Here is a 60,948-nt window from a genome sequence, read left to right as displayed (position 1 = left end):
TTTTGTCCACCATCAACTCTGCTCTCAAACACATCTCTCCCATTTCCCGCACATCTGCCCTCACCCCATCCACCCGCCACCCCACTCGGGATAGGGTTCCCCTTGTCCTTACCTACCACCCCACCAGCCTCCAGGTCCAACGTATAATTCTCCGTAACTTCCGCCACCTCCAACGGGATCCCACTACCAAGCACATTTTTCCCTCGCCCCCTCTTTCTGCTTTTCGCAGGGATCGTTCCCTACGCGACTCCCTTGTCCACTTGTCCCCCCCATCCCTTCCCACCAATCTCCCTCCTGGCACTTATCCTTGTAAACGGAACAAGTGCTACACCTGCCCTTACACTTCCTCCCTCACCACCATTCAGGGCCCCAGACAGTCCTTCCAGGTGAGGCGACACTTCACCTGTGAATCGGCTGGTGTGGTATACTGCATCCGGTCCTCCCAGTGTGGCCTTTTATATATTGGTGAGACTCGATGCAGACTGGGAGACCGTTTCGCTGAACACCTATGCTCGGTCCGCCAGAAAAAGCAGGATCTCCCAGTGGCCACACATTTTAATTCCACGTCCCATTCCCATTCTGATATGTCTATCCATGTCCTCCTCTATTGTCAAAATGAATCCAAACTCAGGTTGGAGAAACAACACCTTATATACTGGCTGGGTAGTCTCCAACCTGATGGCATGAACATTGACTTCTCTAACTTCCGTTAATGCCCCTCCTCCCCTTCTTACCCCATCCCTGATATATTTAGTTGTTTGTTTTTTTCTCTCTGCCCATCACTCTGCCTGTTCTTCATCTCCCTCTGGTGTCCCCCCCCCCCCCCACTTTCTCCCGAGGCCTCACGTCCCATGATCCTTTCCCTTCTCCAGCTCTTTCACCAATCACCTTTTCAGATCTTAGCTTCATCCCACCCCCTCCGGTCTTCTCCTATCATTTCGCATTTCCCCCTCCCCCCACTACTTTCAAATCTCTTAACTATCTTCCCTTTCGGTTAGTCCTGACGAAGGTTCTCGGCCCGAAACGTCGACAGCGCTTCTCCCTATAGATGCTGCTTGGCCTGCTGTGTTCCACCAGCATTTTGTGTGTGTTGTTTGAATTTCCAGCATCTGCAGATTTCCTCGTGTTTGTTCAGAATTTTGTCCAACTTTGCATTCCGCATTTCCACGAAGGATTCCCACATCACTCTCTGGGAGTGGGAGCCTTTCCCCATCACCAGACTGAGGCAGAATGGGGAACCCTCTGTCGGGTCCTTTCTCTGATTCTGTGATTTCCTGTAAGCAATGAACTTGCCAAGTGACAGACAGAGAATGAGAAGACAAAATCTGCTCAGTGATAGGATGTCCCAGTGGCTTTGAGCACAGGAACTGTCATTGGGCCGCCTCTTCACCCACTCTGTAAATCTCTGGGTTCAGTCATTAGCAGCAAAACACAAACTGTGGAAATTAGAGTCCTGGAGCACTACAGCAGGGATTGGATACGTCCAATGGAGTGAGTAGTTGTGGTGGTGGGGATGAATGGGGAGTGGGGAAAGGCAGAGCTGATGTTTATACTTACACCTTTTCAAACAAAAGTAATTGTTTCAACTTACTTGCTGCAAACTTACCAACAAACCTTGTACAATCTCATCTAAATTATTGATGTAGATGACAATCAGCAATGGGCCTACCACTGACCCACTGGGGAGCACCACCAGTCATGGGTCTTGAGTCTGAAAAACAGCCTACCAACATCACTTTCTGATTCATACGGTCAAGCCAACTGTACATCCAATTAGCCAGCTCTCCCTGGATCCCATGTGATCTGACTTTCTACAGCAGCCCATCATGCTGACTGAGCTTTATCAAAGGCCTTACTGAAGCCCATGTAGACCACGTACCTGGTACAGAGGTTTCTATAACTGGGAGCATAGATTTAAGCAGAGGGGCCTGTAGTTTAGAGGGATCTGAGGAAGATATTTTTCCCTCACAGTGCCTGAGGTGATGGCAGAGGCAGGTCCTTTCACAACATTTGAGAAATGGATTAGCATTGAAATGGCAGGAAACAATCAGCTATCAGAGTCAGTTCTAGGAAACTAGGTTGTGATCGTTGGTGATTATAACTTCACTCAAATTAATTGGGCTGAATGAGATAAAGATTGTCAAATGTGTTCAGAAAAGTTTCCTTAGTCAACTGGCCCTGAGGAAAGAAATGCCTTCAGATTTGAGAGAGATTCTGTGTGCGGCTGCACCAACATCAGTGTACGCATATGTCTGTGTGTGTTTCTGTGTATATGTTGCCAAATACATTTGTGGCAATTTATGATTGATTAAGAATGAGTGTCAACATTTGGGGAATGCATTCATGTATGCATATAGCAGTGTGGAGGCAGTAAGAGATGGGGAAGGGGGTGACTGAAGGGACATTGGGGATGGGCAGTGGTGGAAAGGGTGTCACGCAGAGATTAGCAGATGGGGTTGGGGGGAAGTCAGAAAAGGGACAACCCAGAGATGGGAGTAGGGAGAGACAGAGAAACAGGAGGGTGGAAGTGAAATCCCTGGAGAGTGAGGAGAGGGTATACCAGAGACTTGGAGGACGTCCTGGAGACAGGCAGGACGCAGAGTTGGCATCCCAGGTAGCAGGAGGGGGGTAAAGGGGTTGAAGGAGTGTAAAAGGGAGTTTTACAGAGATGGGGGGGGGGGGTTGCTGATGGTGTTGGAAGTGTCTCAGTTGATGGGTTAGGAGATAGGATACCGTACCAAATGAGGGGGTTGCAATGAAGAGGAAAGGATTTGTCCCTGACACCAGATGGATAGAGGGGGGAGAATCCCGGAGACTGAATGAGAGGGCGGGGGCAGAGACATTTCAGAGAAATGCAAGTAGGGTAAGGTTGTGTCCAGGAGATGGGGTTTGGGGAATGGTGCATTTGGAGAAGGGGTTGTTGGCTAGCTGGAATGGGGGAAGGTGCCCATAGAGCCGGATGAAATGGGTGACACACTGACTGGGTTGGAAAGAAAGTAATGACTGGGTCGTCACAGACACAGGTTCAGGAGAGGGAATTGAGTGTCCCTGATAGGTGTTGGAGGTGAGAAAGTGATCTTCCAAAGACTGATGTGGAGTGTTGAGGAAAGGGGACGTCTCAGAGTCAGGGATGTAGAGCAGTGGAAGGATAACCCAGAGAGACAGGGAGGGTCATTCCAAGGATGGGTGTGGGAGAGGACGAAGAGGGTAGTTGGTGTGGAGGTTACAGGGATGTGGACAGTAGAGGGTCATCCCAGAGACACAGAGAGGGAATCACAGAGATATGCCAGAGACATATCTCTGAGGGGTGCCTCAGAGATGGGGGGAGTCCAAGATCCTTTCTTGAGACATGAGCAGGGTTCATCCCAAAGACTGGTCAGGGTTTTCCTTGGTGCAATATCTATCTAGATTTCTGGGTAAGAACAGAGCCACTGAAAGCATTTAAAGCATTGCCTTTCCTCTGCCAAATGGCAGCAATCAGGTCAATGTTTTTATGAGAACTCAGTAGTCAGTTTAACAGAACAAGCCTCTCAATGTCAACAGGTATTGTGTGTCAACAGTCAATCAATCGTTTTTTTTCTCTCTGTCAATTAGCTTTCAAATGCTGCCACTCTATCATCCATTGCCATCCCTCCTCCCCCACTGTTCCCCTGCTCCTCATCACTTCCTCTTACACCTTCCACTATCCAGAGACTGAAACTCTGCCCTGTGCTGACCTGTCTCTGGTTTCTCATCCTGTTTCACTGAATATCCAAATTACTGTTCTACGTTCTGTTTTCAGACTTTAGAGAATAGTCGTGTATTCTAACAACCCTGCTGTGTGGGACACTGCCATTTGGAAGCAGTTGCCTTTATGGCTTTAGTAATTCGTTTGTTATCGTTTTCTAGTTAAAGTTAAGATTGTTTAATGTAAATTCGTTGTCTGTGATATATCGCGGCATGCGATGACGTCACACCCGGTTTCGCCGCGTCTTGTGGGAAAATACCGGTTTGGAGAAACGGGAAGGAGGGGGTTCACATGTGCAGGATCAGCGCAAGAAAAGTTTTCTTTCTACGCACTAGAAACATCAGTGAAGCAACGCCTTTTCACCATACGTTAATGTGGAAGAGTGAACAGTAAACGGTTAATCTTACTGTGATCCTGTCTTCATTGACTATGGTTTACCTCGGTGTTTAGTTCAGAGTTCTTTTACACCTGTGTGAGAACACTACAGTGAAAAGGCGGCATTACCAGGTGTTTCAAGTGCTGCAATGACAACTCGATCCAGCATCAAGTTGTTGCCATCCAGCGACAGGGGCAGTAGGGCATCAACAAGTAAGGCTGCCCATGCAAGAGCTAAGGTGCCAAGGTGCGAGCGTTCTACTCCGAACAAGAAGCAAAATTGAAAATGGAAGCGGCTGCCAGAGAAGCTGAAAACCAAATGGAAGCGGCTGCCAGAGAAGCCAAAAACCAGTTGGAAAAGGTAAGGATAGAGTCAGAGTTAGAAGTGCTGACGCTACACCGAGAAGCAGAAGCTGCCAGGGTGGAAGCAGAGTTAATAGAAAATGCTGAAGAAATGCATGATCTGGTTGACGTAAAATCTACTTCAGAAAAGATCAGATTGGAACGCACAAGCGACTATGTCCGATCTCAAATAGACTTGAAGATTCGTTCTTCCTCTCCATACTTATATGCTAACGTCCCATTTCATGAGGAGTCTCAGAGAGGCCCAATTGCATCACATCCATCCGAGGAAGACAATTTACCCTTGCAACTCCGCGATGAATTCAAGAATGAAAGGGCTGATGACAAATACTTCTCAACACCAAACTTACCAGATTTAGCGAGAAGAGAGGCAAAGGCTGAATTCAGAACAGCAAATTCCATAACAGATGTACACCCTCAGTCATATACCCGCCGACATAGCCCCCCAGCCAGCATGCCACTTGCAGTTGAACCCATGGCACAGTATTTAGCACGACGAGATCTCGTCACTTCAGGACTATACCAGTTCGACGATAAACCTGAAAATTACCGTGCATGGTACTCCACATTCGCCAACGCTATCCACGGAGTCCAGCTCGGAGCAACCCAAGAGTTGGATCTTATGGCGAAATGGCTGGGAAAAGAATCATGCGAACAGGTGAGAGGCATACGTTCAGTGTACATTAACAACCCCAAGCTAGCCTTACGCAAAGCATGGGAGAGACTTCGGGAGTGCTATGCGGCCCCTGAAATTATTGAATCGGCACTATTCCAACGTCTGGAAAATTTTCCTAAGGTGTCAGCCAAGGACCACACTAAGTTAAGAGAGCTCGGAGATTTACTCATGGAGATTCAAGGCGCCAAAGAAAATGGCTATTTAACTGGTCTATTATACTTCATACGGGATTAGACAAATCGTGGACAAACTTCCATTTGGGCTGCAGGAAAAGTGGGTGTCTGTTGGCTCAGAGTACAAGGAAGAGAACGGTCGATTTCCTCCCTTTGAGTATTTCATTAGGTTTGTGTGCAAGGAGGCGAAGAAGCGAAATGACCCTAGCTTCATGAGTCTAGGTAGCAGTACAATTTACACCAAGCCAGTTAAATCCACTTCAAATAATTTCAACATTAATAAACCTGTCTCAGTGCTTAAGACTGAAGCCTTTACAACTAACAATGACCCTAGCGAGAATTGTCCATTGCATAACAAACCCCACCCCCTCAAAAAATGCAGAACGTTTAGGAAAAAACCCCTTGAAGAGAGGATGGCCCTGCTCAAGGAGAAAAAAATGTTTTAAATGCTGTTCCTCTACCTCTCACCTTGCTAGAGAGTGTACGATCTCCGTGAAGTGCCCGGAATGTAATAGCACTAATCATGATGGGGCCATGCATCCCGGCCCGTTACCGCAAACCGACGAAGCTCCTTCACCCTCACAACAGGACGGCGGGGAGGGAGAGGCTCACTCCAGGACAACTGTTGTCAGCTCGAGCTGCACAGAAGTTTGCGGTCAAGCTCAGTTAAGCCGTTCTTGTTCAAAGATCTGCCTCACTAAGGTGTACCCTAAGGGAACCAAAGACAAGGCCATCAAAGCCTATGTAATTCTGGACGATCAGAGCAATCGCTCACTAGTCAGACCAGAGTTCTGTGACTTGTTCAACATTGAGAGTAATCAGTTCCCATACTTACTCAGGCAGCGTGGAAACTTATGAAAGGAAGGCAGAAGGCTTCCAGCTCGAGTCCATGGATGGTAAAGTTGTCATCTGTCTCCCTCCACTCTTTAGAGTGCAATGAAATTTTGAATAACCGCACTGAGATCCTGACGCCAAGTGCAGTGCTACACCAGCCACATCTCCACCACATTGCCAAGCACATCCCAGAACTGGATCCAAAAGCAGAAATACTCCTGCTATTAGGAAGAGACGTTCTCCAGGTGCACAAGGTTAGGCAGCAGGTCAATGGACCACACGACGCCCCCTTTGCGCAACGCCTGGATCTGGGCTGGGTGGTGATAGGAGAGGTGTGCCTTGGCAATGTACACAAACCGACAGTTAACACACTCAAGACCAATGTGCTAGAGAGTGGCCGCCATTCAATTTTTCAACCCTGCACAAGTTTCATGTGTATAAAGGAAGCACGACAAGGCTTTAACAAATGTAAAGTAACCGACAAGACGCTGGGTCAGTCAGTCTTCGCTCAAACTGAGCATGATAATAAACTTGCTCCATCAGCTCAAGACGCCATTTTCTTAAAACTAATGGACACCAAGGTCTTCAGAGATGAAGCAAATAATTGGGTTGCCCCACTACCTTTCAGAGAACTACGCCAGTGCTTGCCAAACAACAAAGCGCAGGCAGTCAAGCGGTTCACGTCCTTGCAAAAAACCCTGAAAAGGAAACCTGAGATGCAGCAACAATACGTAGCATTTATGGAGAAGATCTTCGCTAATGGACATGCTGAAGTAGCACCACCACTGAGGGAAGGCGAGGAGTGCTGGTACCTCCCAACGTTTGGGGTTTACCACCCACAAAAGCCCAATTAGATCAGGGTGGTCTTTGACTCTAGTGCTCAGTGCGCTAGTATCTCCCTTAATGACGTGCTCCTTACAGGCCCCGACCTTAACAATACCCTTCTCGGGGTCCTGCTGCGTTTCCGGAAGGAGGTGGTCACAATCTTAGCGGACATCCAGCAGATATCCCATTGCTTCTTAGTACAGGAGGACCATCGCAATTTCCTCCGTTTCTTATGGCACAAATGTAACTTCCTTCGCACTGCGGACGAATTGGCCCAGGCAAAGGACGTTATCTTTAAAGCAACTCAAAGAGCAGATTTTGCAGGGGAGTTTTCAGCTCTCCAAGCTAATAAACCAATACCAAAGGACAGCCCTTTGAGGAAATTCAACCCGATCCTGAAGAACGATATCATCTGCATTGGAGGCCGGTTAATACACTCCCAACTTCCAGCTGCAGAAAAGAGCCCAGTAATCCTGCCCAAAGACAGCCATGTGTCCTTACTGCTCACTCGCCATCACCATGAACAGGTAAAGCATCAGGGCCGTCACCTGACGGAAGGAGCAATAAGGGCAGTGGGACTGTGGATCTTGGGAGGTAAAACACTGATCAATTCAGTACTTCATAAATGTGTAACCTGCAGGAAACTGCGAGGCAAGTTGGAAGCTCAATGTATGGCAGACCTCCCACCAGAATGCCTCGAAGCCTGCCCTCCTTTTACATATGTGGGGCTCGACGTATTTGGTCCCTGGACTATCACTACAAGACGCACCAGAGGAGGACAAGCAGAGAGCAAGCGGTGGGCCATCATGTTTAGCTGCATGAGTTCAAAAGCGGTACACCTTGAGGTAATCTAATCTTTGGATACATCCAGCTGCATTAATGCTCTCAGGCGCTTCTTTGCGCTACGAGGCCCTGCAAAACAGTTAAGGTCTGATTGCGGCATGAACTTTGTTGGAGCATCAAAGGAGCTGGGGATGGACAAAACGGTGCAAAAGTACTGAGGTAGGGATGCAACTGGGAGTTCAACATACCACACGCCTCTCACATGGGAGCGGATGATTGGTATCGCCAGAAGAATTCTTGTTTCAATGTTTCGCAGCAACGCACCCCATTGACCCACGAGGTACTGTGCACACTAATGGCAGAGGTCACAGCCATTATAAATGCACGACCACTCCTACCTGTGTCTTCTGACCCGGAAAACCCCTTCATACTCTCGCCATCAATGCTCCTTATGCAGAAGGCAGGAGCTCCCCCTCCACCAGGGGACTTCTCTGATAAGGATTTGTACACAAAGCAATGGAGACAGGTCCAGGCTCTGGCAAATCAGTTCTGGTCTTGTTGGAGATATGAATATCTACCTTTGTTGCAACACAGACAAAAGTGGACAGAACCCTGCAGGAATCTTCAAGTTGGAGATTTAGTCCTGCTCAGGGACAAGCAAATCGCCCGCAACAGCTGGCCAATGGCCAGAATCACTGCCACATTCCCTAGTAGGGATGGACATGTCAGGAAGGTTGAGTTGAAAACTTCTGACCAAGGTGATGTGAAAATTTACCAAAGGCCAGTTACAGAAGTCATTCTACTTCTACCTAAGGACTGATTTAGAGACTGAAGTTTTGTATTATGTTCATTGTGACCCTACGAAGGTCAGGTGGGGAGTGTGTTGCCTTTATGGCATTTGTTTAGTTTATTATATTTTCGCTTTAGTAATTCGTTTGTTATCGTTTTCTAGTTAAAGTTAAGATTGTTTAAAGTAAATTCGTTGTCTGTGATATATCGCGGCATGTGATGACGTCACACCCGGTTTCGCCGCGTCTTGTGGGAAAATACCGGTTTGGAGAAACGGGAAGGAGGGGGTTCACATGTGCAGGATCAGCGTGAGAAAAGTTTTCTTTCTACGCACTAGAAACATCAGTGAAGCAACGCCTTTTCACCATACGTTAATGTGGAAGAGTGAACAATAAACGGTTAATCTTACTGCGATCCTGTCTTCATTGACTACGGTTTACCTCGGTGTTTAGTTCAGAGTTCTTTTACACCTGTCCGAGAACACTACAGACCCATTACATGGAAATAAGGTGCTTAACTGACAATGTCATTCATCCTCGGCCCAGAGGTTTGAGGGACAAAACGTTTCAGACATAACTGCAGTCAGCTCATCTTCTTTAGTCTGCAGAAAGTCATGCAGGAAATTCAAGGGAAACCTCTTCACTCACAGAGTGCTGACTGTTTGGAACCCATCACCACAGGGAAAGTAAGAGATGAATCGCAGAGAAGGACTTAAAAGGAGTGACATGGAACAGAAATACTGGCAAGAACCAGCTAGGCAGTTGACTCTCTAATGTTGGATATGTTGTAGGTTCACTGAGTACCTGAGACAGAGTTTAAAATAAAACTGATTTATTTATCACAGATCCAGAATATTAAACTCCAGTAGTCCCATTAAATGTGAACATCAGCAATAGAAACTCCTCCCAGTCCCAGTACCAAGGTGCAGAACTGGGTGTGGTTAGCAGTAACAATAACTGCAGAGTTCGACACCAGTCACGTGTACTTGCCTTTGGATTTGGTAACTGTGATGGTAAAATATCCAGCATACAACTTACTTAAGCTTTCTCCCCAGTGTGAACTCGGCAATGCTTCCGAAGGTGGGATGAGTGACTGAATCCCTTCCCACATTCAGAGCAGATGAATGGCCTCTCCCCAGTGTGAACTCGGTAGTGTGTCAAAAGGTTACATGACTGAGAAAATCCCTTCCCACATTCAGAGCAGATGAATGGCCTCTCTCCAGTGTGAACTCGCTGATGTTGTTTCAGGTAAGATTGGTAAATGAATCCCTTCCCACAGTCTGAGCAGGTGAACGGCTTCTCCCCAATGTGAACTCGCTGATGTACCTTCAGTTGGGATGACTGAATGAATCCCTTCCCACAGTCTGAGCAGGTGAATGGCCTCTCTCCGGTGTGAACTGACTGGTGTGTCAGTAGGTAGGATGATCGAGTGAATCCTTTCCCACAGTCTGAGCAGATGAATGGTCTCTCTCCAGTGTGAACATGCTGATGCAGCTTCAGTAGAGATGATCGAGTGAATCCCTTTCCACAGTCCGAGCAGGTGAATGGTTTCTCCCCAGTGTGAACGCGCTGGTGTGCCAGTAGGCTGGATAAGTGTGTGAATCCTTTCCCACAATCTGAGCAGGTGAACGGCCTCTCCCCCGTGTGAACTCGCTGATGTACCTTCAGTTGTGATGACTGAGTGAATCCCTTCCCACAGTCTGAGCAGGTGAACATCATTGCCCCACTGTGAACCAACTGTTGCGTCTGTAGGAATTGGTGATTGGCCTCTCTCTTGTGTGTATTCGCTGATATCTGTCTGTGGATGAGTATCAGTGTGAATCACTTCCCACAGTCTGAACAGATGAGCAACATCTCCACAGTGGAATCTCAGTCAATGGTCAGCTGATCCAGATTATCGAGTGAATCTCTTCCCACACATTGAACAGTCTCTCTCCCTTGTCAACTCACTGGTGTATCTGTGGATCGATCGAGTGAGTGAATCTCTTCCTACACACAGAGCAAGTGAATGGCCTATCACTACTGTGAAATTTCTGTCATCTCGTCACTTTGGATGACAGAATGAATCGCTTCCTGCAGACAGATCAACAAATGCTAGTGTGTTCTCAGCAACCCGGTTCCAGTGGATTTCACTGTGATACATCTTCATCTCCTAGGATCAAGAACAGATATATCTATGTTACAAAGGAAATATCTGGTCACTCCATAAATACCTGACAGAGACATTAGAACTGATGTGCTGTTGTGTTTGAGATTCCTGTACAGATTCTTTGTCATTTCCAACTTGTAAAATGATTTACAAAAGACATCACTGGGTGAAGGACAGCATTTCAGATGAGATCATTTTAGTCTTGATGGTGATGTCTGACATCACACTGTTATAGTGAGGTTCAACCCAAGTTGGAGGAACAACTCCTGATCTTCTAACTGAGGACAGATCAGGGACCAGACAGACTATCCAGTTCTCTGTTTTTCTGTCTGTATTAGAATGGTCCATTCCTGCCCGTCTTCAATCTGTGATGTGGCTCACTTTGTCTCTCTCCGCTAGTATTATTTCAAGTTCTGGTCAAAGAGCACATGATATTACATGGCTGATCCTGGAGACTTTCTAATTACTCTGATGGTGAAATCATTGATCGAACATGAAAGGGAGAAGGGCAGTATTACTTCTATTTGGAGTGTGGCCCTTCTGTGATGTGAAAGACATAGGAGCTGATTAGACCACTTGGCCCATCAAGTCTACTCCGCCATTCCATCATGACTGTTTTTGTACCCCACTCAACCCCAAACACCTGCCTTCACACCCATATCCTTTGATGCCCTGACCAATCAGGAAACAATCAACTTCCACCTCAAATACACTGAAGGGCTTGGCCTCCACCGCAGTCTGTGGCAGAACAGTCCACAGATTCACTACCCTTTGGCTAAAAAAATTCCTCCTTACCTTTGTTCTAAAAGGTCACACCTCCATTTTGACACTGTGCCCTCTAGTTCTGGATACCCCACCATGGAAACATCCTCTCCACATCCACCATATCTAGTCCTTTCAACATTCAGTACATTTCAATGAGATCTCCTTGTATTCTTAAATTCCAGTGAGTCCAGGCCCAAAGCTGCCAAACACTCCTCATATGTTAACCCCTTAATTCCCAGAATTATCCTGTGAACCTTCTTCAGGCTCTCTGTAATGACAACACATCTTTTCTGATACAGGACCCAAAACTGTTGACAGCGCTCTCAGTGTGGCCTACTAGTGTCTTATAAAGGCTCAGCATTATCTCCTTGCTTTTATATTCTATCCCCCTTGAAATAAATGCCAACATTGCATTTGCCGTCTTTACCACAGACTCAACCTATAGATAGATAGATAGATACTTTATTCATCCCCATGGGGAAATTCAACTTTTTTTTCCAATGTCCCATACACTTGTTGTAGCAAAACTAATAACATACAATACTTAACTCAGTAAAAAAAATATGATATGCATCTAAATCCCTATCTCAAAAAGCATTAATAATAGCTTTTAAAAAGTTCTTAAGTCCTGGCGGTTGAATTGTAAAGCCTAATGGCATTGGGGAGTATTGACCTCTTCATCCTGTCTGAGGAGCATTGCATCGATAGTAACCTGTCGCTGAAACTGCTTCTCTGTCTCTGGATGGTGCTATGTAGAGGATGTTCAGAGTTTTCCATAATTGACCGTAGCCTACTCAGCGCCCTTCGCTCAGCTACCGATGTTAAACTCTCCAGTACTTTGCCCACGACAGAGCCCGCCTTCCTTACCAGCTTATTAAGATGTGAGGCGTCCCTCTTCTTAATGCTTCCTCCCCAACACGCCACCACAAAGAAGAGGGCGCTCTCCACAACTGACCTATAGAACATCTTCAGCATCTCACTACAGACATTGAATGACGCCAACCTTCTTAGGAAGTACAGTCGACTCTGTGCCTTCCTGCACAAGGCATCTGTGTTGGCAGTCCAGTCTAGCTTCTCGTCTAACTGTACTCCCAGATACTTGTAGGTCTTAACCTGCTCCACACATTCTCCATTAATGATCACTGGCTCCATATGAGGCCTAGATCTCCTAAAGTCCACCACCATCTCCTTGGTCTTGGTGATATTGAGACGCAGGTAGTTTGAGTTGCACCATATCACAAATACATTACACATATACATTAACTTTCTGGGAGTCTTAACCATATAACAATTTCAGCACGGAAACAGACCATCTCGGCCCTTCTAGTCCGTGCCAAACACTTACTCTCACTTAGTCCCACCGATCTGCACTCAGCCAATAACCCCCAATTCCTTTCCTGTCCATATACCTATCCAATTTTACTTTAAATGACAATACCGAACCTGCCTCTACCACTTCTACTGGAAGCTCGTTCCATACAGCTACCACTCTCTGAGTAAAGAAGTTCCCCCTCGTGTTACCCCTAAACTTTTGCCCCCTAACTCTCAACTCATGTCCACTTGTTTGAATCTGCCCTACTCTCAATGGAAAAAGCCTATCCACATCAACTCTATCTATCCCCCTCATAATTTTAAATACCTCTATCAAGTCCCCCCTCAACCTTCTACGCTCCAAAGCATAAAGACCTAACTTGTTCAATCTTTCTCTGTAACTTAGGTGCTGAAACCCAGGTAACATTATAGTAAATCTTCTCTGTACTCTCTCTACTTTGCTGACATCTTTCCTATAATTCGGTGACCAGAACTGTACACAATACTCCAAATTTGGCCTCACCAATGCCTTGTACAATTTTAACATTACATCCCAACTCCTATACTCAATGCTCTGATTTATAAAGGCCAGCATACCAAATGTTTTCTTCACCACCCTATCCACATGAGATTCCACTTTCAGGGAACTATGTACCACTATTCCTAGATTGCTCTGTTCTACTGGAATATCCTGTAAGGACCCGGAGATTTATCCACTTTTATATTCCTTAAAAGCTCCAGTACTTCCTCTTCTTTAATCATCATAGCTTCCATAACTATCCTACTTGTTGCCCTTACCTCACACAATTCAATATCCTTCTCCTTAGTGAATATCGAAGAAAAGAAATTGTTTAAAATCTCCCCCATCTCTTTTGGTTTCACACATAGCTGTCCACTCTGATTCTCTAAGGGACCAATTTTATCCCTCACTATCCTTTTGCTATTAATATAACTGTAGAAACCCTTTGAATTTTTCACCTTACTTGCCAAAGCAACCTTGTATCTTCTTTTAGCTTTTCTAATTTCTTTAAGATTCTTTTTACATTCTTTATATTCCTCGAGCACCTCATTTACTCCATGCTGCCTATATTTATTGTAGATAGCTCTCTTCTGAACCAAGTTTCCAATATCCCTTGAAAACCATGGCTCTCTCAAACTTTTAATCTTTCCTTTCAACCTAACAGGAACATAAAGCTTCTGTACCCTCAAAATTTCACCTTTAAATGACCTCCATTTGTCTATTACATCCTTCCCATAAAACAAATTGTCCCAATCCACTCCTTCTAAATTCTTTCGCATCTCCTCAAAGTTAGCCTTTCTCCAATCAAAAATCTCAACCCTGGGTCTAGACCTATCCTTCTCCAGAATTATATTGAAACTAATGGCATTGTGATCACCGGACCCGGTGCTCCCCAACACATACCTCCGTCACCTGACCTATCTCATTCCCTAATAGGAGATCCAACACTGCCCATTCTCTAGTTGGTATCTTTATGTATTACTGCAAAAAACTATCCTGCACACATTTTACAAACTTCAAACCATCCATCCCTTTTACAGTATGGGCTTCCCAGTCTATGTTTTGAAAATTAAAATCTCCCAAAATCACAACCCTGTGCTTACTACAAATATCTGCTATCTCTTTGCACAAGGACTCTTAAGTCCGTCTGCGCCTCTAATGTTTGAACCTTCTTAACACTTAGAAAATAGTCTGTATTATTGTTCCTTTCACCAAAATGCATTGTCATACATTTCCCAACACTGTATTCCACCTGCCCATTCTTCCAATTTGTCTGTCCTGCTGTAATTGCATTGCTTCTTCAGAACTACCTACCACCTATCTTCGTATCATCTGCAAACTTTGCCACAAAGCCATCAATTCCATTGTTTAAGTCATTGACAAACTATGTGATAAGTGGTGGTCCCAATACTGACCCTGAGGAACACTAATAGTCACTGGCAGCCAAATAGAAAAGGCCCCTTTTATTTCCACTGCCTCCTGCTCGTCAGCCATTCCTCTGTCCGTGCCTCTACCTTTCCTGTAACACCATAGGATTTTATGTGAGGCACCTTACCAAATGCTGTCTGAATAAGTAAATGACATCCACTGCCTCTCCTCTGTCCATCCTGCTTGTTAGTTCTTTGAAGAATTCCAACAGATTTGTCAGGCAAGTTTTCTCTTTACAGAAACCACGCTGACTTTGACTTATTTTATCATTAGTCTCAGGCACTCCAAAACCTCATCCTTAATAATGGACTCCAACACTTTACCAACCAGTAGGCTAACTGGCATATAATTTCCTCTCTTTTGTCTTCCTCTCTCCTTAAAGAGTGGAGTGACATTTGCAATTTTCCAGTCCTCTGGGACCATGCCAGAATCAAGTGATTCTTGAAAGATCATAACCAATGCATCCATTATCTCTTCAGCAACCTCTCTCAGGACTCTGGGATATAGTTCATCTGTTCCAGATAACTTATCCCTCTTAAGGCCTTTCAGTTTGTCTGGCACTTTTCCTTTGTAATAGCAATGGCACTCACTTCTGCTCCCTGACACAGACCTATGGCATATAGCAAGTGGTTTCTACAGTAAAGACTGAAGTTCATCTGCCATTTCTTTGTCCTCCATTACTACCTCCCCCAGCATAATTTCCGGTGGTCCAATATCAGCTCTCACCTCCCTTTTACTCTTAATATAACTAAAAGATATTTATAAAAGTAATCCATTTTTCAGAGGCACCACCTTTCTCTTTGTTTTTTATTCTTTTGTCTTCACTTTTAATGTACCTCTCAGCATTGTTTATTAACTCTTTATTAAGTTTGCTTAGTATTTGTAAGTTTGTTTTTACTTTAAAATAAACTGAAATCTTAGAATTCAGTCTGCTTGCCATTTTTGACTTCACATTAAGGATTAGAAAATAAACAAGAGATCCAACAATTTGGTGCCCAATCACGGGACGATTATTTGAAGAAAAAAATCACACACTAAACTGACGATACTACACTGATCAGCCTAATCTCAAATAATAATGAGGTAGCCTACAGAGAAGTCATCACCCTGACCCAGTGGTGTCAAGAAAACAATCCCAATTTCGCAAAAACAAAGGAGCTGGTTGTAGATTACAGGAGGAGTGGAGACAGGCTAACCCCTATTGTCATCAATGGATCTGGGTGAACAGCTTTAAGTTCCTCAGCATAAACATCACTGACGATCTCACGTAGTCTGTACATAACAGCTGTGTGGTGAAAAAAACCCACAACAGCACCTCTTTCACCTCGGACGGTTGAAGACATTTGGTGTGGGCCCCGAAATTCTAAGAACTTTCTATAGGGGCACAATTGGGAGCATCCTGACTGGCTGTATCATTGACTGGTGTGGGAACTGTACTTCCCTCAATCACAGGACAGCCCAGCGCATCTGTAGATGTGAACTTCCCACTATTCAGGACATTTACAAACACAAGTGTGTAAAAAGGGCCCAAAGGATCTTTGGGAACCCTAGTCACCGCAACTTCAAACTGTTCCAGCTGCTACCATCAGGGAAATGGTACCGCAGCATAAAAGCCAGGACCAACGATCTCTGGGACAGCCACCAGGCCATCAAACTGATTAATTCACACTGATACAAATGTATTTCTATGTTATATTGACTGTCCTGTTGTACATACTATTCATTACAAATTACTATGAATTGCACATTTAGATGGAGACGTAACATAAAGAGTTTTACTCCAAGTATGTGAAGGATTTAAGTGATAAAGTCAATTCAATTCAAAAAAGGAAGTTTTAATTGTGCAGCTAGGCGGCAAAACATCCCTCTGTTCTCAATAGTCCGTGAGTAAATATCTTCAGTAAAGGGAGTCTAAGCGTGAGTAGAGCCAGTAATTTAGTTGTGGCAAATTTTTCATGGTTGGATAACCTGTGTGGGGACGGTATAGATGATCGTAAATCCAGAGACTGCTATTATATTCACAAGGGGATTGTGAGTTGTCAGACAAGAGACTGAGGAAAGTTTTAAAATATCGGAGAGTATTTGGTTTATGATATGATGTTATAGTCACAACGGGGTTGTGACATTTCTGACATCTGAAAGTGAAGAGTACTCCTTAAGATCAAAACTAATACAATGGTCAAAGCTTTGAAACAGACATTGAATCCCAGCTGCAAAGGAAAATTTCTCTGAAATTTTAGGCGCTTACTTAGTGATGCATATAAACTTGATACTGTTGGCAAAGAAATGTGCAAACCTTCTATGACCAATCCAGTTTTTAAAGAATGGGATAGATTGGGTATTAAATGCTTCCAGGATCTGTTTGTTGGAGGAAGTCTCTTTTCGTTTGAGCAATTGTCAGCTTACCAAAAGCCCACTTTTTTCGATATCTACAAATTAGAAACCTTCTGAGATCTCAGTTATATATATTTCCTAAAAGTCCCAATAAGAACTAATTAGATGTAATTTCTAATTTGAAACCTTTTCATAATGGTTCAATATCCAATATTTATGCCACGTTGCTGGGAATGAGAAATGCACCTTTGGACAAAATTAAAAATCTTTGGGAACAAGATTTACAGATTTCAATTTCTGAAGAAACTTGGAATGGAATTTTTAAATTGGTTAACACTTCATCGTTATGTGCCCGTCACTCCGTCCTACAATTTAAAGAGGTCCACAGGGCTCACATGATCAAGGATAAGCTATCTCATTTTTATTCAAATATATCTCCCTATTGTGATAGATGTAACAATGGAGAAGCTTCACTAATTCATATGTTTTGGACATGCCCAAGTCTTGAAAAACATTCCAAAATTTCTCTGTACTTTTCAAAGTAAATTTTAAGCTTAACCCTTTGACTGCCTTATTCGGTATTGTTGGAGGAAAAGATATTATTTTGGAGACATCTGATTTGCACATTTTGGCTTTTATTTCTTTTGTAACTAGGAGGGCGCTCTTGCTTAAATGGAAGGATATTATTCCGCCTACTCATGCTCAATGGTTACATGATGTTATGTCATGCTTAAATTTAGAGAAGGTCCGTTGTTCAATTTCTGAATCTAGTCAAGACTTTCAAACATTGTGGGGACCATTTTTGAACTATTTTCAAAACCTTTGCTTTGCTCTTAAAAGTACAGATGTTGGCTAATAACATATTTCACTATATGATAAGGATTTTTTTCCTTATTTCTTTCTTTACCAAACAGCTTCGACCTTAGTAATGGGCTTGGATTCCTTTTCGCATATAATAAAATTATCACATTTCAATATTGTGATTTAATTTTATTTACATGAATATAGGGTAATGAGATTGCAAGTGTGATTCAAATATAATATATTTGGTAATACTTTATCCTTTTTTGACTTATATATCTTGTACTCTGTATTCTTCTATGTAGAAATTAATAAAAGTATTGAAAGAGGCAAAGAAATGTACTATTGAAGCTCTAAGTCTAGCGAGGACTGGCTTAGAAGTGACGTTGAAGCAATATGTTGTAAGATCAAAAAGATCTGGTCGGGAACTAAACACAGTTTAGATACAGTGACCTTAAGAGGAGCTGCGGACATGCAAGTTCTTAAAAAGTGAAAATCAAATGGATGAACAAGGGGGAAATGCATTACATACAGAGCAGAATGAAATATATAATAAATCAGCAAAAAAAATGATTTCTACATTCACGGAGCAGGTGAAACGACAACATGCAATCTACGTCTGCAGTTAAGAGCTTTGTTCAGAATTTCAAACTGAGATACGGCACATCTGCACGGTATCGGTAAGACCTCCGGTGCGCGTTTCGGCCAACACCCCCCCAACCCCCAGTGGGCGGTGTTACATTGATGCCAATAATGTTGGAAGGCAGCCAACACTCCCTCAACCACCACAAACAGCGACACCTTGGGAACTCCAAGGAACTGCAAAGTGATACTCACTTAACAGACGTAGTGGCTTAAGAGATGATGACAGTACTGTAATCAGATAATTGGCCTTGCAGTCAATGCAAGACTTGCCCCAGTAAAAATTAAGAGGGTGAAAACACACAAAACTGATGATGGAGATTATGAAAAGAAACTGGAGGTTTGTCATCAACCACCAGATCCAGAAAAAAAAAAGACAAATGGTCCAGGAAAGTTACACACCTAAAAATGGAAGCTTAAAGACTTGGGCTGAATTTCAATGAACCAAGACTATATACAAATTGCATCCATATGACGGCATTTAAATATTAGCTACCATGCTAACAAGTCAGCAAATCAACCAGTTGACATGATAGTAAGGAAATGATACACAGAATTTTACCAGCTGGTTAGGTAGCAATTAAGACAGAGTTGGAGAAACAAGCCCCAAACCAGACTGGTTGAAAGAAAATAGTCATTTGCAAACTAAAGCCTTCAGAGGACGTTTGGCTCAGTTCCTCAGGAGTACCAGGAATAAACATAGTAATATCCAAGATGTTATATATGGGCCACTCATGTCAACTTTTATGGATGGTTTGAAATGAGATGTTGCCAAAATGGTGAAGCTGACAAAAGCAAACTGGAGTGAAACTGCTGTTTGCTACAGCAAACTGGTACAAACTGCTGAAAAAGTGTAGCGGGATTTCGACGTGCCAATAAGATTGGTACAGACGGGTCAGTGGACCCCAGCTGCTAACCAACAGAAGAAGTGGAATTGGATATGAAAATTAAGTCTGCTTCTCAGTGGGTTTCTACTCTTGGGAGTGGTTCATTGGAAGCAGGATCTACCTTGATTCCTGGCAAGAAGGTTCTTGTCAAGAGACTGCTTTAGGAACCCCTGGGAGCTGGGTGGGAAGGTCCTTACCTGGTACTGTTAATTATTAATTCAGCAGTTAAGGTAGAAGGTGAAAGTGAGCGCGCGAGCTGAAGTGACTCCAGATTAAGACAAGTACTGTGGGAAGGCATGAATATGATTATCAGACATTATTATCATAATCTACATTTTTATGTATGTTTGAAAGTGGTAATATAGATACTTCAAGTGCTTTCCACCTCTGATTTTTCAGATGTGTTTCTGTCAGGTCCTTATAGAATCAAAAGGGGGTCTGTTGGAAACCACTGTTTTTATTAAAAAATAATATATTTTTTAATAAGATTTGAACTTTTTAACAAATTTGCAACTTCCGAACTTACCTTTTTGCATAATTTCTCAGATCTTTATTTAGTTTGTTTAGTATTTGTATGTTTGTTGGTACTTTAAAGTCAATTGAAATCTTAGAATTAAGATTGCTAAGGATCAGAAAATAAACATATCTGTCTCAGACTAGTAGACAGGTATATGGAGGAATTTAAGGTGGGGGGGTTATATGGGAGGCGGGGTTTAAGGGTCGGCACATTGTGGGCCGAAGGGCCTGTACTGTGCTGTATTGTTCTATGTAAATATCAAAATTCTTCAGGGGAGTTTTTGTGCCTGGTGACAGCAGATTCCATCCTTGAACCCAGTAATTCTGCTTTTGTCTTTGGCAAATCCAAGTCTCTGACAAGGTCATTTAACTCAGCTTGAGTTATCAGATGAGGCTCACTCGGCATTAACGATTTAAAACCTGTATCAGTATCGTTTCCCATTCCTGGCTGGTGCATACGACATCTTCGCCTGCTTCCTCTAGACTCCATGTCTCTGGTGGCTTTGGTACTGGAGGTCTATCGCCATGCAGCACAAGTCTTATTGCTGAAAGGAGACGGGGCTATTCAATGGATTTCTTGTTTTCAGCAGAGAAACTAGACACACTGGTCAGACAGAAGTAACAGCTTGTCACTTGATCCTTCTGTACTCGCCATATCATCGGGACAGTACTTCTAAAGCCAAGCTCGAAGATCGACAGGGCATATTGCAGGACAAATGTCAGGAGCCCAGTGTTTGTCGTGGTAGCAAATTTTACACCCAAAATAGAGCTCATAGGCTTTCTCAAGAAGAGGAGTCATGCTCTGTCTTTGAGATTTAAGCGTATACTCGCCACAAATATAACAAAGTATCGCGGCTATTGCAACATTGGCAAGACTTTTGATATCACAAATACTCCTGAAAATACAATTGCTTTGTTATAATGAGTACACACAATATGCTATGCACGCATAGCAGGCGTATCAGCGTGATCGCAAACCAATATAATGTACAGAACAGTGAGTATGTAGCCTTCCGAAAACCTGCCCTGCCACGCAGCATCAGCCCTGCCTAAGCATGCCCAGACATGCCTGCACAGCTTTCAGCTTACATTGTGGGCAACATTTTAACTAACTTGAATTACGAATTGAAATAACAAATATAGGGAATTTCGAAAAAAAAATGGTGTGTGATAGGGAAATTTCATGGTCAATCTCCTATCAGCAGTTCAAAATTCATACACAGAAAAGTATTCAGGAAGCACAATCTTTGTTGCCGTTTACGCGATTTGTTTTTTATTGCGCGTGGGGGAGGGTTGTCCCGGGGTGCATGGCCAGGGTGATCCGGAACTCGCAACTATAGTCCCGAAGTCGCGGTGTGGACACCCGTCCGGAGCCCAGCTCCTACCTGCTGCCGATCCTCAAGATCCTGCCGTGCACTGAGCGCATGCGCGATTTCCGGGAACTAGCTGTGACATCTACGCGTGCGCATTTGATCGCTGTGTCTCCGATGGCGAATTCTGAAGTGCGGAGGTTTCGAGAGGACTAGAGTATAAAATCAAAGATGTAATGCTGAAGGTTTATAAGGCATTGGTCAGACTGCACGGTGAGCAGTTTGGGGCCCCTTATCTAATAAAGTATGTTTTGGCATTGGTGAGGGTCCAAATGATGAGGTTAACGCATGGGGAGCGTTTGATGACCGCGCACCCCGGGACGTGCCCGGTCCTTTCCCTCTCTCGCAGCTGGGACCGAGGCGGATAGACGAGTCTCTTTTTACGTGGGTGTTTCTGGCTAGAGAGGCAGCTATGGGCGTGATAGATAGCACAGGCGGAGGGAATGGCAGCGGATGGATCTCTCAGACACTGCCGAGCTCAACCTATCTAAATCCAAGGATGAAGAAGTCGGAACAAAGGTATAGTTGCTGACTAGGATGAAGAGTCAATGAAAATATCATTTAGTGTTGCATGGGGATAAAAGAACAACCCTTACATCAGATTAAGTTCTCGACAAATTCCTCTTGTTCTAGACGTTTCTACCAGTGGGCCAGTGTTGGAGTGGCTTTGGCTCGTCAGTCTTAGACGAGGTAAGTATCTCGTAACACACGCAAAATGCTAGTGGAACACAGCATGCCAAGCAGCATCTATAAGGAGAAGCACTGTCGACGTTTCAGGCCGAGTCCCTTCGTCAGGACTAAACGTCGACAGTGCTTCTCCTTATAGATGCTGCCTGGCCTGCTGTGTTCCACCAGCATTTTGTGTGTGTTGTTTGAATTTCCAGCATCTGCAGATTTCCTCGTGTTTGCTCTTTTAAGTATCTGGTAATGTTGGTGTTTTGAGCAGCAGCCAGTCGTGTAGATCCGATACGTGAGAAGACGTAATTCGCTCATGTTCGCTGTTCGGATACATAAAGCATCAACTTGGGACAGTTTGGTGTTTTGAGCAGCGGCCAATCAGTAGTTGGGATTGATTGGCAAGAACAAATTAAAATAAGGCAGTGTTATGCAGAAGAGCCATTCTTCAAGTGCATGTTGTTAGAGTGGGGATTTTGAGGCTTCATACAGAAAGTGAAAAGCTGTTGGTAGATTTTGCCCAGTATATTTATTGTTTATATTTGGATTAGTTAGAACAGTACGGATGCCAGGCAGGATAGTTGAATGCTCCTCTTGTGGGATGTGGCAAGGCAGGGGGTGATAAATAGGACATATAGAAAGGTAGTTATAACCAAGGTGCAGAAACCCCTGTGGCAATCCCCCTCAACCACACTTTGGATACTGTTTGTGGGGGGAATAACGCTGTCTTTCTGGCACTGATTCGTAAGGGGGGGGAAGGTGGGCTGTGGTGATAGGGGATTTGTTAGAGAACGGAAAGGAGATTCTGTGGGTGGGTGGGTGAGTGAGGTTCCCAGATGTTATGTTGATTTCCAGGTGTCTGTGTCTGGGATATCTTGGATCAAGTCCTCAGCATTCTTAATTGGGAGAATGAGCAGCCAAAGGCCATGGTCCATATAGGTACCGATGATGTAGTTAGAAAGAGTGATGAAGTTCTGCATAGGGCATTCAATGAATTAGGTGTTAAAGGGACCTCTAGTGACCTCAGGATTGCTACTCATGCCACGTTAGGAAGATTAGACTGTTTAATACATGACTGAGGTGTTGGAGGGCTTAAGATTTTTGGATCAATGGGCTCTCTTCCAGGGAAGATGGGACCTGTACAAAAAATGTTTTACATCTGATCTGGAAGGGGACTATTATCCTAGCATGAAGGTGTGTTAGTGCTGCAGGTGGGTGACCCAGTGATCAAAGTATTTCAACTCATGAGTCAGGTTTATTATCACAGGCATGTGTTGTGAAATTTGCTAACTTAGCAGCAGCAGTTCAATGCAGTACGTACTATAGATTAAGCGAGGCATAGATAGAGTGGACAGAGAGTATCTGTTTCCCAGAGTTGAAATGTCTAATACCACAGGGCATGCATTGATGGTGAGAGAGGGTAGGTTCAAATGGGATGTGAAGAATGTTTTTTGTTCAGAGTTGTGGATGCCTGGAATGTGTTGCCTGGTGTGGTGGTAGAGGCAATTACATTAGAGGCTTTTAAGAGATGTTTAGAGAGGCACATGGATGTAAGGAAGATGGAGGGATATGGGCATTGTGTAGGTAAGAGGGATCAGTGTTTGGGTGTTTTTTTTATTTGCTTTTTGCTGATTCGGTACAACACTGTGGGCCAAATGGCCAATTGTCATGTTGTACTATTCTATGTTCTTAACATTTATGTAAATATCATCTTTTTTCTTTCTTTTTCAAGTCATGTAACAGTCATCAAGACCAGAGGTTAACAGCACTTAGCCCAGTAGAGATTGATCATTACCAACACTCTCTGTTAAGTCTGTATGTCAAGTCACAATGATGAAGCTTTTAGAGGTTGCTCCAGAAAACTGCCTCTCATAGAAGACAGATCTTAGTTATAGGCCTGTCCAGACAACTTGCCTTGGTTTTGAACTGGAAATGATTAGAGTGCTTAAGTTAAAGGAACCCTTAGAGGCAAGTGATCATAATATGACAGAATTCACCTTGCGATTTGAGAAGGAGAAGTTGGCATATCTTGTTCCTGTATGCCCTCTCGTCACCACCTGAGATTCTACCAACAATGGTTGTATCATCAGCAAATTTATAGATGGTATTTGAGCTGTTCCTAGCCACACAGTCATGTGTATAGAGAGAGTAGAGCAATGGGCTAAGCACAACCCCTGAGGTGCGCCTGTGTTAATTGTCAGTGAGGAAGAGATGTTATCACCAATCCACACAGATTGTGGTCTTCCGGTTAGGGAGTTGAGGATCCAATTGCAGAGGGAGGTATAGAAGCCTCTAATTTCTGTAATTTCTCAATCAGGATTTTGGGAATGATGGTATTAAATGCTGAGCTGCAGCTGTTGAACAGCATCCTGACATAGGTGTTTGTGTTGTCTGGGTGGTCTAAAGCTGTGTGAAGAGCCGTTGAGATTGCATCTGCTGTTGACCTATTGTGAAAGGCAAATTGCAGTGGGTCCAGGTCCTTGCTGAGGCAGGAGTTCAGTCTGGTCATAGCCAACCTCTCAAAGCATTTCATCACTGTAGATGTGAGTGTTACCGGGCGATAATCATTAAGGGAGCTCACATTATTCTTCTTAGGCACTTGGTATAATTGTTGCCTTTTTGAAGCAGGTGGGAACTTCCACCTGTAGCAGTGAGAGGTTGAAAATTTCCTTGAATACTCCCACCAGCTGGTTGATTTGAAGTGGAAATAGATAAATATTTATGTAAGTGATGAACTGAAGGGTGGAGGAAATGGGCACAGGAGGTGGGATCAGCAGAGATCTGACACAATTATGTTAAATAACCATGAAACCATAAGAAATAGGAGCAGAAGTAAGCCATTTGGCCCATTGAGTCTGCTCTGCCATTTCATCATGACTGTTTAGGAACAAATGAGGTGCTTACTGAATATAAGAAATGAAAGAGAACACTTAAGAAAGGAATCAAGAGGGCAAGAGGTTGCCCTAGCAGGTAGACTGTAGAAAAATCTGAAGGGACTCTACAGATATGTTAAAAGCAAAAGTATTGCAAGAGACAGATTGGTCCTCTGTAAGATCAGAATGGTAATCCATTTATGGAGCCAAGAGAGATGAGGGACATTTTAAATAAACGTTTTGCATCTGTGTTTGCTCAGGAGATGGATGCTGAGGCTATTGAAGTGAGGCAAATTAGCATCAACTTCATGGTCTCTCTACAGACTACAGAGGACGAAATGTTTGCTGAACTGAGGGAAATTATGGTGGATAAATCCCCAGGGCCTGACAAGGTGTTCCCTTGGACCCTGCGGGAGCAAGGTGCAGAAATTGCCAAGGCCCTAACAGAGATGGGATGTTATGTTGAAGTTATAGAAGACGTTGGTGGCACCTAATTTGGAGTATTGTGTGCAGTTTTCATCACCTACCTATAGGAAAAATGTAAACGATAGAAAGAGTACAGAGAAAATTTACTAGTTTGTTGATGGGACTGGGGGACCTGAGTTATAAGTAAAGATTGAATAGGTTAAGACTTTATTCCTTGGAATGGTCAATGAGAGTAGGCAGTCCAAATGGTTAGCATTAAACTAGATGGGCTGAATGGCCTGTTTCCATGCCGTAGTTTTCTTTGACTCTCCGACTTTATGTGACAATGAAAGGGGCAGGGAGGAAATCTAGAAATAAGGGAAGGGGGAAGTTTGAGATCAACAGACAAGGGAAAAGGAGGAAAGAGGGGATCCAGCGCAAGAAGGAGAGCCAGGGAGAGAGGAGATCTAGAGCGAGAGAAGGGGAAAGGATGGAATTCAGTGATGACTGGAGGGGGGAACAGGAAGAACCAGAGATGAGGGAAGGGGGAAGAGATCCAGGGATGAAGGAAAGAGCGATGAGGACTTCTAGACATGAGGGATGAATGAAGGAGGAGATCCAGAGTTGAGTGAAGAGGTATAGAGGGGATCCAGAGATAGGCAAAGGTGGTGACCAACAGATGGGTGAGCGAGGGCTATAGGAGACCCAGAGATGTGAACAACGGGAAGAGGAGACAGAAGGGGAAATGTGAAGGAGTGACCCAGAGCCACTAAGAAGAGGAATGGGACCCACACAGAGGAGAAGGTGGATATGGGGGAAGTGGCAATCTGAACACGGGTGGGGTGACCCAGAAACTTCAGGAATGGGGGAAAATGATGACCCAGAGATAGGATAGATGGGGGTAAGAAATTGACCTTGAGTGGGGGTGTGGGGAAGTTGGTGACCCAAAGCTAGGGTTGAGGGGAGAAAATGACCCAGGAATGGGAAGGGGTGACCCAAAGACAGGTGAATGGGATTTTAAAAAGGTGTAGGGTGACCCAGTGATGCAAGTAGTGGGATTGGGAAAGCGTGAGACTTAGAGATACAGGGGATGGAGAGGGTAGGGGAGTGTCCAAGATTGAGCGAGAGAATGGGTCAACTAATATCCTAGCAGGAAGCTTTGCTAGTGCTGCACAGTGGGGTTTAATCAAGAGTTGCAGGGGAATGGGAACCAGAGTGCTGGAACACTTAATGCAGAGGTTGTGGAGACAGATGTTGGTAAGACCTCAGAAAAAGTCAGGAATCAAAAGGTTAAGCATGGTGCAACTAGTGCCCTGTGCTGTGTATGTTTCAATACAAGATTTATTATAGGAAGGGTGGATGAGGTCAGGGCATAGATCAACACATGGAATTATGATATTGCAGTCATTAATGAGTCTTGGTTGCAGGAGGACAGAACTGGCAGCTCAATATCTGCTCCCATCGCTTCATGTGACCCTGATCGGGTCCGACTGTGACCTGCAGACCAGCGGAGGGAAGGAGTGCCTTACGCCTCCTTTGGTAGAGACGTAACTCCATTCCGCCAACACCCATTATACACCCAAATTGAATAGAATGGTGACCTGCTGAGAGTGATTCAAGGACATGTGATGTTCATCCTATGGAGTTCTGTTTAACATTTTAATTCACTGGAGTATGGACCCAGTTCTTTCTTTTAGGAATCACTCTCAACTATTCCCATTATCTTCTGAGGTCTGGAGATCAGATGGTTCTGGACTTAAGACCTGATCTCAGTGTTCCACTACAATTGGTAGAAAATTGCTTATGTACTTATCTGAAAGATACATTATAAATTCTTACAGAGATTTCAACTTGGAACTATATTTTCCATCCGAGTCCCAACTCCTTAGATTTAGATAGCATGATCTCAATTATGGCCAGGAGGTCCAGTGCAGCTTTTTCTAGAGCCAGTTTAAAACAGGCAGCTTCCACAAACAATATACCGGTACTTAATGTCAACAGGCATTGTGTGTGTCACCAGTCAAACTCAACCTAATTTGTGGCTCTGTCAATCAGCTTCCAAATGTTGTTATTCTGTTATTAGTTACCAATCCCCCCACCCCCCTTCTTCAGCTGTGTTTTCCTGCTCCTCATCATATGATAGTCAGAAGGCAGGGGATCCAAGGAAGTTTGGCCAGGTGGATCCAGAATTGGCTTGCCTGCAGAAAGCAGAGGGTTGTGGTGGAGGGAGTACATTCAGATTGGAGGGTTGTGACTAGTGGAGTCCCACAAGGATCTGTTCTGGGACCTATACTTTTCATGATTTTTATTAACGACCTAGATGTGGGGGTAGAAGGGTGGGTTGGAAAGTTTGCAGACGACACAAAAGTTGATGGTGTTGTGGATAGTGTTGAGGATTGTCGAAGATTGCAGAGAGACATTGATAGGATGCAGAAGTGGGCTCAGAAGTGGCAGATGGAGTTCAACCCAGAGAAGTGTGAGGTGGTACACTTTGGAAGGACAAACTCCAAGGCAGTAAAATGGCAGGATACTTGGAAGTATGGAGGAGCAGAGGGATCTGGGGGTACATGTCCACAGACCCCTGAAAGTTGCCTCGCTGGTAGATAGGGTAGTTAAGAAAGCTTATGGAGTGTTAGCTTTCATAAGTCGAGGGATAGAGTTTAAGAGTCGCGGGGTAATGATGCAGCTCTATAAAAATCTGGTTAGGCCACACTTGGAGTACTGTGTTCATTTCTGGTCGCCTCACTATAGGAAGGATGTGGAAGCATTGGAAAGGGTACAGAGGAGATTTACCAGGATGCTGCCTGGTTTAGAGAGTATGCATTATGATCAGAGATTAAGGGAGCTAGGGCTTTACTCTTTGCAGAGAAGGAGGATGAGAGGAGAGATGATAGAGGTATACAATATATTAAGAGAAATAGATAGAGTGGACAGCCAGCACCTCTTCCCCAAGGCACCACTGCTCAATACAAGAGGACATGGCTTTAAGGTAAGGGGAGAGAAGTTCAAGGGGGATATTAGAGGAAGGTTTTTCACTCAGAGAGTGGTTGGTGCGTGGAATGCACTGCCTGAGTCAGTGGTAGAGGCAGATATACTAGTGAAATTTAAGAGACTACTAGACAGGTATATGGAGGAATTTAAGGTGGAAGGTTATATGGGAGGCAGGGTTTAAGGGTCGGCACAACATTGTGGGCCGATGGGCCTGTACTATGCTGTATTGTTCTATGTTCTATATCCTCTTACCCCTGAAACTCTGCCCTGTGCTGATCCGTCTCTGGTTTCTGATCCCACTCCATTGAGCATACAATGTATGGTTTCCATTCTGCTTTCAGACTTTAGAGTACAGTGGTGGATTCTAACAACTCTGCTGTGTGGGACACAGCCCTTAGGAAGCAGTGAAAATGACCCATAACATTGAAATGAACAGGGAATAAGGTTGGTAACTAACAATGTCATTCGTCCTCGGCCCAGAAATTTGAGGGACAAGCAACATGTCTGACATGTAACTGCAGTCAGCTTGTTTCCTTCAGTCTGCAAAAAGTCATGCAGGAATTCAAGGGTTTGGAACCCATCACCACAGGGAGAGAGAGGTGAACAGCAGGGAAGGATTTAAAAGGACTGACATGGAACAGAAAGACTGTCACGGACCAGCTGGGCGGAGTTGATTCCCTAATGTACACTGGGTGTATTGTAGATTCACTAAGTACCTGAGACAGAGTTTAAAGTAAAACTGATTTATTTGCCATACATCCAGAATATTAAGCTCCAGCCCCATCATCTGTAGCAAATCAAAACTGCTGAGAGACCAAGTGAGGGAATTAACACTGTATGATGCTTCCAAATGACTGAATACCAAGTCAAAGCAAAGTACTGTATGTTGGATCATTTATTACCAACCAATTGTAAACAATCTAATATTGTGATTTCAGTGAAATTGGCATAATTAGTGAACTAAACAAAATAAGTGAAGATTGTAAATAATCAAATTAACTAAAATAAGCAGTCAGCAAAAATATTAATTCCCCATCTCACCCCCTCTCAACTTACTAAACTAACAAGGTCAAAGCGTGAATATAGGACTATACTCACATGGCAGATTGCCGTAGCCCATAATAAACACGTGCAACATAAAATCCAATACAGACAGACAGAATATAGAAACTTGGCTCTGACATCCCAGCCCCTAATTTTAAACAATAATAACCACAACTACATATACAAAATTAGGAAACACGAAACATTCAAGGATAAAGATCTTAAGCAGGCCAGTAAGGGAAGGATCAGACCAAAAGGTAGATGTCAAAGAAAGTATTGAAAGGCAAAATTGAAATAACAGGTATAATGGGTGGGATATTTTGTTGCATGTATATTTCAATGCTCGGAGTATTATGAGTAAGGGTGACAAACTTAGAGTATGGATCAGTACAAGGAGCTATGATGTTGTAGCCATTACTGAAACTTGGCTGAGAGAGGGCCAGGCATGTACCATGCTTTTTGAAGTTTTAGAAAAGATAGAGGAGGAGGTAAATGGGGGTGGTATTACACTACTAATCGGACAATATCATAGCTGCATTCGGGGGAGACGTAATGGAGGGTTCAGACACTGAGTCCATTTGTGTGAAACTCAGGAATAAGAAGGGTGCAATCGCATTAATGGGATTATACTATAGACCCCCCCACCCCCAATGGCCACCATTGGGGGTGGGGGGGTCTATAGTATAATCTACACCCCCTCCTGGCTGTAGAGGAAGTGCAGCGTAGATTCACAAGGTTAATTCCTGGGATGTCAGGACTGTCTTACGCAGAGAGGTTAGAGAGACAGGGCTTGTACACGCTGGAATTAAGGCAATTGAGAGGGGATCTGATTGAAACATATAAGATTATTAAGGGATTGGACAAGATAGAGGCAGGAAATATGTTCCAGATGCTGGGAGAGTCTAGTACCAGAGGGCATGGTTTGAGAATAAGGGGTAGGTCATTTGGGACAGAGTTAAGGAAAAACTTCTTCTCCCAGAGAGTTGTGGGGGTCTGGAATGCACTGCCTCGGAAGGCAGTGGAGGCCAATTCCCTGGATGCTTTCAAGAAGGAGCTAGATAGGTATCTTATGGATAGGGGAATCAAGGGATATGGGGACAAGGCAGGAACCGGGTATTGATAGTAGATGATCAGCCATGAGCTCAAAATGGCGGTGCAGGCTCAAAGGGCCGAATGGTCTACTTCTGCACCTATTGTCTATTGACATTGAGGACAGATATGTAATCAGGTTAATGAAAGGCTCTGAAATAAAGCAGGAAATGACACGCCGGTGAAGCTGACAGCAGCAGTGGGTAAGTTATTGTAAGATATTCTGAGGAACTGGATATATACAATTTGCACAAACAGGGACTAATTAGCAATAGTCAACAAAGTTTTATATAGGGCAGGTCATGTCTAACCAATCTTTTAGAGTTTATCAGTGAAGTTACCAGGAACATCGATGAAGGTAAGGCAGTGGATATTGCCTACGTGAACATTGGCAAGGCACTTGATTGGTCAAGAAGGTTCCATTGTTCTGTATTCAATGTCTAAATTAGATTAGACTTGGCTCTTTGGGAGAAGCCAGAGAGTGGTAGTAGATATGAGGAAATCTGCAGATGCTGGAAATTCAAGCAACACACACAAAATGCTGCTGGAACGCAACAGGCCGGGCAGCATCTATAGGAAGAAGTACAGTCGACATTTTGGACTGAGACCCTTCGTCAGGACAAGGGTCTCGGCCCAAAATGTCAACTGTACTTCTTCCTATTGATGCTGCCTGGCCCGCTGCATTCCACCAGCACTTTGTGTGAGTGGTAGTAGATAATTGCCTCTGACTGAAGGCCTATGACAAGTAGAGTGTGGCAGAGTTCAGTACTGGGTCTGTTGTTTCTCATTTATTTCAATGATCTACATAGAAAACCTACAGCATCATACAGGTCCTTTGGCCCACAATGCTGTGCTGAACATGTACTACTTTAGACATTACCTGGGTTACCCATAGGTCTCTATTTTTCTAAGCTCCATGTTCCTATCCAGGAGTCTCTTAAAAGACCCTACTGTATCCTCCTAGCAGCCCATTTCACGCACTCACCACTCTCTGTGTAAAAATAACTTACCCCTGACATCTCTGTACCTACATCCAAGCATGTTAAAACTGTGCCCTCTTGTGTTAGCCATTTCAGCCCTGGGAAAAAGCCTCTGACTATCCACACAATCAATACCTCTCATCATCTTGTACACCTCTATCAGGCCATCTTTCATCTTCTGTCGCTCCAAGGAGAAAAGGCCAAGTTTGCTCAACCTATTCTCATAAGGCATGTTCCCCAATCAAGGCAACATCCTTGTAAATCTCCTCTGCACCCTTTCTATGGCTTCCACATCCTTCCTGCAGTGAGGTGACCTGAATTGAGCACAGTATTCCAAGCCGGGTCTGACCAGGGTCCTATATAGCTGTAAGATAACTCTCAGTTCCTAAACTCAATCCCACGATTGATGAAGGCGAATGCACCGTATGCCTTCTTAACCACACAGTCAACCTGCTTTGAGTGTCCTAAGGACTCGGACCCCAAGATCCCACTGGTCCTCCCCAGTGCCAAGAGTCTTATCATTAATACTATGTTCTGCCATCATATTTGACCTACCAAAATGATCCATCTCACACTTATCTGAGTTGAACTCCATCTGTCACTTCTCAGCCCAGTTTTGCATCCTATTGATGTCCTGCTGTAACCTCTGACAGCCCTCCACACTATCCACAACACCTCCAACCTTTGTGTCATCAGCATATTTACTAACCCATCCCTCCACTTCCTCATCCAGCTCATTTATAAAAATCACGGAGAAGGGGTCCCAGAACAGATCTCTGAGGCACACCACTAGTCACCAACCTCCATGCAGAATATGATCTGTCTATAACCACTCTTTGCCTTCTGTGTGCAAGCCAGTTCTAGATCCACAAAGCAAGGTCCCCTTGGATCCCATGCCACCTTACTTTCTCAACAAGCCTTGCATGGGGTACCTTATCAACTGCCTCACTGAAATCCATATACACTGTATCTACTACTCCATCTTCATCAATGTGTATAGTCACATCCTCATAAAATTCAATCAGGCTCGTAAGGCACAACCTGCCTTTGACAAAGCCATGCTGACTATTCCTTATCATATTATGCCTCTCCAAATGTTCATAAATCCTGCCTCTCAGGATCTTCTTCATCAACTTACCAACCACTGAATTAAGACTCACTGGTCTATCCTGGGCTATCTTTACTCCCTTTCTTGAATAAGGGAACAACATCTGCAACCCTCCAGTCCTCTAGAACCTCTCCCATCCCCATTGATGATGCAAAGATCATCACCAGAGGCTCAGCAATCACTTCCCTCGCTTCCCACTATAGCCTGGGGTATATCTCGTCAGGTCCTGGTGACTTATCCAACTTGATGCTTTCCAGAAGTTCCAGCACATCCTCTTTCTTAACGTCTATATGCTCGAGCTTCTCAGTCTGCTGTAAATCATCCCTACAATTTGCAAGGCCCTTTTCACTGGTGAATACTGTTATGAACCCCGTAACTGGGTCACTTACCAGCAAAGATAGGTCCGCTGAAGTCTGATGGTACTATTTTTAAACGTTTTTATTTATAAAGGGGCACAAAAGTAAGGTTAATACAAACATTCAGATAATATACGTTGTCAATACTCAATCTAAAGCGCGGGTGTAGTAGTAATCAACAATAAGAAGTAGCTCTATCGTTTGTCTAGGGGTAAAACTATTGTCCGATGGAAATATAAAAGTCTCGCCAGTTCATGAAGGCTTTTAGCCATTTGAGGGACCGCTGGGTGTTCACGGGGATTATGGGCGTATCAGGGAGTTATTTCTGATTGAGGAATTAAAAGGGTGTGTTCCGGAGGAGATCCGGATGTATTTGAATGAGAAGCCGAATAAGTCCATCTCCGAATTTGCTAGGTTCGCAGATGAATATGCCCTAACCCACAAGACAAAGTTTCCCTTGAATAAAAGTACCCCGAGAGACCATGGGAACGACCGAGAAAGTCCGCCGGCTGAGGCAGAGGTCCCGCCGGGAGCTAGTGGTAAGGTTGAGGGGGAAAAGCCAGGCAGCCCGAGATTTCCGGGCTTGACCTGTTTTAATTGTGGGAAGGGAGGACATATTGCATCTAGGTGCTTTGCTCCGAGAAAGGAGCCAGAAAAAGGGAAAGCAGCGGTCCCTATCGGGTGTGCCGTGGTAATCAGAAAATCGACAAGAGGGTCCCGGGTAAGCAGAGAGTGCGAGGGGTCTGAGATTTATCTGTCACACGGAACCGTGTCTGTGAGGGAGGGGGACCCACCAATTCCCGTACGGATTTGGAGAGACACGGGGGCGGAGCTATCATTAATTAGCCGTACCGTATTACAATTCGGGCCTCAGACGGGCGAGGTAGCCCTGAGAGGAATAGGAAAATGGACAGAAATGGTGTCCTTACATAGGGTCATTTTGGATTGTGAGCTGGTGTATGGATCAGTTGAAATAGGGGTGCCATCAGAATTCCTGAGAACTGACGTGGACGTCCTCCTTGGGAACGATTTAGCTGGGGGTAGGATTTGGTCAGCCATGACTATGACCCGCCGACCGGTGCGTGTTGAGGCCCCGCCCATAGCGTCCCCGAGCTATACCGCATGCGCGGTCACTCGCAGCCTGTCGAGATCGGCAGCTGAGAACGGGAGCAGTTTAAAATTGGCCAGTTTTGATTTGGCCGAGACGTCTTTACCAACCCTGTGCCACGAGGGTTTAGAGGGTGGTAAAACGAGGAATAGTAACGTGAAAGGGGGTAAGGGAGAGGAGATAGATCTTCCCTTAGCGAAGAGAAAGGTCCTAGAGGTAGGAAATAAAGATGAGAAACGGAAAAAGCTGTTAAAAGGTCCAGAGTTGGACATGGATGATCTGTCGGGGGTGGCAGCCCTGTTTGAAGAAGTTGAGAGTTATCAAGGTGTTCCCGATAATGAGATGAAGGCAGTCCTGGATGAAAAGGATACCACTACCTTGGAGAGGTCTGCTGGGTTGGCAGATGAGGTTGTTTCAGTCCGCGGGGTTGAGTTTACTCTGGAAGGGAGTTGCCCAGAGAGGGACTGGGAGGATCAGGGGAATTTAGAATTTGAAAAGGGTACGGGTATTGAAAGCCTGGAAGAGGCAGATGTCCAGTTTGAGTGTGTCCAAGATGTGGATGCACGTGGTACTGAACCTAGTAATGGAGCTCAGAAAATGTCTGAGGTATTTGATTCAGTTGAAAGGGAATGCAGTCCCTGTGGGTCAGATGGACTGGGTTCAGTGAAAACAGGGTTAACCCTGGTAATTGGGGGAAGGGAGGGTTCCCAGGTGTTTGTACACAAAGGGGTGGTGAACCTTAAAGTGGAACTCGACCATGGGGGGATAAACATTATTATTGAAGGGAACGGAAAGTTTGTAGTTCCCAAATCGAATGAAAAAATTTTAAACCCGGCAGCTCGCTTACAGAGTAAGTCGAGAGCTGCCGGGGCCCCACACGCTATTGTTATTCAAGGATGTGGAGTGAACAGGCAGCACTTGACAGGCTGTCTGGAAAAAGCGGGATCGCTTGCAGATCTTAAATTGGAAACTAATAGCATGACGGGTCCTGAAGAGAAAAATAGCAACTTGCTTAAAACTAAAGAATTGGGTAGGAATGAATTAGGTCTGGGATCCGGTGTTGATACGATAACTCCTATGAATAAGGCGGATGGGAGTTTACCCCGCCAAACTACTCGAGTTCCTCCCGTAGAAACTCACCGAAAAAAAGGTGATGGTTAATGGGGGCACCATTTTAAATAGGAAAACTGGCTGTACGGGATTTTGACAAAGCATGTGAATAACAAAGACAACCCCCTTGGAACCTGCCTGTAAGTTGAAATCTGATGCTACCAGGCTTTAGTCAGGTACAAGAGAAAAAAAATATTAAAGGAAGTGCCACTGTACTCGTTACCTGTTTAGATGCTGAATTAAATGTATAACTGTATAGCTCTGTAGTGAAACGGAAAGCTTGTGTATTGTGTTAGATTCTAAAATCCTGTAAGACTCTGTACTACTTTGTTTCACCGCTGGTGAAAATGCTTTGAAGAAAGGGGGTGTTATGAATGTACCACAGCTCTGACGGGCCGAAGGGTGCAGGACCAGCCCCCTCCTTCTGGAGAATCGCAAGATCACTATTAATTCGGGTCTTGGACCCAGGAAATGAGAGACAATGCAACGGATTTGACCATTGTTCTTAGAGGCACCTGTGTGAATTGCAACTCTATAGTACGTGCCAGCTATCAGGGACATGGACACCCTCGGGCAATGTGGGGTGGGGATTGTATCACCCTACCTTGATTGACATTTTCAAATCTGCCAGTCATGATAAAAAGGAGACTGCAGAGGCAGTATCCCAGCGATGCACCAGACGGAGACACCATCGCTCATCGCTCCCATAAGGACGGGAAGCTGTTCGGGAGCCACGTGTGATTCGGTTCTCCTAGCTTGGGACACGCGTGGCTGATAACCCCGAAAAGGATTCCGAACTGTCAACGGGGAACTCACGTTCCCGATTCAACTAAAATACTAAAATACTAAAGCAAAGTATTCATTAAGTACCTCCGCTATCTCCTCCGACTCCATGCACACATTTCCATTATTGCTCCTGATTGGTCTTATTCTCATATGGCTCGTACTCTTACTCTTCACGTACTTGTAGAATGCCTTGGGGTTTTCCTTAATCTTGCTCGTCAGGGCCTTCTCATGGCCTCTTCTGGCTCTCCTAATTTCATTCTTAAGCTCATTCCTGCTAGCTGTATAATTTTCTAGATCTCTATGATTACCTAGTTTTTTGAACCTTTCGTAAGCTTTTCTTCTTGACTAGATTTTCAATTGTCTTTGTACACCATGGTTCCTGTACTCTACCATCCTTTCCCTGTCTCATTGGAACTTATCTATGCAGAACATTCTATGCAGAATATCCCCTGAACATTTGCCACATTTCTGCCATTCGTTTCCCTGAGAACATATGTTTCCAATTTATGCTTCCTGGCTCTGTGGCTCAGAAGTGAAGGGGACAGAGGAAGAGTGCAGTAGTGTTGGGAAATTCTGTACAGTCTAGGACACCAGAGATTCCTAGATGATTTGTTGTTGCCTCCCGGGTGCCAGGGTCAGGGACGTCTTGGATTGTGTCCATGACATTCTAACAGGGGAAGGTAACATCTTGGTACATATTAGTACCGGTGAAATAGGAAGGCAAAGAGAAGAGGTCCTAAAGAGAGAATTTAGATAGGTAGAAAGCTAAAAAGCAAATCCTCTCTGGATTGCTGCCTGTGCCACAAGTCAGTGAGGGTAAGAATAGGGTAATTGGCAGATGAATGAGTGGCTGAGGAACTGGTGCAGGAGGTATCATTTCAGATTTATGGATCATTTTAATTTCTTCTGGGAAAGCTATTCTTGGGGCAGCAGTGCAGGTCCTCCATCTCTGGCGGCATTCACACCTTCCTTCATCGTGTCAGTAGCTTCCGCTCAGTTTACTGTAATTCATGCAAGTCCCGGGTGGAGACTGACATTGCATACAGATGTAGAGAACTCTTCATTGCTCTTTCTATAGCAGTTTTGTTTGACCAGTCAAGCTTATTAGCCCTGAGATGAACCCCTGAACCTAGAGGATTTGTGGACCGCTCTTAGTCTGGGTTCTACCCTTTGACTTCTTTAGCATGGGTGACCCTTATCAAGAGCCAAAGCATAAGGCCCTGACTCCAGCCAACATAGCACCCTGGGTCATTGAGGCATTCAAGCCTCAAAACCATGACAAGGTAGGGAAGGTATGACCCATACAGTTGTATTTCACCTCGGTTCAAGGTATCCATATTTAAAATGTTAGGTTTTCCAGGGGAAAGGATAGCCAGTGGGATGCTTTCTAGCTGTTTGCAGCTATTGTAAGGCACCAGCACATGATGATTGTGGGTCTTAATGAGGATGGCACAGACTCGGGCTGCAAGACTACAGGATAAGAATATAGAGATAGATTGTAGGTACAGCGATTAGAGGCTGCCCAACAGGTTAATTAGCAGCTTGATCCTGTTGGGGTTCAAGCTTTAATGGGGGATTAGGGATGTCTGGTTGTATGATGAAAATGAGGAAAAGTAGGTACCGTGGACCCCTAGGTTTATCCCTTGAAATGATAGCTTTCTCCCATGCACCTGAAACATTAGGGGCCAGGCCAGTGATGCCATGCTCCCACACCCACCATGGGGGGGAGCATTAGTCTGTGGTTTCTTCCTCCCACAAGGTGGAGGAAGATCGTGATCATGTGAGGGTTGGTACAATGGGCCCCTTGGAGACAATGGAGATCAGGGAGTTCTGCTATGGAATTAGCGAATTTAGGGGATACATACAGACAGAAGCCTGAAGAGTCTCTGGTCATGTGGTTATTGGGGATATGGGATGAATGAGCCTATCTAATGCAATATTTATTCAGATCATCCGCCGTTTTCTTGTCACCCTTATTACGTCTCCAGCATCATTTTCCTGTGGTCCAATATCCACTGTTACCTCTATTTTACACTTTATGTATCACAAGAAACTTTAGTATCCTCTGTAATATTATTGGCTAGCTTGCTTTAATATTCCATCTTTGCCTTATTGATATTTTTGTCGCCTTCTGTTGGTCTTTAAAAGCTTTCCAATCCTTTAATTTTTCCTCTCTTCGTATGCCCTCTCTTTGACTTTTATCTTGGCTTTGACTTCTCTTGTTAGCCATGATTGTGTCATCTTTCCTTTAGAATACCTCTTCTCTTTCGGATGTATATATCCTGTGCCTTCGGAATTGCTTCCAGAAATTCCAGCCATTGATGCCCTGCTGTCATCCCTGTTGGTGTTTTTCAGTCAATTCTGGCCAACTCCTTTCTTGTGCCTCTGTGATTCCCTTTGCTCCAGTGTAATACTAATACATCTGACTTTAGCTTCTCCTCAGATTTCAAGGTGAATTCAATCATATTATGATCACTCTCCCCAAAGGGTTCTTTTACCTTAAGTTCTCTAATCAATTCTGGTTCATTGTACAACACCCAGTTAATAATAGCTGATCCCCTAGGGTGGGCACAACCATGAGCTGCTCTGAAAAGCCATCTTGTAGACACTCTAGAAAATCCCCCTCCTGAATTCCAGTACCAACCTGATTTTCCCAATCTACCCGCACATTGAAATCCTGTATGATTATTGTAATATTTCCCTTTTGACATTCATTTTCTATCTCCCTTTATAATGTGTAGACCACATCCTTACTACTATTTGGGGATCTGTATATAACTCCCATCAGGGTCTTTTTACCCATGCAGTTTCTTAGCTCTACCCACAGCAATTAAATGCCTACTGTCTGAGTCAATTGTTAAGGATGTGGTTTCAGGGGACTAGGAGGCACATAATAAAATAGACAATTATCAGCATGGGAAAATTTTGCCCGACAAATCGGTTTAAATTTTTTGAAAACATAACAAGGAGAGGCAAAGGAGAATTGATTGATGTTGTATATCTGTTGTTTTCAGAAAGCCTTTGACAAGATATGCCTCATTTGAAAAGGACCGACAATTGATATAATGGTGTTACAATCTATTTACTCTTTCAATAACTTCAAGACAATTTATCTCCACATTGCTTCAACCAAATCCATGCTTCACTGGCATGTGTTCAGGTACTCGTTGCATACAATCAAGCATTGTAGATACATCAGAGGTATCTACAATACCTGATGCCGCATTCAAAGATTAATCTATTCAATTGCTGGTGAACTGACATTCAGATCAGGACTGATAAAGTGTGTTTGAGATTGACTATTCATTGTTTTGCCTTTTCTACCCTGTAAAAAAAAATTATAAAAACTGTGATCTGTCTGTGATTTGGCTCAGTGTGTCTCTGTCCATTGTTCTAGCTTCACAGTTCTGGGGTTGTCCCACTGCCCCACCAGGAGCATATGGTATTTACAGGGCTGCTCCTGGAGACTTTCTGATCACTGACCCTGAAGTGACGTAAGGGTGGTGAACTCAGTAATGGCAATACCAATGAATGTCAGGGGTAGGTGACTGGACGTTCTTGTTAATGTATGAAACTTTTGTGGTGTGAGTATGACTGAGACAGAAGTGTTTGTTATTATTATATGCACATCCAAATTGAATATAACTATCAATATTCTCACAAAGCTCATCCACTAAAGCGAAAGTGATACAAGCAGTTTATTTATCTTGTAGATCTCAAATTGACATTTTAATTCACTGGATGTTGGACTCAGTTCTTTCTTTTAGGCTTCAGTCAGAACTATTCCCATTAGCTACTGAGGTATGGTTGTAGATATCAGACCTGATCTCAATGTTCCTTTTCAATCAGTAGATGCTTGCTTATCTTCTTGTCTGGATGATACATTAATGGGAGACAAACTTGCAACTATACTTTTCGTCTGGGTCCCAGATTTTTAGCTTTAGATAGCAGGATCTCAGCTGTGTCTGGGAGGACCAGCAAAACCATTTCTGGAGCATTTTCTTCACTGAATGCAGGTATAAGTATATACCTGCATTCGTTTATAAGTATTTCGGCACAAATTTATACGCTTGGCACCTGTGCTCTTGATTCACAGTGAAAGTATATTCCTAAGCTCAGAGATTTCTGTTTAAGATCAGTGCCTTTGAAAGTATTTACATGCAATGACACCAATCTGGTCAATATTTTTATGAGAACTCATGAGGCAGTTTAACACAGCAAGCTTCCACGAGCAATATACTCCACATCAACAGGCATTGTATATGTCAACAGTCAGAGTAAACCTCATTTTTTCACTGCCAATCAACTTCCAAACATTGCTACTCTGTCATTCATTGTCATTCACTGATCCTCATCATATCCTCTTACCCCTGCCAAAGTTCAGAGACTGAAACTCTGCTCTGTGCTGACCCGTCTCTGGTTTCTGACAATGCTTCATTAAACATCGAACCACGGTTCCCCATTCTGCTTTCAGACTTTAGAATTACAGTGCTGTAGTAACAAATCTGCTGTGTGAGACACAACCTTTGGATGAAGTGAAAATTACCCATAATACTGAAATGGTATTTAACTACCAATCTTATTCATCCTCTGTTCAGAGGTTTGAGGGACAAACAACGTGTCAGACATAATTACAGTCAGCTAGGCTTCCTCCAGTCTGTAGAAAGTCACGCAGGAAATTCACAGGAAACCTCTTCACCGACAGAGTGGTGACTGTTTGAAACCCATCTCCACAGGGAGAGTGAGGGGTGAAAAGCAGGGAAGGATTTCAAAGGACCTTCGTGGGACAGGCAGGACCAGCTGGGAGGAGTTGCTCCCTTATCTTCACTGGGTATGTGTAGATTCTTTAAGTACCTGAGACAGAGTTTAAAATAAAACTGATTTATTTGTCTCTGATCCAGAATATTAAACAACAGTCCAATTAAATGTGAACACCAGCAGAAGAAACTCCTCCCATGCCCAATGGCCAGGGTGCAGAACTGGGTGTGAAGAGCAGCAGCAATAATTAGAGTTTGACACCAACAGCAACTTGTGAACTTGCCTCTGGATTCAGTAACTGTGATGGTTAAATATCCAGCATGCAGCTTATTTAAATTTTTTTCCCATAGTGAGTTCAACTATGTGTCACATGGTTGGATGACTGTGTGAACTCTTTTGCATTCTCTGAGCAGGTGAACAGCCTCTCTCCAGTGTGAACGTGCCAATGTCACTTCATTAAAAAAAATTTAAAGGTGGGATGAAAATCTTCATCTCTTCAGATCAACAACAGATATATTTGTGTTACAATGGAAATATGTGGGCACTCCATAAATATCTGGACAGGAATATTGGAACTGATGTGCTGTTGTGTTTGAGATTCCTGTACACAATTCTTTGTCATTTCTAACCTGTAAAAAGATTTACAAAAGACATCAATGGGTGAAGAACAGCTTTTCAGATGAGATCATTTCAGTCTCGATGGTGATGTCTGACATCACACTGTTATAGTGAAGTTCAACCCAAGTTGGAGGAACAACTCCTGATCTAGCTGCATACAGATCAGGGACCAGACTGATCATCCAGTGCTCTTTTCCTGTCTGTATCACAATGGGCCATTTCTGCCCGTCTTCAATCTGTGACATAGATCAGTTTGTCTCTCTCCATTTTTATTATTTCAAGTTCTGGTCATATCCCACTGAGCTGCAAAGAGCACATGATACTACATCATGGAAGCATTCTAATTACTTTAACCCAACACCCACTGCCCGAGATGATTGCCGATGGTGAACTCATCGATGGTAATGACAGTGAATATGTAGGGGATTTAGAAACGACCAGTCAACGAGAGGAATTGAGTAAAAAGAGCTAACCTGTTGATCAAGTCCACAATCAATTTTTAAAAGGCAGAGGTTCGCAGCAGCTTCTCCAAGTTGGCCAGCAACCAGTCAATGAGAGGGGTTCATTAGAAAGGGTGAATAAAACTAAACGCAAGTGCAAACGGAGCAGCCAGACCTGGAGTGTGCTTGTTTCAGAGTAGTTTTGGCTCATCGGGCTTGCATCCAGTAAATTTCTGTCCTTTTGTTTTTATTTGTTCATTCCCCATCTGTTCAGGCATAGCAGTGTTTTGTGCTGAGTGTGGATGGGGGAAGTCTGGGAGACTCCCGGTATTCCAGATAAACCTATCTGCACCGAGCTGCAGCACCTGAGAGAACATACTAAGGAACTGGAGCTGCAGCGCAATGATCTTCGACTCATACAGAGAATGTGGTTTTGGAAAGATTGGAGGAACATGATAAAGTTGACCATACTCAGCATGGATTCCTCAGTCAAGTCTTGCCTGACAAATCTGTGGGAATTTTTTGAAGAAATAACAAGCAGCATAAACAAAGGAGAATGGTTTGTTTGTTTTTTTGGATTTTCAAAAGGTCTTTGACAAGCTGCAACACATGAGGCTGCTAATAAGTTAACAGCTCTTGGTATTACAGGGAAGATTCCAGCATGGATAAAGCAGTGGCTGATTGACAGGAGGCAAAGAGTGGGAATAATAGGAACCTTTTCTGGTTGGCTACAATGTGGTTGGTGCTCCACAGAGGTCTGTATTGGGACCGCTTTTTGTTACATTATATGTCAATGACTTGGAGGATGGATCTGATGGCTTTGTTGCAAAGTTTGCAGATAATATGAACATAGGTGGAGGGATGTGTAGTTTTGAGGAAGCAGAGAGGCAAACAGATTAGGAGAGTGGACAAAGAAGTGGCAGATAGAAAATGGTGTCAAGAAGTGTTCAGTCATGCACTTTGGTTGATTATTTTCTAATTGAGAGAAAATACAAAAATCTGAGGCGCAAAGGGGCTTAGGAGTCCTTGTGCAAGATTCCCTAAGGGTTAATTTACAGGTTGTGTCTGTGGTGAGGAAAGCATATGCAAATATTAGCATTCATTTTAGAAGCATATAAAAGCAAGGATGTAATGTTGAGACTTCGTAAAGCACTGGTGAAGCCTCACTTGGGAGTATTGTGTGCAGTTTTGGGCCCAATATCTTAGAAAGGATGTACTTCACTTTGGTAGAAGAGATAAAAGGGTAAGCTGTTTTCTAAGTGGAGAGAAAAATCAAAAATATGAGGCACAAAGGGACTTGGGAGTCATTGTGCAGGATTCCCTAAAGGTTAATTTCCTGATGTTACCATTCATTTCAAGAGGTCCAGATTATAAAAACAAGGATGTAATGTTAAGGAACTGGTGAGGCCTCAGTCGGAGTATTGTGAGCAATTGTGGGCCTCTTATCGTAGAAAGGATGTGCTGACACTTGAGATGGTTGAAAGAAAAAAAATAATTCCAGGATTGAATAGCTTGTCATGCAAAGATCATTTGATGACTCTGGGTCTATATTCAGCAGATTTCACAAGAATGAAGGGTGACCTAATTGAAACCTATTGAATGGTGAAAGGCCTTGATTGAGTGGATGTGGAGAGGATGTTTCCTTTTGTGGGAGAGTCTAGGATCAGAAGACATAGCCACAGAATAGAGGATCATCCTTTTACTATGGAGATGAGAAGGAATTTCTTTAGCCAGAGAGTGGTGGATCTCTGGAATTCGTTGCCGCTGGCAGCTGTGGAGGCTAAGAATTTAGGTATATTTAAGGCAGAGGTTGATAGATTCATGATTGGTCAGGGCATGAAGGGATGTGGGGGAGTGGGGGGAGGGAAGGCAGGTAGTTAGATCTAAGGAAAAATGGATCAGCCATGATGAAATGGAAGAGCAGACCTATATCTTAGTAGTCTTTCTATTTGGAGTTTGGCACTTCTGTAATGAGAAAGCTACAGTTCACTTGTTACCCAGGAAAAAGGTGTTTATACCAAGTCAAGTCAAACGTATTGTCATCTAACTATATACAACAAAACCGTCAAATGAAACAACATTTCTCTGACCAGAGTATAAAGCACAGTAGTACTGATCACACTCCTATAACACAATAACTTAGGATAGTAAGTATTAAATCTACAAATGAATTACCATATAATCAAAGTAAAGTTTATATATGTAGGATACAGAACAAATTAACCAGGGACATTTCGAATGCAATGTGGCAGGGAGTTCAGAAGCCTGAGGGTAGAAGCAGTTTCCCATCTTGACCATCTTGTTTTTATGCATCGGAAACTTCTGCCTGACAATAGAAAGTCAAAGAGGATATTGGATGGATGGGTGGGACCCTCGATAATACTAAAGGCCCTGTGTATGCAGTGTTCCTGATAAATGTCCCCTATGGATGGTAGGAAGTCACCTATGATACTCTCCACCATTCTCACAAACCTTTGTCTGATGCTCTACTGCTCCCATACCAGATGTAGATGCAGCTTGTCAAGACACTCTCAATAATGCTCATGTAAAATTCAGCCAAGAATGTTGGGGGGGGGGGGGGGGTGCAGGTGACCCAAGTGAGATCATCCATGATGTGAACTCCCAGGAACTTGGTGCACTTAACTGGCTGGGCAGAGCAACCACGTATGCGCAGAAGGGGATGGTGGGGTGGTTTGCCTGCACCTTCCTAAAGTACACAACCATTTCCTTGGTCTTCTTACACCAGTCCACCAGCTGCTTCACTTCCTTGTACTCTGACTCATCACTGTTGTTGAACCACCAGGTTCAAGAGTAGTTACTATCCCGCAACCATCAGGCTCTTGAACAGAAATGGTACCAGGTCCTTCCCTATTCAGCAGAAAGTTCCGCTGGTCCTAGCAGTGGATCGTGGGGCTGAGAGAGAAGGGAAAGGACCAAGAATGTCTCGGGGTGCGGGGCTATGGTATGCCAATGCCGATGAACCCCTGCCTGGAGCACCGATCACACCTGCTGCCAATCCTCCAGAGGTGAAACACACAAATTTCTGGAGGAACTCAGTGGGTCAGGCTGCCAATCCTCCTGAGCCTGGCATCCTCTGGGTAGAGGAGGTTCACCAGGATACTGCCTAGATTAGAGAGCATTTATTATGATACAGCTTGAGCGAGCTAGGGCTTTTCTGTCCGGGGTGAAGGAGGCTAACATGATATATGGGAACAAGATGATAAGAGGCATAGATCGAGTGGATAGCCAGAGATATTTCCCAGGACAGAATGGTAATATGGGGAGAGGCATAATTTCAAGATGATTGGAGGAAAGTATAAAATGAATGTCAGTTAATTTCTTTACACAGGGAGGATGCCCTGCCAGGGGTGGATTCCAAGACAGATATATTAAGGACATTTAACAGACTCTTAGATAGGCAGATGCCTTTAGAGGGCAATGTAGGAGGGAACATTTAGATTGATCTTGGAGATTGGAAGTCAGTACCACATTGTGAGGCTGAAGGGCATGTACTATGCTGTACTGTTCAATGTTCTATTAAGTCAGGTCTGACTAATGTTATTAAGTCTGTCATGTTTCAAGGTGATTTTCAGTTCAGTGTTGTTTTACCATATCAAACTCCAGAACTTCTTTCAGCATTTTGTACAACTTTTCCAACTCATTCCACATTTCCGCAAAGGATTCCCACGTCACTCTCTGGGAGTGGGAGCCTTTCCCCATCACCAGACTGAGGCAGAATGGGGAGCCCTCTGTCAGGTCCTTTCTCTGATTCTGTGATTTCCTGTAAGCAGTGAACTTGCTGAGTGGCAGACTGAGTAAAAATAGAATGAGAAGACAATACCTGCTCAGCGATGAGACGTCCCAATTGCTTTGAGCACAGAACAATCGCTGGGCAGCCTCTTCACCCACTCTGTAAATCTCTGGGTTCAGTTGTTAGCAGCAAACCACAAACTGCGGAAATTACAAATCAGAGCACTGCAGCACAGAAACATACCCTTCACCCCATCTAGTCTGTGCCAAACTGTTCTCCTGCCTGGTCCCATCCACCTGCTCCACAGTCCTCCATACTCCTCTTATCCGTATACTTATCCAAATTTCTCTTAAAAGTTGCAATCAAATTCATATCTTCCACTTGTACTGGCAGCATGTTCCACACTTGCACCATCCTCTGAGTGAATATCAAAGTTCAAAGTAAAATATATTATCAGAGTACATACATGTCACCACATACAACCCTGAGATCTTTTTCTGCAGGCATTCTTAGCAAATCTGTAAAACAGTAACTTTAAACAGGACTGATGAACAACAAACTGTGCAAATGCAGATTTAAATAAATAGCATTAAATAATAAGCATGAAATAACAAGATAAAAGAAGACCCCTCTGATGTTCCAGTTAAATATTTCACCTTTCACACAAACTATGATCTGTAGGGGGGGGGGGGTTTGTGGAAGCTTGAGGAGAGTGGAGGAGATGTGGGAGATGCATGAGGGACGGGGAAGGTGGGGCGGGGGCAGACATGGGGGAGGGGTATGGTGGATTGATGGGGAAAGTGGGGAGAGGGGTTAGGCATGGGTAATGTTTATACTTACACCCTTTTAAATAAAAGTAATTGTTTCAACTTACTTTCTGCAAACTTCCCAACAAACCTTTTACACTCTCATCCAAATTATTGATGTAGATGAGAGTCAGCAATGGGCCTACCACTGATCCCCTGGGGAGCACCACCAGTCATGGGTCTCGAGTCTGAGAAACAGCCTTCCAACATCACCTTCTGATTCATACCATCATGCAGAGTAGTCAGTGATCTCGAGGGATCTGAGGAAGAGATTTTTCTCCCACACTGTCTGAGGTGGAAGTGGAGGCAGGTTCCTTCACTACATTTGAGGTGATTAAGCATTGAATCTGTTAGGAAACAATCAGCTATCAGTCAGAATCAGGTTTAATATCACCGGCATATGTTGTGAAGTTACTTGTTTTGTGCAGCTGTACTTTAGAATACATAACAGTAAGATCTATACATTACAATTAGTATATATAAATAAATTGTGTCTTCTTTGTAATCTTTGATCTGTGAGAGATGTTGACACCCAGAAACATAAAACTCCTTACAATTTCCATTACTGATCACTCGATGAGGACTGGTGTGTGTTCCCACTTCCCCTTCCTGAAGTCCACAATCAATTCCTTGGTCTTATTGACATTGTTTTTGCAACACCACTCAACCAGTTGATCTATCTCATCCTCACCACCATCTGAAGAGAAGGAAGGTGAGTGTTCCAAAGATAGGAGAGAGGCTTTGTTCCAGAGACAGATGTGGAAGGGGTTGTGCCAGAGATGACTTCGAAGGGGCTTCCCAGTGCTATAGTGGTGGTAACTGGGCTGTGAAATGGCAGCTTGGGGCAACCACTCACTGAGTTAGAATGGTGGATGACAAATGTAATGGTGCAGAGACAGGGTGGGGGGGGGGGTAGAAGGGGACATTCCAGAGGCAAGTGGGGGTGAGAAACGTGAGTTGGAGCAGAAAGGGTATGTTGCAGACTTGGTGAGGGGGAGCAGATGGGGATATAGGGGTGACAGAGGGGAACTAGGGACAGGAATAAAAGGCTGGAGAGGGATGTGGCAGCGTAATAGAGCTTTGGTCAGCAGCCAATCTGGACACTGGAAGTTTTGAAAGGGGGGATCTTCAATCAGGTCCATTACCCAAAGATAAAAGACAGGAGCAGGACGCAGCAGCGTACTAGAGCTTTGACCGGCAACCAATTGGCATTTGGGATTCATTAGTGTGAGCAAATTAAAGGAAGGCGGGGGGGAAGTGCAGCGGCCATTGTCGGAGCAGACATAGTCAAAGTGGTGATTTTAAGGCTTTAGTTCTTCAAGGCTTCAGTTAGTAGAGGCTTTACTCAGAGAAAGCAAAGGAAGAGAAAGATTTTTTCATTCCTTTCTTTATATTGGCTCAGCTAGGACAGTTGAGAAGCCAAGCGGGATTGTGGAATGCTCCTCCTGTGTCCCTGGCTACTACAAATGTGAGAAGTGCATGCAGCTGCAGCATCTAATAAACCACATTAAGGAGTTGGAGCTGGAACAGGATGAACTCCAGATCATTGGGGAGGCTGAAGGGACAATGGATCGGACATATAGAGAGGTAGTTACACCCAAGGTGCAGGGCATAGGAAACTGGGTCAATTTCATAGGAAACAGTCAGGAATGGGAAAGAGGTGGTCATCTCCCTCAACAACAAGTATACTACTTTGGATACTGTTGGGGGCATACCCTAACAAAGGAAAGTCACATTGGTCGGGTCTCTGGAACTGAATCTGCCTCTGTGATTCAGAAGGGAAGTGGGGAGAAGAGTCACACTTTGGTATAGGGTATTCATTAGTTAGAACGGACAGGAGGTTCTGTGGACAAGAATGAGATTCCCAGGTGCCAGGGTCTGAGATATTTCGGATCGAGTCCTCGGCATTCTTAAGTGGGAGGGTGAACAGCCAGAGGACCCATAACATGGGTAGGACGAGTGACCAGGTTCTTCATAGGGAGTTAGGTGCTGTTAAAGGGCAGGACCTCAATGGTTGTAATCTCAGGATTGCTACCCATGCCATGTGCTACTGAGGCTAGAATTAGGAATATTAGACTGTTTAATACGGCTAAGGAGTTGGTTTAGGAGGGAGGACATCAGATTTTTGGATCATTGGGCTGTCTTCCAGGGAAGGTGGGACACGTACAGAAGTGACTGGTTGCACCTGAACTGGAAGGGGACTACTATCCTAGCAGTAAGGTTTGTTAATGGTGCGCAGTAAGGTTTAAATTAGAGTTTCAGGGGGATGGGAACTAGAGTGGCAGGACAGTAAGTGGAGAGGTTGTGGAGGCAGATGTTGGTAAGACTTCAGACAAAGTTAGGAATCAAAAATTTGAGCATGGTGTGACTAAATGTCCTGAGATCCCTATATTGAAATGCAAGAAACACCTTTGGAAAGGTGGATCATAGTGCTGAAGATAAGGTAGCTGGTTTACAAACAGGCATTAAGCAGTGAGGAGAGGCTGTTGGTAGCTCAAACCTGCAGTCAACAGGATGAGTTCAAACGGAAGACGGACAAATACGAAAAAGGTGAATACTGAGGTGTTGTATCTGAATGCACACAGTATACAGAATAAGGCAGATGAACTTGCAGCACTGTTGCAGAATGGCATGATGTTGAAGGCATCACTGAATCATTGCTGAAAGATTATAGCCTAAATGTCCAAGGATACGCATTGGATTGTAAGGAGAGGCAGGAAGACGGTGTTGCTCTACTGATTTTTAAAAAATGAAATCAAATCATTAGAAAGAGGTTGGAAGATGTTGAATTGTTGTGGATACAGCTAAGGAACTGCAAGGATAAAAAGACTCTTATGGGAGCTGTATATAGGACTGCAACCAGTATTGAGGATATAGCCTACAAATTACAACAGGTGATCGAAAATGCAGTTGGTGCTGGATCACAGGAGGGGAATTTCTAGAATACCTATGAGATGGCTTTTAGAGCAGCTTGTGGTTGAGCCCACCAGGGAATCAGCTATTCTAGATTGGGTGTATCAGTATTACACTGGAGTAAAGGGAGTTACAGAGACATGAGAGAGGAGTTGGTCAGAAATTATAGGAAAAGAACACGAGCAGGGATGATGTCAGAACAGCAATGGCTGGGATTTCTGGAAGCAATTCAGAAGGCACAAGATATATACATCCCAAAGAGGAAGAAGTATTCTGAAGGCAAGATGACAACTGTGGCTAACAAGAGAAGTCAAAGCCAACATAAAAGCCAAAGAGAGAGCATATAATAGAGCAAAAACTACTGGGAAGTTAGAGGATTGGGAAGATTTTAAAAAACAGCAAAAGACAATTTAAAAAGTCATTAAGAAAGTAAAGATGGAATATAAAAGTAAGCTAAGGAACAATATTAAAGAGGATAGCAAAAGTTTCTTCAGATGCCTAAGTGTAAAAGCGAGGTGAGAGTGGATATTGGACTGCTGGAAAATGATGCTGGAGAGATAGAAATGGGGAACAATGAAAAAGCGCATAAATTGTATAAGTATTTTTGCATCAGTCTTCACTGTGGAAGACACTAGCAGTATGGTGGGAGTTCCAGGTGTCAGGCAGCATGAAGTATATTAAGTTAACATAACTATAGAAAGTTATTGTAAAACTGAAAGGCCTGAACATAGGTAAGTCACCTGGACCAGAAGGTGTATACCCCAGAGTTCTGAAGGAGCTGGGTGAAGAGACTGCGGAGGCATTAGTAATGATCTTCAAGAATCAGTAAACTCTGGAAGACTGGAAAATTGCAAATATCACTCCACTGTTCAAGAAGGAAGAGAGGCAAAAGAAAGGAAATTATAGGCCAGTTAGCCTGACCCCAGTGCTTGGGAAGATTCTAATATTAAGGATGGGGTCTCAGGGTACTTGAAGGCACATGATAAAATAGGCTATAGTCAGTGTGGTTTCCTCAAGGGAAAATCTTGCCTGGCAAATCTGTTGGAATTATTTGAAGAAATAACAAGCAGCATAGACAAAGGGGAATCTGTTGATATTGGGTTCTTGTACTTTCAGAAGGCCTTTGCCAAGGTGCCGCACATGAGGCTGCATAGAAGGCGCGAGTCCATGGTATTTCAGGAAAGATTCTAGCAAGGATAAAGCAGTGGCTGATTGGCAAGAGGAAAAGAGTGGAAATAAAGGGAGCCTTTTCAGACTATCTGTCAGTGATTTGTGGTGTTCCACAGGAGTCTGTGTTGGGACTGAGATTATTTTCTGTTCTATGCCAATGATTTGGATGATGAAATTGATGGATTTGTTGTAAAGTTTGTAGATGATACTAAGGTAGGTGGAGGGGGAGGTAGTTTTGACGAAGCAGAGAGTCTACAGAAGGACAGGCAAATTAGGAGAATGAGAATATAAATGGGTAAAGAATGGCAGATGGAATAAAGTATTGGGAAATGTATGGTCATGCACTTTTGAAGAAGAAATGAAAGGTTGGACTATTTTCTAAATGGAGAGAAAATATAACAATCTGAGGCACAAAGGTACTTGAAAGTCCTTGTGAAGGATTCCCTAAAGGTTAATTTGCAGAATGACTCTGTGGTGGTGAAGGCATATGCAATGTTAGTATTCATTTCAAGAGGACTAGAATATAAAAGCAAGGATGTAATGTTGAGACTGTATGAGGCATTGTATGATTGTATGAGGCTTCATGGAGTACTGTGAGCTGTTTTAGGCCCCTTAGACAGGATGTGCTGAAACTGGAAAGGGTTCACAAAAATGATTCCTGGATTGAATGGCTTGTCATATGAAGAGCGTTTGATGGCTCTGGGCATGTATTCACTAGAATTCAGAATGAAGGATGACCTGACTGAAAACTAACAAATGGTGAAAGACCTTGATAGAATGGATGTGGAGAAGATGTTTCCTCTGCTTGGAGAGTCTAAGCGTCAGAATAGAGGGATGTTTAGAATGAAGATGAGGAATTTCATTAGCCAGAAAGTGGTGAATCTGTGGAATTCTTTGCCACAAACATCTGTGGAGGCCAAGACTTTTATGTATATTTAAGGCAGATGTTCACAGATTCTTGATTGGTCAGGGAATGAAGGGATACAGGAAGAAGGTAGGACATTGGGGCTGAGATGAACATTGGATCAGCCATGATGAAATGATAGATCAACTTGATGGGCCAAATGATCTGATCCTGCTCCTGCTCCCTTATCTTCTGGTTTTATGCAAGTGTCCTAGTGAGTGGGGAGAGCAGAAGAAAGGGGACAGGGATTAAAGAAGGTCCCAGAGGTTGAGTGTATAGTGGCCATGCTGGAGATAGGGTAAAGATCAGGGGAATGGGAAAGGTGGATATGACTGGGAGGATGAGAGATTATAGGAGTAACCCAGAGATGGTAGGAGGAGATGTCAGCTGGGAGATAGTGGGAAGGGAGATTTTGAAGGGAAATTAAGTTAAAGGACAATGGGGGAAGGGTATGTCACAGAGAATGGGAGACATGGGAAGGGAGGGTGTTAGACAGAGTGGGGTGACCCAGAGACCAGAGGTGGGAAAGACCGAGAGATGGGAGGACAGAATGGGAAATCCCAGAGACAGGCAGGATGGTGAAGATGGTCTCATGGAAGCTGGATTTAGAGAGGCAGAGTTGGCATGCCAGTAGTGGGAAGGGGGATAAAGAAGGCGAAGATGGTGCAGCAGGGAAGAAATCATTTGTCCCAAAGACCAGAGTGGTAGAGGAGGGGCATCTTAGAGACTGAACGGAGAGGACTGGGTCAAAAGGGATGACTCAGAGAGATGGGAGTAGGGGAAGGTTGTGGCTCAGAACTGGGGTTTGGGGAATGGGGCATGCCAGAGAAGGGGGTGGGATGAGGGTGGAGTGGAATGGGTTTGAAAGAGACGGAGGTGGTTGATCAGGTGGGGACTTCGCAGAGTCGGAGTAGGATGTCGTGGTGAAGAGAAAGGGGTTTCCAGAGATGTGGGGGGGGGGGGTTTGTAAGGAATGGCAAAGGTGCTCAAAAAGAGAGGTGAAACAGGTGTGAAGGAGATGGTGTCCCAGAACCATGTGCAGGAGGGGAAAAGGACATCCAAGAAATGGGAGCATGGAGCACTGGGGAAAGGAGACATCTCAGAGATGTGTGAAGGATGGAGAGGTTACTAGCGATGGGTGTGGAGTGGTGGAAGGGTACCCCAGAAATGGCAGGAGTGTTGTCCCAGAATCAGGTTTGGGGGTTGTGGGAAGAGGTGTATGAGACACGTGGGCTGGGTTGTGCCAGAGACACATCCAGGTTCTCTTTGCTATGAGTGGTGCGGTATCCATCTAGATGTTATCTAGCATTCAAAGATTGCTGGTATTCCAGTGCTGGTGAACTGACATTCAGAGCCGAACTGATGAGTTGTTGTGCTTGAGATTACCGTAGACAAATGCTTTGCCCTTTGTACGCTGTAAAAAGTTTACAAAAATATCAATGGGTAAAGGTCAGCATGCCTCATGATATAGTTTTAGTCTCCAAGCTGATCTCTGACATCACACTGTTACTGTGAGGCTTGAGCTAAGAGAAAAAATCCTCAACTTTAATCTTGTCATAGTTCAGGCATCTGGATTCAGCATCAAATTCCTCCCTGTCTGTTTCTATCTGTGATTTGGCTCAGTGTGTATCTGTCCGTTCCTATAGCTTAACTATTCTGGACACGTCTCACTGCCCAACCAGGAGCACATGGCTGCTCCTGGACACTTCCTGATCACCGTGACCCTGAGGTGACTGATGCTGGGGAACTCAAAAAGGTGATATGTTGAGGAACTGGACCCAGTTGCACCCAGCGCTCTCTTTTAGGCCTCAGTCTCAACTATTCCCGCTAGCTAGCTGGTTCTTGCCATTAGACATCTTAATGTTCCACTTCGATTGGTAGAAAACTATTTGGGAGGGTGAACAGCAAGTGGTTGTGGTGCACATAGGTACCAACCATACAGGTAAAAAACAGGATGAGGTCCTACAAGGTGAATTTAGGGAGTTAGGAGATAAACTAAAAAGTAGGACCACAAAGGTAATAATCTCTGGATTACTACCAGTGCCATGTGCTAGTCAGAGTAGAAACAGGAGGATATTTCAGATGAATACGTGGCTTGAAAAATGGTGCAAGGGGGAGGGATTCAAATTTCTGCGGCATTGAAACCAGTTCTGGGGGAGGTGGGACCGGTATAAACAGGACGGTCTGCACCTGAGCTGGACTGGAACCAATGTCCTAGGGGGAGTGTTTGCTACTGCTGTTCAGGAGGATTTAAACTAATGTGGCGGGGGATGGGAACAAGTGCAGAGAGACAGAGGGGTGTAAAATGAGGGTAGAAGCAAAAAGAAGTAAGGTGAAAAGTAAAAGTGGCAGGCAGGCAAATCCAGGGCAAAAATCAAAAAGGGCCACTTTTCAACATAATTGTATAAGGGCTAAAAGTGTTGTAAAAACAAGCCTGAAGGCTTTGTGTGTCAATGCAAGGAGCATTCGTAACAAGGTGGATGAACTGAATTTGCAGATAGTTATTAATGAATATGATATAGTTGGGATCACAGAGACATGGCTCCAGGGTGACCAAGGATGGGAGCTCAACATCCAGGGATATTCAATATTCAGGAGGGATAGACAGGAAAGAAAAGGAGGTGGGGTAGCATTGCTGGTTAGAGAGGAGATTAACGCAATAGAAAGGAAGGACATTAGCCTGGAGGATGTGGAATCGATATGGGTAGAGCTGCATAACACTAAGGGGCAGAAAACGCTGGTGGGAGTTGTGTACAGGCCACCTAACAGTAGTAGTGAGGTTGGGGATGGCATTAAACAGGAAATTAGAAATGCATGCAATAAAGGAACAGTAGTTATAATGGGTGACTTCAATCTACATATAGATTGGGTGAACCAAATTGGTAAGGGTGCTGAGGAAGAGGACTTCTTGGAATGTATGTGGGATGGTTTTCTGAACCAACATGTCGAGGAACCAACTAGAGAGCAGGCCATTCTAGATTGGGTATTGAGCAATGAGGAAGGGTTAGTTAGCAATCTTGTTGTGCAAGGCCCCTTGGGTAAGAGTGACCATAATATGATGGAATTCTTCATTAAGATGGAGAGTGATATAGTTAATTCAGAAACAAAGGTTCTGAACTTAAAGAAGGGTAACTTTGAAGGTATGAGACGTGAATTAGCTAAGATAGACTGGCAAATGATACTTAAAGGGTTGACGGTGGATATGCAATGGCAAGCATTTAAATATCGCATGGATGAACTACAACAATTGTTCATCCCAGTTTGGCAAAAGAATAAACCAGGGAAGGTAGTGCACCTGTGGTTGACAAGGGAAATTAGGGATAGTATCAAGTCCAAAGAAGAAACATATAAATTAGCAAAAACAAGCAGCACACCTGAGGACTGGGAGAAATTCAGAGTCCAGCAGAGGAGGACAAAGGGCTTAATTAGGAAAGGGAAAAAAGATTATGAGAGAAAACTGGCAGGGAACTTAAAAACTGACTGTAAAAGCTTTTATAGATATGTGAAAAGAAAAAGATTGGTCAAGACAAATGTAGGTCCCATACAGTCAGAAACAGATGAATTGATCATAGGGAACAAGGACATGGCAGACCAATTGAATAACTACTTTGGTTCTGTCTTCACTAAGGAGGACATAAATAATCTTCTGGAAATAGTAGGGGACCGAGGGTCTAGTGAGATGGAGGAACTGAGGGAAATACATGTTAGTAGGGACGCAGTGTTAGGTAAATTGAAGGGATTAAAGGCGGATAAATCCCCAGGGCCAGATGGTCTGCATCCCAGAGTGCTTAAGGAAGTAGCCCAAGAAATAGTGGATGCATTAGTGATAATTTTTCAAAACTCCTTAGACTGGTTAGTCTGACATCGGTGGTGGGGTAAATGCTAGAGTCGGTTATCAAAGATGTGATAACAGCACATTTGGAAAGAGGTGAAATCATCGGACAAAGTCAGCATGGATTTGTGAAAGGAAAATCATGTCTGACGAATCTTATAGAATTTTTGAAGATGTAACTAGTAGAGTGGATAGGGGAGAGCCAGTGGATGTAGTATATTTAGATTTTCAAAAGGCTTTTGACAAGGTCCCACACAGGAGATTAGTGTGCAAACTTAAAGCACACGGTATTGGGGGTATGGTATTGATGTGGATAGAGAATTGTTTGGCAGACAGGAAGCAAAGAGTGGGAGTAAACGGGACCTTTTCAGAATGGCAGGCGGTGACTAGTGGGGTACTGCAAGGCTCAGTGCTGGGACCCCATTTGTTTACAATATATATTAATGATTTAGACGAGGGAATTAAATGCAGCATCTCCAAGTTTGCGGATGACAGGAAGCTGGGCGATGGTGTTAGCTGTGAGGAGGATGGTAAGAGGATGCAGGGTGATTTGGATAGGTTAAGTGAATGGGCAAATTCATGGCAGATGCAATTTAATGTGGATAAATGTGAGGTTATCCACTTTGGTTGCCTGAACAGGATCACAGATTATTATCTGAACGGTGGCCGATTAGGAAAAGGGGAGGTGCAACGAGACCTGGGTGTCATTGTACACCAGTCATTGAAGGTGGGCATGCAGGTACAGCAGGTGGTGAAAAAGGCAAATGGTATGTTCACATTCATAGCAAAAGGATTTGAGTACAGGAGCAGGGAGGTTCTACTGCAGTTGTACAAGGCCTTGGTGAGACCACACCTAGAGTATTGTGTGCAGTTTTGGTCCCTAATCTGAGGAAAGACATTCTTGCCATAGAGGGAGTACAGAGAAGGTTCAGCAGATTGATTCCTGGGATGGCAGGACTTTCATATGAAGAAAGACTGGATCGACTAGGCTTATACTCACTGGAATTTAGAAGATTGAGGGGGGGATCTTATTGAAACATAAAACTCTAAAGGGATTGGACAGGCTAGATGCAGGAAGATTGTTTCCGATGTTGGGGAAGTCCAGAACGAGGGGTCACAGTTTAAGGATAAAGGGGAAGCCTTTTAGGACCGAGATAAGGAAAAACTTCTTCACACAGAGAGTGGTGAATCTGTGGAATTCTCTACCCCAGGAAACAGTTGAGGCCGGTTCATTGGTTATATTTAAGAGGAAGTTAGATATGGCCCTTGTGGCTAAAGGGATCGGGGGTATGGAGCGTAAGCAGGTACAGGGTTCTGAGTTGGATGATCAGCCATGATCATACTGAATGGTGGTGCAGGCTCAAAGGGCCAAATGGCCTACTCCTGCACCTATTTTCTATGTTTCTATTTATCTACTTAACTTGAAGATACATTGTATGTCCTTCATGCCTGATAAATTCACATTCATAATTTTTGTACAAATCCCAAATCCTTAGGTTTCAACAGGAAGATCTCAGCTGTTCCTGGGAAGACCAGCGTACACATTTCCAGAGCCTTTTGTCTATTGAAACTATACACGCCTTTGGGCACAACTTTCGACACTCTGCACCCTTGCATTTGACTCGCAGTGATGGTACATTTTAAGCTCAGAGATTTCAGGGTAAAAACAGCATTGAAAGCATTTACAACTATTGGTACCAATTCAGTCAATATTTTTAAAGAGAATTCAGTTGCCAGTTTAACACAGCAAGCTTCCACAATCAACATATGCAATTTCAACAGGCATTCTTTCTGTCAACAGTCAAGTTCAACTTAATTTTTTGCTCTGTCACTCAGTATCCAAATGCTGCCGCTCTGTCATTCATCGCCACAACTGTTGTTTCTCTGCTTCTTGTCATATCCTCATACTCCTCCCACTGTCCAGAGACTGAGATTCTGCCGTGTGCTCTCCCAGCTTACTGTTCCACTTTGTTTTTGACTTTAGAGTACAGTGGTGTATTGTAATAACAGCTGTGTGAGACACGCCCTTTAGAAGTGAAAATGACCCATAACATTGAAATAACCAGGGAATAAGATGGTAAACTAACAATGTCATTCTTCCTTGGCCCAAATTTAAAGGACAAACATATCTTTCTTCGGTCTGCAGAAAATCATGCAAGAAATTGAAGGGAAACCTTTTCACCAACAGAGTGGTGACTGTTTAGAACCCATCACCACAGGGAGAGAGAGAGGTGAACAGCAGGGAAGAATTTAAAAGGACTATTGTGGGCAGGGACCAGCTGACTGTTCACTCTTTTCTATAGAGAATTCTAGTTAACTACCAATATCAGTCTTCTTTGGCCCAGAGATCTGGGGGACAAACAACATTTCAGACATAACTGCATTCAGCTCGTCTTCTTCTTCTTCTTCTGGAAATTCATGGGAAAACTCTTCACCTACAGAGTGGGGACTGCTTGGAACCCATCACCACAGGGAGAGTGAGAGGTGAACAGCAGGGAAGGATTAAAAAGGACTGTCATGGAACAAAAATACTAGCAGGGACCTCCTGGGCAGAGTTGATTCCCTAATTTGGAAGTCTGAGAATCAGAATGAGAGTGCTGCGGGAGCCATTTTGATTTTTTTTCTTCTCATCGGGGTTAAAGAGGTGGGACTGCGCAGGCAGTGAAGCGCGGAAGATTTGAAAAGGGCACAGCTTTATACAGTGGGCAGTGGAGTGAGCCAGGAGTAGAGTGCAGGCTTAAGGGCTTTGGCTCAACAGGCTTAGGCCGAAATGGGCGAGGCAAGGTAGGTTTAGGTTTCAGTTTTACCTGTTATTTGAGGAAAAGGGGAATTATGAGTGTGAGGGCAGCTTGCTGTTCTTGGTGTCGGGTGTGGGAGGTCCTGGAGTCTCCTAGCCTCCTAGACGTCCTTATCTGCACCAGGTGCACTGAGCTGCAGCTCCTAAGGGACTGTTTTAGGGAACTGGAGCTTCAGCTTGATAACCTTCGTCTGGTCAGGGAGAGTGAGGAGTTGATAGAGAGGAGTTACAGGCAAGTGGTCACACGAGGGCCACGGGAGGGAGACAAGTGGATCACGGTTAGGAGAGGGAAGGGGAAGAGTCAGGTACTAGAGAGTACCCCAGTGGCTGTACCCCTTGACAATAAGTACTCCTGTTTGAGTACCGTTGGGGGAAACAGCCTACCTGGGGGAAGCAACAGTGGCTGTGCCTCTGGCACAGAGTCTGGCCCTGTAGCTCAGAACGATAGGGAAAGGAAGAGGAAGGCAGTAGTGATAGGGTACTCGATAGTTAGGGGGTCAGATAGGCGATGCTGTGGATACAGTTGGCAGGGTCCAGGATGTTTCTCATCGCATCCAAGATATCCTGAAGTGGGAGGGTGAGGAGCCAGAGGCCGTGGTACATATAGGTACCAATGACATAGGTAGGAAAAGGGAAGAGGTCCTGAATGGAGAATATAGGGAGTTGAGAAGGATCACAAAGGTAGTAATCTCGGGATTACTGCCTGTGCTACATGACAGTGAGAGTAGGAATGGAATGAGGTGGAGGATAAATGTTTGGCTGAGAGATTGGAGCAAGGAGCAGGGATTCAAGTTTCTGGATCATTGGGACCTCTTTTGGAGCAGGTGTGACCTGTACACAAAGGACTGGTTGCACTTGAATCCTAGGGGGACCAATATCCTGTTGGGGAAATTTGCTAAGGCTACTGGGGAGACTTTAAACTAGAATGTTTCGGAGGTGGGAATTAAATTAAAGAGACTAGGAGAGAGGAGGTTAGTTCACAAATAGAGAAAGCTTGTAGACAGTGTGTGAGGGAGGATAGGCAGGTGATAAAGGAGAGTGCTCAGACCGAAGATGTAGGGGAGAAGGAAGAAGATAGTAAAGTTGTTTGCACCATTAGGGATAAACAGAGAGTAAGAGGTGGAGAATTTCTTAAATACATTTATTTTAATGCTAGGAGCATTGTAAGAAAGGTGGATGAGCTTAAAGCATGGATTGATACCTGGAAATTTGATGTAGCTATTAGTGAAACATGGTTGCAGGAGGGGTGTGATTGACAACTAATTATTCCTGGATTTCGTTGCTTCAGGTGTGATAGAATCGGAGGGGCAAAAGGGGGAGGTGTTGCATTGCTTGTCAGAGAAAATATTACAGCGGTGCTTTGGCAGAAAAAATTAGAGGTCTCGTCTAGGGAGGCTATTTGGGTGGAATTGAGGAATGGGAAAGGTGCAGTAACACTTATAGGGGTGTATTATAGACCACCTAATGGGGAGAGAGAATTGGAGGAGATGGCAGATACTTGTAGTAAGCACAAGGCTGTGATTGTGGGAGATTTTAATTTTCCACACATAGACTGAGAAGCCCATTCTATAAAAGGGCTGGATGGTTTTGAGTTTGTAAAATGTGTGCAGGATAGTTTTTTTGCAGCAATACATAGAGGTACCAACTAGAGAAGGAGCAGTGTTGAATCTCCTGTTGGGGAATGAGGTATGTCAGGTGACGGAGGTATGTGTAGGGGAGCACTTCAGGTCCAGTTATCACAATGACATTAGTTTCAATATAATTACGGAGAACAATAGGTCTGGACCCAGGGTTGAGATTTTTGATTGGAGAAAGGCGAACGTTGAGGAGATGCAAAAGGATTTAGCAGTGGATTGGGACAATTTGTCTTATGAGAAGGATATAATATAGAAATGGAGGTCATTTAAAGGTGAAATTTTGAGGGTACAGAATCTTTATGTTGCTGTTAGGTTGAAAGGAAAGGTTAAAAGTTTGAGAGAGCCATGGTTTTCAAGGGATATTGGAAACTTGGTTCAGAAGAGAGCTATCTACAATAAATATAGGCAGCATGGAGTAAATGAGGTGCTCAAAGAATATAAAGAATGTAAAAAGGATCTTAAGAAAGAAATTAGAAAAGCTAAAAGATATGAGGTTGCTTTGGCAAATAAGGTGAAAATAAATCCAAAGGGTTTCTACAGTTATATTAATAGCAAAAGGATAGTGAGGGATAAAATTGGTCCCTTAGAGAATCAGAGTGGACAGCTATGTGTGAAACCAAAAGAGATAGGGGAGATTTTAAACAATTTCTTTTCTTCGGTATTCACTAAGGAGAAGGATATTGAATTGTGTGAGGTAAGGGCAACAAGTAGAATAGTTATGGAAACTATGATGATTAAGGAAGAGGAAGTACTGGAGCTTTTAAGGAATATAAAAATGGATAAATCTCCGGGTCCTTACAGGATATTCCAGTAGAACAGAGCAATCTAGGAATAGTGGTACATAGTTCCCTGAAGGTGGAATCTCATGTGGATAGGGTGGTGAAGAAAACTTTTGGTATGCTGGCCTTTATAAATCAGAGCATTGAGTATAGGAGTTGGGATGTAATGTTAAAATTGTACAAGGCATTGGTGAGGCCAAATTTGGAGTATTGTGTACAGTTCTGGTCACCGAATTATAGGAAAGATGTCAGCAAAGTAGAGAGAGTAGAGAGAAGATTTACTATAATGTTACCTGGGTTTCAGCACCTAAGTTACAGAGAAAGATTGAACAAGTTAGGTCTTTATGCTTTGGAGCGTAGAAGGTTGAGGGGGGACTTGATAGAGGTATTTAAAATTATGAGGGGGATAGATAGAGTTCAAACATTAGAGGAGCAGACGGACTTAAGAGTCCTTGTGCAAAGAGATAGCAGATATTTGTAGTAAGCACAGGGTTGTGATTGTGGGAGATTTTAATTTTCAAAACATAGACTGGGAAGCCCATACTGTAAAAGGGATGGATGGTTTGAAGTTTGTAAAATGTGTGCAGGATAGTTTTTTGCAGTAATACATAGAGGTACCAACTAGAGAATGGGCAGTGTTGGATCTCCTGTTAGGGAATGAGATAGGTCAGGTGACGGAGGTATGTGTTGGGGAGCACCGGGTCCGGTGATCACAATGCCATTAGTTTCAATATAATTCTGGAGAAGGATA

The 60,948-nt window shown here is 43.9% G+C and overlaps 1 protein-coding gene and 1 long non-coding RNA gene across 2 annotated transcripts; one reads left to right on the top strand and one right to left on the bottom strand.

The window, feature by feature from the left end:
- Positions 1-9,359: 9,359 nt before the first annotated feature.
- Positions 9,360-21,321, bottom strand: LOC140719279 (uncharacterized). Its single transcript, XM_073033797.1, has 2 exons — positions 21,283-21,321; positions 9,360-10,696 (listed from the first exon to the last, which is right to left on the bottom strand). The coding sequence occupies exon 2, from the start codon at positions 10,261-10,263 to the stop codon at positions 9,583-9,585; it is 681 nt and encodes a 226-aa protein (XP_072889898.1). The 5' UTR covers positions 10,264-10,696; positions 21,283-21,321; the 3' UTR covers positions 9,360-9,582.
- A 67-nt stretch (positions 21,322-21,388) lies between these two features.
- LOC140719280 (uncharacterized) lies at positions 21,389-39,139 on the top strand. Its single transcript, XR_012096884.1, has 3 exons — positions 21,389-21,786; positions 21,901-21,957; positions 38,807-39,139. It is a non-coding gene; the product is annotated as an uncharacterized lncRNA (long non-coding RNA).
- Positions 39,140-60,948: the final 21,809 nt, after the last annotated feature.

Source organism: Hemitrygon akajei, chromosome 31, assembly GCF_048418815.1.
Source record: "Hemitrygon akajei chromosome 31, sHemAka1.3, whole genome shotgun sequence".
Lineage (NCBI taxonomy): Eukaryota > Metazoa > Chordata > Chondrichthyes > Myliobatiformes > Dasyatidae > Hemitrygon > Hemitrygon akajei.
The sequence above is the reverse complement of the archived record's forward strand: the minus strand, read 5'-3'. Positions and strand labels throughout refer to the sequence as shown.

Coding starts and splice junctions, on each gene's coding strand:
- LOC140719279 (XM_073033797.1), bottom strand. CDS start 10,263: ATGATGTTCACCTGCTCAGACTGTGGGAAGGGATTCACTCAGTCATCA.